This window comes from Choloepus didactylus, chromosome 10, assembly GCF_015220235.1.
Source record: "Choloepus didactylus isolate mChoDid1 chromosome 10, mChoDid1.pri, whole genome shotgun sequence".
In the NCBI taxonomy this organism is placed as follows: Eukaryota; Metazoa; Chordata; class Mammalia; order Pilosa; family Megalonychidae; genus Choloepus; species Choloepus didactylus.
Window position 1 is genome coordinate 15063982 of NC_051316.1, and position 72089 is coordinate 15136070.

The 72089-nt window shown below is 40.0% G+C and overlaps 1 pseudogene; it reads right to left on the minus strand.

Annotated features, from left to right (window-relative positions):
• Window positions 1-5951: 5951 nt before the first annotated feature.
• LOC119504585 lies at window positions 5952-39800 on the minus strand (annotated as a pseudogene).
• Window positions 39801-72089: the final 32289 nt, after the last annotated feature.

Sequence of the window (72089 nt, forward strand, 5' to 3'; positions counted from 1 at the left end):
TTGTGTGTGTGCTAATGAAGGTGTCAGGGATTGATTTAAGTGATGAATGTACAACTATGTAATGGTACTGTGAACAATCGAATGTATGATTTGTTTTGTATGACTGCGTGGTATGTGAATATATCTCAATAAAATGAAGATTAAAAAAAAAAAAAAAAAAAGATATACCAAGAGGGAAAAAAGCAGAGTACAAAACTGGTATATGCTATGATGACAATTTTGAAGTGATATAAGTGTTTTACACATAGATTTTAAATACTGGAAGAAAATGCAGAAAAAAAAATGTTAGCAATCATTTTCTCTAAAATTATTTTATTGTTTATGCTTTTCTGTATAAAGACATGTGGGAGAAGACAGCATAATTTAAATAAGGAAATATTACAATTACAAAATTTTTAGCTGGCATTAATGTGTTCAGGATCTCAAATGAATGAGTTTATTATTGCAATAAACAAGTAATTCCCAAACCAAACCTTGGATGATGCGTTAGCTCTTGCCTTCCACCTTTCTTCATACACCTTTGGCTCAGAACTTCCTGGGCACACAGTATGTAGAACAGAGCCTTTACCAGGACAACTCCAGTGGGCCAGCCGGCAGAAGGGACAACAGCCAACAGAACTGTCTCTCAAAGTAATGAAAAACCATGCACAGACTCCATGATGGAACCACAGGTAACTCAACTGTAACGGTCTTTCCAGGAAGTCTTCAACCAAGACCACCCATGAATGGCCCACAAACTACCAGGTGAAGGCAACTACTGACATAATCTATGAATTGATAACTCTGGAGTCAGGAACCCATATCTAATGCCCAGGCTCCTAAGGGCCCCTCCCCACCCCTAGCCTGTTTTCTCCGGCAGGAAATTTTATAAGTATGTTCATTTCCAACCCAACTAATAAAGAAGCTCTTTAAAGTTACAAAAACACTGCTTCTTGCATTCCTGGGTACGGCATGTGTGCAATACATAAATAAGCAAAGAACACATGTACAGTGCCTTCCCGAAGCTGTGTTGGCTTGGCAGAATTTTCCCCACTCATTAAAACAACAAAAGATGCAGCTGCTCGAACCGTGGTCTGCCATGTTGACATGGCAACAGGTGGCTCCTGGCATGGAAAAAGGGCCCTGTTGTTTATGGGGGATTCCATAGTATAAACACATGGCCTGCAGAAGAAAGAGAAAGAAACAATGGGGGAGAATCCTTAAAATGAGTTGTCCCTTTTCTCACCACCATGGTAGTGAAGGTTAACTTGGGCTTTCAAAGGGAAAACATTTGAGGCTTTGTAGTTCAGGGGTTTCAAAGCATTCTGAATGGAAACTGCCAAGGGCTGGGCTGTGTGAATAGCCTAGTGGTAGATTCCTCCCAAATGAATTACTTAAATATGTAAAGAGGGTTGTTTGGGGGAAGGAGGGTTTTTTTTTTTTAAGGGAAAAATAATATTTTGGATGAAATTTTAAATTCTAGTCTGCCAAGTTATAATTTATATTACCCTTGCCCTTTTCTTATATCCTCATGCCTTCAGAAGAAAAAAAAAACTTGAGACATTCTTGCAAACCTTTTGGAAAGTATTCTGGAAAAGAAAATATGTTTGTAGATCAGGGAGATAGTAATGCTTGGAAAAACAAGCTGGTGGTCTCAAATCCAGAGTTGGTGAGTGGATACCCCCAATCTTGGAAACCACCATCTCAAATGGAACCCTTGTAGGAATCCTTGTGTGGAGGCCAAGAACAAGGGATGGCACATCAACAGGACTGTAGGGTTACAGTAACCAGGCTTGTGGCAGGGAAGGGCCCGGGACACAGAGTCGTTACCAAAGCAAGCACAGCAAACCAATGGCATGACATCAGGACTTGCTGTGCTACGATTAAAAAATACAAACCCACCTCCACAAAGAAAGATCCCTTCCAAAATTAAGCCATGGTTGACAGAGATGGAAAAGAGCTATGAGATCAAAGGAACTCACTGTTTTGACATCACAGGAGAAAAAGCATGAGACTGATTCCTCAGGAAATCATCTTAGGGAAATGCTGTTACTCTTTGCATTTCGGGAGTTATGAGAAATATGATGTTGTTTTGCTCGGCTTGATTTATAGAGTAAATAAATAGAGCAGAGCACTACCTTGTTTGGAGAAACTGGTTTTCCTTTTTTTATTAATGTCATTATGCTTGAACATTTATTGTGTTCCTATAATCTACAGGAGCGTCTCTATCAGTCAGAGTCCCATAAGGAAAAGAGAAACCAGTCTAGATCTTAACAAGCAGAAATAATTTGATATAGGAGACTGGTTACATGAGTGATAGAATTGCTGAGAAGCCAAACAGGGGACAGGGAGGTGACCCAGAAATCAGCAATAGCAGGAAGCAGTTATGATTCCCAGGGTTGGCTGGATGATGGGGACAGCGCTATAACTGGGTGTTACTGGGTTACAGCCACAGAGGTCACCCGGTAGAAGCTAGAGTCACAGTGGGGAGTGTCCAGTGGGAGCTGGAACCACAGAGGAGACTAAGTCATTGTTGGAGACGCCATAAGGAAACAAGGAGAGGAGAAGAAATACCTTGTTTCTCACCAACTCCTGCTCTCAAATCTTCCAACAGTGCCCCGTACTGGACAAACCAAGCAGGAAGCCAGAGGATAAGGGAGTGTGGCAAATGAAGTGCACTGTCATTCAGAGATCACAGTAAGAGCAGCAAGGGATCTTAGGGCACACAGGCAGTTGCAGTATACCTATCCTAGAAGCGAACATGCCACCATAACGTACAGGTTCAACATGGGGAAAGGAAATAAAGATCAGAAACTAGACTCTAGTGGAGTTGCTAACTTATTAAATAAACGTGGGGAAAGTCCCTTGACCTCTGAGTCACATGTAAAATGGGGATGATGGGGGTGAGGAGATAGAAAGCAGAAGTAGTAGGTGACTTCTTCTATCTATTCTGGCCCGTAAGTCTGTGCTTCTCTATCTCACGTTTATAGATCCAAGAACAAAGAGAAAATTTTTATGGGAGGCCCATAACTACCCACCAACTTCAATGAGTTCTGAGCTCTCACTCTGGTCCTCTTGGGTCCTTGGTTAATTGGCTTAAACTAGGTTAACTGTCCAGCCTCAGGCTAAGAACCTAATGAGGGGAGCGGCTAAGGCTCACTTCTTCCCAGGTGGAGGTAATGGGGTGGGATCCTCTAGCAGCTCAAATAGCTTGGGAAGGTGAAGTTGAGGCATATCTAGCTCTGCAAATTCTATCATTTAGTTTTTTCCCAAAGAGCCTGTCTCAGAGAAGGATTCTCAGAAGGAAAAGCAAGTATTGTCAATAGAAAGGGGGTGTAACCCCACTGGTCAAACAGCAGCTATGACTCCTGTTTCCTCCGGCAATGGCATACATTGAGAACTGAGGTGCTTTTTCACACTCAGGCAGACAGGACCCCAGGCTTTTTCTCAGTCCAAGAGCTCCAGGAAGCCACTTCTTCTAATCTAAGTCAGATTCAAGGGGGCAGGAGGTTAGACCTATTTGTCATGCTTACAGGGAAATGACCGCCCTTGGTTAGAGGGCCAACTCAAGGACTTCCTCTGCCTCAACAGAAGGGGAGCTGGCTCCTTAGTGTTAGGGCCTTAAGTTCTAAGGTGCTTAGGCCAAGTCTGGAAGTATCCATTCTTTGCTGCTTTGGGGCTCAGCACCCCATTTCCCTAGGCTGACTCTGGTGTTACAGGCCTTCCCTTCCCTGCCTCAGGGAGCATCCTCCCCAAAAGACTGGCCTGCCAAGATGTTTGCTCTCCTTCCTGCATTAGGTTGGGTCCGAGGCCCTGCTGGCATATTATCATGTATTCCACCAGTGTCCTTCCATAGGCAGGCTTACTTCCCCCATCCACCTTTTCCCTGAAGAAATAATCAGATTTGAGATGAGTGTCTATCTGGGAAATACTTCAGAGAAAATTAGAAGGACATAGGAAGTGATGTGCTGAAGGAGAGGGAGAAGGAAAGGAAGACTTCTCTGAGGTAGCCGGCTTCCAATGACCCCAGCCTCCTGGTATTCACAACCTCCCACGCTGCACCAGGGTGGGTCTGTGTGACCAACAGGATACGGCAGAATTGAGGGCCTGTCACTTCTGAGATTAGATTATTTTTCAAACTGCTTCTTTCACCTTAGGGATTCCTCCCATCTCCCATCTCCCCTCCCTCCTCTCTCTCTCTCTCACCATTCAATCTGGGGGAAGCCAGCTGCCATGTCACAGGACACTCAGACAACCCATGGAGAGGCCCAAGAGATGTAGGCCCAAGACCTCTGGCCAACACCCCTGTGAGTAAGCTTGGAAGAAGACTTTTCAGCTCTAGTCGAGCCTGGAGAAGACGGCAGCCCCCACCAGCCCCTTGTTTGCAACTTTTAAGAGATCCTGAGCCAGACCGACCCAGTTAAGTGGCTCCTGGTTTCCTGGAACCTCAGAAACTGTGTGAGGTAATAAATATTTGTTCTTCTAAGCTGCCAAATTTGGGGGGAATTTGTTATGCAGCAATGGGTGACTAACACAGAACTTTCTGAGGTTTCTGACTCCAGTGACAACGTGGATGATAAAGCTAGTAAATGAGGAAAGGAAACCCAGGATGACAAGCAAGGTCATAGGAAGGGATAAGGAAAGAGGCGGTACCTGCCTGGTGAAGGTCCTTGTAAAAGCTTTGCACAGCAGACAGCAGAGGACACATTTGTGAACACACAGAGCGTGCTTTCCTAATTCAAACTGCAGTTCCATGTCCAACAATGGGACTGAATATCTGAAATATGACCTACCTCAGAAAAGGTGGGAATGATGATTTATAAAGCAGTAAATGTTGATTATAGGATACCACAGACAAATGGGGGCCAATCTTTCCATTTGCTGGGTTAAAAACTTGTCACCATCCTTTCCTCCCCAATTCTGTATTATTTCCCCATCCGAGTTTCCAAATCTAGACATTCTGTCCTAGAATTTCATCCTGATTCCTTCTGTCTTCTTCTTGAAGGCTGTTTCTGCCATTCTGACCTTGGCACTTGAGCTTTCCTTCTCCTTCAAGAGGGTTGCTTGCCTGGCCTGGCCCCCAGGGAGATCTCACCTCCAATTCCCGCTGTCCTCACAATTTTCTTTTCCTAACATCCTCTTCAAATGGCATCGACTTCCTTTCTGCTCAAGTCTAAAATATATTTTCTTTCCAGGTTTCCCTTTGGTGTCCAAGCTATAAATTTGAAAGTGTAGATCAAGTCATTGACCTAAAAGCCACACCTTATAAATACACCCATGTCTGATACAAGACTCCACTGCTTTCTCATTGTGATGAAAACATATATAGGAAGACAATCACTGAAGTAGGAGGTCCTAGGCAAAAGTTCTTGAAAATGTGGAGATTCTCTTGATGCCCCCAACTTACTCCTTTGCTGGCTTTTTCCTCTTTCACAGGTGCTGCCTCAGCCCTCCCTCCCCAACATGCCCAAACCAGGCATCAAGGGCTTAAGAATCATCATAACCTACCTGTAAAATGGAACTAAAAATGTCTCATCCAGGACTGAGAAATTATGGTAGGTAAGCTGATAGTATTCAGCCATTCGAGAGCAAATACATAACAACTATTTTAGTTTTAGTAAATGTGGACCCTGTGCCCTGGAGGAACAAGTCTACATTATCCACTTTAGATAATTACAGTAAGAAAGTGCCGTGACTTTCATATTTGCTCATATCACTAATAAATCATTTCTGTCTAGCAACCTGGGATCCTTAGGCATTTCGAAGTCCTTCAAATATTCAGTTAGTGACCAGTATATATTTAGTATTCTTAAACATGTGGGAAAGTGACAAGATTTTGTGGCCATTCATGGAAGATTGTTTCGATAATAATAAAATCTCCTGTCTGTCCCCCCACCAGCACCACCAGAAATAAAAGGAAAAAAGACAGAAAATCTTTCTAGGATTGCTTTTTGAAAACATTTATTACACTTGTAAGATTTCATTAATGGCAATTTATTTACTAACATGTGATTGCAAACTTCCAAGGATACAGGTTAAACTCCTGTGGAGATCATGCATTTTATTGAATTATCAGAAAAGATACCAAGAGACACCAAGAGTAAATTCCTGAAGTCAAACTTTTCTGAAGTAAAATTTGCTCAAGGACCTCTTTATGGAAACCAGCATTTATCCATAACTCAATCTTACTCAAAATTTTTACACACAATTCACAAGTCTAATCTCTTTCTTTGTAGTGAACATTTAGGAGAAAGTCATGCTTGAGGCAATTAATGAGTATTTCTTCCAAATAATTGTCCATAGTTTCTTCTTCCCCATATTCTTATTAAAAACTGAAATATTATTTTGTAGTATAAAAACTACAATTTCCTAGTAAAATATTCAGAGATGGTATGCTGTTAAATCTTATTGAAAATCCCATCTTTAACAAGTTCAAAAAATTATGAAGATACAATAAGAACAACTGTTTCTTTCCCTCACCATTTCCAAAGAACATCCAATAAGTTACTCTATAAATACCTCACTATGCCTTTGTACTGATAAAAGTTTGCACCAACCCTGTAATTTCTCAAAGACTGCCTCAGACTCTAGCAGCAGTGAGACAGGAAATGAACTTCTGTCTCATTGCAGGGCGGGACACCAGAGCAGAAGGTAAGATTAGAAGGCAAGGAACAGGATAATTAGAGCTCAAAATCAAGGTGATGCTTTAAATAAAGATCCAAAATTTGCAGGGTGGGGATGGGGGTGAGGGAAAGCAATGTGAACAGTTGATGGAGACAACTGCTTCAATTAAGGGAATCCAATGCTATAAAAGAAGGTGCTGAAAACAAGCTAAATGAGATCAACATTCCTCTATCCAAGTTCTGCAATAATTACCACATTGATTTGTAATAAATTAGCACAAAGAAATAGGTAAAATAATCAGGAATCAATACAGTTTATTTAAAAAATTCTCAAATTCTAAAAAAGTCTGAACAACTGTTGGAAGAAGGACAATAACCAGAGAGCAAATGGCTGCCTAAATACATCCCCTTGAAGTTGATGCCTCATCAATTCCTTCTCCCTACACTTAAAACCAGAGATCTTTCTGGATTCAAATCCCAGGAATCATGGCTAAAGGAATGTGCAGTCTCAGCAGGACTGACTGTTACCCTTCTCTGAAACAGATTTTTCAAAATCTCTGGGGAGCATGTTATATGGTAACTGAAAATATCCAAAGAGGCACAGCTGCCAAGCAACAGGTACAGTAAGAAATACAAAAAGTGAGACAGTTTTCTTTGGAAGCTCTTGATCAGGTTTCACACCAACCCAATTCCGCAGCAGCTACCCTCTCAGGGAAATAGGTAGGAACTTTGAGAAAGTACTTGCTGAGACACACATACTACTCCCATCTGTAGCACCGGAAATTTCTGTTAGAGTTCTCAGTGGAGACCTAGGCTCAGGATTTAATCATTAGATTCACCTTTCAATCTCCTAACTCAAGATATATGGGGGCTTAATAAAGTAATCTTTTCATCCTGACTCTCAAAGGAGGTAATCGTGTTAGAGTTCAACATGCCTGGCCTGGGGATTTACCTGCTTTGCTGTGAGTCTAAGGATTTGAAGCTAGATGGGTAATGCCCAAGGATAAACAGGAACATCTTTGCAGAGCTGGTCCCCCAGTCTGAGTGCATCCCTGCAAATTCTCATCCTGCAGTGTGTGAGATTAAAGAGCACAGGTGCAGGGTGCTCAGGTAACCTACCTGCCACTCTGGTCTGAGGTCCATGTAACTGATCTCCCCTTGGGTTTGGTTTTGTACCAGATCCTTACGGCGTGAGGAAAATCAGCAGCTGTCTGAGCCCATCTTCCTGATCTGTAAGCTCCAAGTGTCAGTGGTAAACAGGAGTTCCCTGCAGCCAGGAGCCTGGCTGCAGTGAGCATAATAGTCTAACTGCTCCCTCCGGCGATCTGCAGGCAGAGTCACAAGTTCACACACAATCTGATTCCTGAGCTCCTCAGAAACAACTGTGAGCTTGGGAGACCTTGTAAATTTTTCAATACCTGGCACAGCAGCAACATCCACCTCCTCAACCTTTAACACCGATAAATCACAGCAGTCCAACACCAGCAAAAAACCCTCACTCCCAGGATTCCCTGGGTCTCCACAGTACTTTGAACTAGAAATCCCAGAAGCCAGTTCCTGGTTGTCATGGTTACCATCTTTATCAGAAGTATCTTTTTCACCTTTACCGCGGATGGCAAAATCATTATATCCCATTTTAGATGAGAAGGTCCCTGCGTTTGACATGGGATTATGGCAGGGTCCAGGCGTTCCAAATTCACAGTCTTCGTCTGACTCCGATGGGCAGGTTTCTTCAGTGGAACTGCTCCGTTTCTTGAATCTGTTTCCTTCTCAAAGAAAAGCACTATGGTGCCCTCAGTGTCTTGACTTTTGAAATTCACATCTACATCCAGTACGTAGTGCTTCAAGAGAATGTGGCTGGTGTTGGCCAGGAGAGGCAGGTCATCTTGGGACGGGTCCAGCTTTATGTCCATGGTGTAGTTTGTGCCTTAATGTTCCTATCTGCCTCAATTTTCCAGAATCATAAATGTCTGCATACCAAAAAAATCACCCGATGTCACAAATTATGGTCCCACAACTTTCACGTGCCCTGACAAAGAAGAAAAATACAGTTAGACAACATTCCAAATAAAACCCTAAATGTTCCTGCAACCGCTGCTCCTGCAAGTTGACTGCCATCTTTAAATAATTCCCCCAGTGTATTAGCTGCTCATGGCTAGAAGGCAGACTAGTCTTTTTAACTGACATCAAAGAAAGCTGCATAATGGTTTTCTAAAAATATTTCAATTACCAAGGGAATGAAATGGGCCTCCACAAAGCCAGAAGAATGGTGTTCCTAACTTTAACAGTCCTTGTTTTGGAAAAGAGCAATTGTTATGCAAAAGTGCAATTGAGTATCACTCTGCCTCTTGTTTTAAAAGATACTAAATTTATCATTTCTAATTTTGTGCATCAAAAGATAAGTGATTGTTTCTCTACTGTGATTCTAAGTAACAAGCGTGAATGAAGGCTAAATGGCCTCATAAGTTTTGTTCTTTGAGAGTAATAAATTAATATATACAATGTAACTCCAAGGATTAATGTACTTTTCACATTAGGACTGCTCTCATATCAGCACTTCCAGTAAATTACAGGAAAATGAGCCAATTTACCAGGAGTGCATTCTAAGTATTCCTTTGAGATTGTTCACAGAGATTTTTCAAATTTATAGTTAAATACTCAAAGTATATTATTACATCTTAATAGCTGAAAGCCCATTAACATTCTGGATAATAACCTTCTTGTGGCAAACAAAAAGTCTTCTCATTTGAAAAAATAAAAGTATGCAAATACCTATAAAGGGGAAGAGAGAAATTAAAATGTGGAAACAGATGTTGCCATAAAATGCACAAGTTCTTCATAAAAGTTCTAAATCAAAACGTATTCTTATTTTATAATAGCAATCTAGCTAAAAGAAAAATTATTTGAAATTATTTCAATCCCTGTTGTGTACTGAATTTCTTTTAGCATAGGCTGTTTTTACTTTTCTTTTTTTAATTATTTTAGCAAAAATGAAAAAGAAATGGCAGGGGAAAAGAAACGAAAACTCTGACACAGTAGAATATTTCAAATAATTTTTTTGTTTCTAAATATCAGAAGGTATTCTTTTATCATTTTAAAATGTTACTTGCTTAGCTTTTCAAGTAAAATTGAGACCTCCTTTTTTGATTCTGGTTAACTCCTCTTCACTTCCCTTCCAACTTTATCTGCTTCTCTGCTAGACCCTTTTATTTCCCTTTCCTCTAGAACTCATTCCAGCAATCAGCTCTATTAAATTTCCAGTTTCTACCTCTCTACAGGCTATTTCCTCATCAGAATCTCACCTAGTCTAAAAAAGCCTGATCCTGCAGCGTCGTGCAATCTGGTTTCAGTCTATTTTTCCAGTCCTGGAGAACAACACCCCCTTTGCATCCTTGAACTCTAGCCAAAGGGCCTGCTCAAGCACCAATCCCTGAAGATGACTTGACTCCAGGCCTCCACATGCCTTTGGGACTAAGCCCTGTTCTGCACCTGAACTCTCCTGGCTCCCACCTCCCAGATGTACCTGCCCCAATTCTACCCCCCCTCCCAACCCCAGTTTACATGCAACCACCTCCAGAAATCCTTCCCTGTCCCTACTGCTGCCTGCCAACAAACTGTGTACGGTAATGACTTTAAGTGCAATTGGAATTGAGGGAAATCAGGGATGCAAAGAATAGTTTGGGGTTACTTTATGGAGAAGCTGGCACTTCTCTTGGTCCTAGTAAAATCACTAGGCAGAAAAGGACACATTTTCTTTTCTACACAAGCCTTACAGAGGGATTGAATTTGTCATTTAATGAGACAAGAAACGAAAGCACAGTAACTAGTTTAACAATAACCTTCAATAAAGCTAGGAGTACATCCATGTAATGAGAAACAACGGATGTCAAAAATCTAACCTCAAGTTTGGGGCTAAGAACATGTAGTATTTTGTTGCTTGAGTTTTTGTTAAAAAAAAGTATTTAAAAAAATAACCAATAAACAATAAAATAAATAAATAAATAAATAATAACAACAACAAAATAACCAGAACACACACACACACACAGACAAAAGAAGAAATACTCCACCTTGAATAAACTGAGACAAGGGCTAACTTAGTTACTGTCTAAAACTATGATATTTGCAGAAAAACAGTTTAATATATACCACCATACAGATATAATCATGTATTGTCCAGTCTTAATAGATTTCTTCATGTACTTCTAAAACTTGGTATAATTTAAGAATGACATGCATTCTATAGGGAAGTTTTCACCACTTTTTCCCTGATGGCAGAGAGCAAGGCTGACTATGAGCCCTGTGCATTCAAGTCTGTGAACTTTCCCTCATTTGTCACCATTACTGGCAATTTTTGGCGTTCTGTGGATTCCTTAATACACTCTCCAGAGAGGCAATTTAGAATTAACTTTACATGACTGCTGTCTCATTCTCAGCAGACTACTTTGCCTCCTAATTTACCAAGATGATTTGAAGTCTCTGATGTCCATCGTACCTCAAAATATCTCTAGTTTTGCACAACTATCGCCTTCCCTGACTCAAAGAAAATAATATCCCTTCTTACCAAAGGTAACTCCTTCACTCTGAATCCTCAACTTTGGGGGCATTGAGAGAACCAAACAAATAACATTCTTCTTTCCCATCCAAGCCGTGAGCATACTGAGAAACAAAATGAGGATATGGCAAAGGAAGATGAAGTGGGCCCCCTCCCCTTAATCTGTAATGAGAGTCCCCTTCCCCCTCAACCGGTAATGACTGCAAAGTAAACATTAAGCCTTGAGAAGAAGGGAGTGAAACTGTGCCGTTTTAGGGAGTGAGACTTGCGGATGTACGTATTAGCCAAGCGTAACCGTTTCAATAATTAACCATTGCACCGGCCTTGAGAAAATTTCTCAACCTTGTTAAAGATCTTAAGCACCCATTAATTAACCGCCGACTCTGCTTTTGTCAAAGTAGCTTGCTTGCATTTTCAGGATGTGGTTTCTGCCTATATAAGTCTCAAGCACTCTCAGGTCGGGGCTGCTGCTTGCTGAACTCCCTGCGCGGGGTGAGAGATGGCAGCTGCTGGCCGGCTAATAAAGGCTCTTTAAATTCTGTTTGGCTGTCTCGTACTTTAACTTGCGGGCACTGTAACATTTGGAGGCCCCAGCGAGATCCCTCGGCGTTTGCCGAGGTTTATCGGTCGAGACAAGGTCCGACTGCCGGTCCTCCCCCAGGGGCGCGCACTGAGAGACATTCCTCAGCCCTAGCGGAGAACCGAGTGATCAGGCCTCGAGATTCGAAAATCTGCCTCTGGAGCCATCTGGACGTGGGCCCACAACGGTAAGAGATCTCTAAAGGACATCAAACTTCAAGTACACCCGAAGCAAAGGGAAATGCTTTCGCTGACCAGACAGCCAAAGAAGCAGCCCTAAAACCAGTGGGGCCCCTCCAGGTCTTGCCCCTCCTACCACCCCGGGCACTAAAAGCTGTTCCAACTTACTCAGATTCTGACATTCATCTAGGTCAAGAACTCCAAGCTAGAGAAGATCCAGAGAGGTGGAAAGTCCTCCCCGACTCTAGAATCCTGCTACCAGAAGCACTGGGAAGAGACTTAATTTTAAAAACGCATCAGTGTACACACCTGGGAGGGACAAAATTAGCTGAATTGCTAAAAACTGACTTCTACATACCTAAGCTTTTTCAGGTAGCAAAGGAGGTAAGCAGAAGATGTCACGTCTGCGCCCAAGTTAACCCAAGTCATGTAAGTACCAATGCTACCCCCAGTCGCTGCTTAAGAGGTCAGCTCCCAGGAAAACAATGGGAAACAGACTTTACAGAACTGCCTCCTGGACCAGGGGGATATAAGTACTTACCTGTGTTGGTGGACACCTTCTCAGGATGGGTTGAGGCCTACCCAACTTGGTCAGAGACAGCTCAGGCAGTAGCTAAAAAATTATTGGCTGAAATTGTCCCTCGGTTTGGCTTACTGGTAGCAATGGGGTCTGACAGTGGTCCGGCTTTTATAGCCCAAGTTACCCAAAACTTGGTAAAAGCATTCGGAATCAAATGGAAGCTACACTGCATCTACAGACCGCAAAGCTCAGGACAGGTAAAAAGAATGAATCGGACACTTAAGGAAACCCTCACCAAACTTAAATAGGAGACTGGCGGAAACTGGGTGAGCCTCCTTCTGTTTGCCTTACTTAAAGCTAGGTGTACCCCTTATGTAAAAGGTATTACTCCATATAAAGCCATGTTCAGCAGGCCACCCCTGCTCCTCCCCAAGTTAGGGGCAGAGCAGCTCGCCTCCCTGTCTAACCCTGAACTTCTCAAGTCCTTACAAGCTTTACACTACAGCTCCAAAAACATCCATCACATCGTCCACGCCCACCATCCGAAACCTGACACCGCCGAAGAAGAAACCCCTACTGCTGAACCTGGTGATTTAGTGTGGATCAGAAAAAGGAATCCCTCCTCCTTCGAGGCACGCTGGGCTGGGCCTTATCAGGTGATTCTAAGTACACCGACCGCCGTAAAAGTCGCAGGTAAAAGATTTTGGATACATCGCTCACAAATTAAAAAGGCAGACTCCGACCAGAATGCAGAATGGTCCATACAAAAAACATCAGATCCCCTTAAACTTTGGCTGCAGAGACATACACCATTATGCTGACTCTAGTAACAATGCTAGCAGCCGAGAACCCCCATCAAGCCACTAATTATACGTGGCAGTTAACTCGCACCATTGATGGAACAGTGGTCGGCCAGATTAGCACCCCTGGCAGCCCTAAATTTGTTTTTGACCGATGTAAACTCTTTGGGAGAATCTGGAATCTACCAGAAGCTGTGAATACCTATTTGGGAGGGAGAAGGGCAGGGCTTAGGGGCTTCGGTTGTGGTAATTTAAAACTGGAACGAGGGCTATGGCATAGTCAACATTACATCTGTGCGCAAAGAAGCGCCTCAAAGTGTGGGGGAGAGGATGATTATTTCTGTTACAGTTGGGGCTGTAAAACCATAGCCCCATGGAAAAATGTAGGTCATTTATTAAAGGTCACAAAGGAGATAAGGCCAGAAGCTCCTATTAAAAACTGTGCAATTGGGAACTGTAACCCTGTTACTTTTAAACCACAGCAGTATTGGGAAGATTCCCAGTAGTTGGGGGGAAAAACATGGGGATTGCGCCTATATGTATCAGGATATGACCCCGGAGTGTTATTCACTATTCAAAAAAGGAAAATTCCTAAGCCCTTAAATCCAATAGGCCCCTTGGACCCCATCGACATCAAAATACCTGTAACAACTACTCCTTTCCCACTTACCCGTCCTTACTCTACCACAAAAAGCCACCCTTTATCTCCAAAAGCAACTCCCCTCCCTCCACCTCCAAACTCCCGACAAGAATCTCTATTCAAAACACTTAAACTCATGTTTAAATTCTTAAACCAAACTTCCCCCAACTTAACTAAAGATTGCTGGCTATGCCTAAACCCTGAACCACCCTATTATACAGGCCTGGGAGCTAACCGAAGTATAGGAGTAACTAACAATGACATTCAAAATATCTCCCTATCAAATATTCACCAAAACTCACACTATTGTTCCTGGGGCACTACCCCTAAACTTACTTTGGGTGACTTTCAAGGACAAGGAACATGCTTCCAGTCCCCTCAATTCCCTCTATCTACTTCTGCTTATGTTAATTCTTGAGCCTCTGTAACCATTTTCAGCAACAGCTCGGAGGGTCATACCAAACACTACTTAGTAGCGCCCAAAGGAACATGGTTTGCCTGTAAAACGGAATTAACGCCGTGTTTATACCCCCCTGCCCTCATGCAGCCTAAGGCTCCAGGACTATGCATTCTCACCCATGTCCTTCCCCAAGTATATTACTACTCTGGAGAGGGAGGTAGGAAGCACTTCAGGCAAACTAATCTCAAACAAGTCAAGCGAGGGGGACCAATACTAGTGCCAGTGCTCCTCGGGCTTGGAGTAACCGGGGAAACCACAGTAGGAACCACAGCACTTGTCACAGGGGACCAAAATTTTAAAAGCCTCAGTGCTCAAATTAACCAGAATCTAAAAACCTTAGAAGAGAGCGTTACTAAATTTGAGGAGTCCTTAAGCTCATTAGCAGAAGTAGTGCTCCAGAATCGGAGGGGTCTCGACCTTGTATTCTTAAAGCAGGGAGGGCTTTGTCTAGCCTTAGGCAAAGCATGCTGTTTTTATACCAACCACTCGGGTGTAATTAAAGAAAGTTTAAGCCAACTCCAAAAGAGACTACAGGATAGAGAAGAGCAAAGGAAAAAGGAGGCAAATTGGTTTAAAAGTATATTTTCTCAATCTCCATGGTTAACTACCTTAATATCAGCAATTGCTGGACCCCTGGTTCTTCTCATGTTAGCCTTAATCATAGGCCCCTGTGTTATAAACAGTTTAGTTAAATTTGTCCAATGGCGTATTCAAAGCGTAAAGCTCATGGTTTTGCAATCCCAATATCAATACTCACCCTCGGAAGAAACAATGATTTGATTCTCCCTAAAAACCAGTGGGGAATGAAGTGGGTCCCCCTCCCCTTAATCTGTAACGAGAGTCCCCTTCCCCCTCAACCGGTAATGACTGCAAAGTAAACATTAAGCCTTGAGAAGAAGGGAGTGAAACTGTGCCGTTTTAGGGAGTGAGACTTGCGGATGTACGTATTAGCCAAGCGTAACCGTTTCAATAATTAACCATTGCACCGGCCTTGAGAAAATTTCTCAACCTTGTTAAAGATCTTAAGCACCCATTAATTAACCACCGACTCTGCTTTTGTCAAAGTAGCTTGCCTGCATTTTCAGGATATGGTTTCTGCCTATATAAGTCTCAAGCACTCTCAGGTCGGTGCTGCTACTTGCTGAACTCCCTGCGCGGGGTGAGAGACGGCAGCCGCCGGCCGGCTAATAAAGGCTCTTTAAATTCTGTTTGGCTGTCTCGTACTTTAACTTGCGGGCACCGTAACAGAAGACAGAAATATCACTGTGAAGGCTAAGCTGCAGAATATGGCCTGATGTGAGAGTCAAAACTACCTGAAACTCAAACCCTAAAATTTAGATAGGTTGACCCCCACAGCCACAGGCAATGTTGGATCAGGCCAAAACTCCCAGGAGAGGAGGTGGACCTCCCCCAAATAACTATATATATATATATATATATATGACATATATGGCAGAGAAAGGCTCCCTATGGTCAGAATTGCTGCCCAACAACAAAAGGAGGAGCTGAGCAGAGCACAATGTATCTTCTTCCCAAATCTACCAAAATAAGTAACTCTCTTAGGACAGAAGAAGTAAAGGTGTACAGGGACCAGGAGTGTTGCTCTAATTGAGAAATTGAGCTCCCACCACAAGAAAGGACACAATAGAAATGGGAAAGAAGTGTTCCCCTCCAACACCATACCCTCCCACTTACTTGGAACCTTATTTCTTCATTTCACATTTTTCTCTAGCCAACATTTTCTCCCTCTCGATGATTCTATCCTATTCCCAATGTTTCAAACATTCCTAGGTCTGCCAACTTGAAAAATAAACAAAACTATATTTGGCTTTGTTGTTCAATTTTGGAGCTGGAAAAGCCCTTAGGGATCATTAGCCCAGCTCTAGTTTTACAAATGAAGACAACGAGGCCCAGATAGGTAAAGCAAATTGCCCAAAGTCACCAATTTCTCTTTTCATTTGGGAAAACAGAAATGTTCTCCCACTTGCAGATGCTTCTCCTTGGAATTTTCCTTCTCCAGCTCTCTGACCATCTCCTTTATATTGCCCAAATCATACATCAGATGTCACCTCCTTAGACTCTCTTCCTTATCCCCATTCTACCTTCTTTGTCTTCTTCAAGTCAGATAGACTAGGAATTGATTCTTACTGGAATAGCTTTAGGAAAAAAGGAGAATTTTTAAGCCAGTCACAAAAGATTATCTTTGCATAGTTTCCAACCTAAATTATGCATGAGATGCAAAATTATTACAACTTTATACTTGTATTACACCTATTTCATACTTGTCTTTGGATTCGTGGATGACCTAAACCTCCTTTCTCTGCAAGTACATAACTCTCACTGGTATCAATCAGGGCCATGGCTCCACATTTAGGGAAGAACTGAACTGACAGTGCAGATGTGTGTATGTGGTCACCCTGAATGGCCTCTCCGAGCAAATGGAAACCATATTTCTAAGTAATCCATTGACTTCAGCTCTTTTTGCTATTATTGTGCCCCAAGTGAAAATGCAAGCCTGTCTCAGTGAAGCATCTCTCCATTCCCTGTCACTAAACACTCCCAAAGGCTAACCATTGCTGCCTCTAAAATAAGTGTGGTAAGCACATGTTTGTATTTTAAATGTTAACATTATTGTCTCAGAAACATCATCAATGGCTTCAAAGGATTAATGTACAGCAATATTTTTTCTTAGAAAGGGAGAGAAGGATCAAATACTAAACAGAACTACAGCACAAGGGAGGAAATTGCCCTGCCATTCTCAGTCACACAAGAGCAATGCACACATTTACAAATGTGTGAAATATCCTCTGTAAAGCCATTCACAATTGTTCCAACTAAAATAATTTCATTCTCTTTTCAACAAAGCAATCTGTATTACTTTCATGGCCCTTAACTCATCTTGCCTTGGTTGTAGTTAGCTCCATCCTCCACTGGTCTATAAACCCCCTTGGGACCCCTGATTCATCTGTGTTCACAACCATGCCAAATAGAGTTCCCTATACATAATAGGTTCTCAATAAACATCTGTGGAATTGACATCTGCGTGCAATAGTTACATATGGAAGAGGGATTCCGGCTTGCATATGTTCTATAGTCTGGTAGAAAGTTATTGCTTAACCAACATCTTTCTCCAGACATCACTCTCAAGTTTTTCTTCTCAGGATACATCTGTGCTTCTTTACGCTACATCTCTTTTCTTGTAAGCAATTTAGGGGAAAAGAAGAAATTTTTTCATACATGCTTATTACATAGCATTGAGCACACTTTGGAAGTTATTAAATATTTAAGTCTACAGATTATTTGATCAGAGGACAGCTTTCTGCTATTCCAAGTGGGTTCATTCTTTAGGATACAGTGAATGTTCTTAATAACAGTTCATTGTTTCTGGGTACATTTCCTCAGACACTAAAATGCATATAGTCATAGGAACAGAGCTTATTGCTGTGAAATTCAATAAAATAATTGCAAAGTCAGAAGGAATCCTAGAGGTCCAAAATGTATTGTTTTGTGTTTAGAAACACCACATTGACATAATATTCTGTAACTGCTTCTTTTCATTCAATGGCTTTTAAATATAGCCACATGAAAGCCTATAGATCTAGCTTGTTTCTTTTAACCACTGTTAAATATTCCTATATGAATATAACAATTTATTTCAATATTCCCTTTTTCATATTTAAATTTTTTAAAAATTTTTATTATTACAAACAATGCTGCAGTGAACATCCTTATAAATGTCTCTTGTTGCACAGGTGCAAGTTTTTCTAAGTAAAACACCCAGAAATTCCATTTTGCCTGATATTAACATTGCCACACCTGCTTTCCTTTGGTTTGTTTTTACATGGTGTATCTCTTCTACTTCTTTATTTTTATTTTTAATTGCTCTGGACTGTTTTGCTTTGAGTGTATTTTTAAAGCAACATTTGACTGGATTTTTAAAAGTATACTTATTTTAAATTACTGTGGTTACTTTATTTACATTTATTGTAACTACTGTTGTAATAGCACGGATCTTAGCCAACTTTTTTAGATTTTTGATTCACCATGATCAATTTTCTTTGTTTTTATTTTTCTGTCTTTGTCGGTTTTTTTTTCCTGCATTTGCTTTTTTTCCTCTACTGTTTCATAAGCCACACCATCCACTTATTTTCTTTTCTTTAACATGCATAGGTCATCTTTCTTTAAGTTAATCTCTAGTAACTTTCTGAACAATACAACAACCTTAGAAAGTTTTATCACCTGCCTCCCCTCTTCCCCACTCCAAAACAGCTTTTGTGTTGTTGTTGCTAATATCTTAGTATCACATTGCTTTTAATCATCCCCAATTCCAAATTAAAAAAAAAAAAGTCAATAAATATTTGTATTTGCAAAAATGTTCACTAGCTTCCTTACTCATGACTAATCATACATTCCACTCCTTCCCTCTGGGTTCAGTTTTGTTTCAGTTACTATTGCTACATTACAAATTCTTGGGGCTTGAATCATGCCCCACAAAAAATGTATGTTCAAGTCCTAACTCTGGTCCTGTGGGTGTGAACCCATTTGTAAATACTATCTTTGAATATTTTATTACTTAAGATAAGTCAGGGTGTGGATGCAAACCCATTTGTAAATAGGACTATTGAAGATATCATTGGTTACAATGAGGCCAGAGTGAATGAGGGTGTGCCTTAATCTAGTATGGCAGAAATCCTTATAAGCAGAGGAAATTGGACATGAAAATAGGAAATGAAAAGAGGAGACACAAGGAAACAGATCACCATGTGATGGAAGATTGCTGGAAAACTGTCACCAGACAGTTTGGAGCATGCTTTGGAGCATGGCCTGATGACAACTTAATTTGGACTTCGGGCCTATAAAATAAACTCCTGTTGGTTAAGCCAAACAGTGTTTGGTATTTGTCATAGCAGCCCTAGCAAACTAATATACAATCAATGCAAAACATTTTACTATATTCTGTAGGCTAGGAATTTGGGTAACACTCAGCTGAGCTCTTCTTCTGCTTCTTATACGTAAAGTTTATGTCACTCAATTGTACTCAGCCAGAGGATGTACTTATCTGGAGGGTCTGATGACCAGAGTGGCTACAAGAGGTCTTTCCAACATGGAGGTCTCAGAATAGCTGGACTTCTTACATGGTAGCTGAGGGTCCCCAAATCAAGTATTCCAAAAGGACCAGTTGAAAGCTGACCTACCCTTGAAAATTAATGTGGTATCACTTCCAGCACATTCTGCTGGTTTTAAGGGAGCCCAGATTCAAGGAGAAGGAAATTAAACTTCAACTCTTGATGGGTGTGGCAAGGTCACATTATAGAAGAACATGTGGGTTGGTAGATTTTTGTTCCAGCCATCTTTGGAAAATATAATCTGCAACGATTTCTTTTTTATTTAAGAATATCTTTAGTAATTCTTTCAGGAATGATCGATGAGTAGTAAACTCTTCTAACACTTGTATATTTGCAAATCCTTACTGTTGAATGATCACTTAAATAAGTATAAAATGTTAGGTTCACAGTTATTTTCACTCAGCACCTTGAATAGGAGTATGAGCTCAGCCAAGTTAACAGCCTGCTAATACAAAATAAAAATACTCCTCAGAGGAACAAAACAAAATCCAAAGTTTATGCAAAGTATGATTCACAATGTCCATGATACAATCCAAACTTACTAGACATAAAAAGAAACAAGAAAATATGACTCATACTCAGTGCAAAAACATTCAATGGCGATTGACTAGGAATTAGCCAACAACAATTTTAAAGCAGCTATTAGTACTGTAACTAAGGACACTGAGGCTTGATGCTTCTAATGAATGAAATAAAAGGATGATACAGCAGAGAAATAGAAACAATTTTTAAAAAAAAAGGAAATTATAAAACTGAAGAATATCTGAAACAAAAGTTCACTATTTGGGATTAACAGCAGATTAAAGATTACAGACTTCCGAAGACAGAGTAAGTGAACTTGAAAATATTTATATAGAAATCATCCAGTCTGATGAATAGAGAGAAAAAACATTGGAAAAAAAAATTAACAGAGCTCCAGGTACCTTTGGGACAAAATCTAAAGGTCTAACGTACATGTAATTGGAGTCCAAGGAGGACAGGTGAAAGAGAATGTGGTAGGTAAAAATACTTTTAAACATAATGAACAATGAGTACATCCAGAAACCCTTGGTTTCTAAATATCATTTTCCAATAAAAGAAAGGAAGGTTTCCAATAAAAGGAACCTTGGAGAAATGGCTGATTCTAAGGCTGGGGCAAGAAAAATACAAGATGAACCTGGAACATCATGTAGGCCCAGAAAGCAAGGAAGTAAGAATAAAATGAAGCAAAAAGGAAGAGGTTTATCAAAAGGACAGAAGACCCAACCTGAAAGAGCTCCCACTGGCCAAAGTTGGAAAAATCTGAGCAAGAAAATACATAATTATTGTATTAGATTAGAACTCAAAGAAACAGATATCTATGAGTCCATTCTGATATACACAAATGATAAATAAACAAATAAATAAATAGAGGAAAGGGACAAATCTTCCTTACAGAAGAATTTCAAATAAGAGATGCAGCTACTCCCTCCTCCAAGAGATGTAGTTACTCTCTCCCCTTGAACATGGGCCTCACTTTGTACTTGCTTGCATAGAATCAAGAACAGAAAAGGAAAAATATTAACTTTATAGTAGAGAAACCTGGAAGGCACCAACTTAACCACACTATCAAGGTTAACATCACCAGTGATAAGTCATGTTGACATCATTATCCCTTGATATGATGTGATGGGAAGGGCATATTACCTCTGTAGTATTCTTCCCAAAAATCAAAACATCAGACTAAACATGAAAATACATCAACAAATCCACACTGAGGGCCATTTAAAAACAAACAAACCATTAAAAAACCTGACCAGTACTCTTAAAGTATCAAGGTCATGCAAAGCAAGGAGAGCCTAACAAACTAACAGATTGGAAGAAACTAAAGGGATATGATGATTACATGCAATGTAGTGTCCTTAGTTGAATCCTGAAATAGAAAAAAGGATATTCATGGGGAAACTGATGAAACCAAATAAAATCTGTAGTTAACAGCATCATATCAATATTAATATTTTAGATTAACAAACATACCATGATTATGTAAGATGTCAACATCAGGGGAAGCTGGCTGAACAGCATATGTGCACTCTCCATACTATCTTTGCAACTTTTTGATAAGTCTGAAAGTATTTCTATGGAAAAAGTTTATTTTCTTGGTTAAATGGTTACAATTTCTCAAATTTGGTGGAAGTCAGAAATGTAATGATTCAAGACTCTGAACAAACTGCAAGCAGGATAAATACAAAGAAAACCACACCAAGACACATCATAGTCCAACTCCTAAAAACCAAATTAAAAAAAAAAAATCTTGAAAGCATCCAGAACAAAATGATGTATTACACTCCGGGGAACAATAACACAAATGACAGTTGACTTTTCATAAGAAATAACAAGGGGACTTCCAGAAGACGGCGGTTAGGAGAGACAGGGCAAAAAAAAAACATCTCCTCCATAAAAAATACTAGATAAAAGCCAGAAAGTGACCCAGAACACCAGTTCCAGTGATGCACCAGCTGGACAAGGTCTGCTAAATCCACAGGCACAGTGCACTTGGTGAAACCCAGATTATGCGTTCTGAAATGAGTGAGTGAGCCTGCTAAATATCCGGCAGCCATGCAATGGTGTGGAGAAACCATGGGTTGGCGTTTGGAGTCAGACTAGTTCTTTTTTAAAAACCCAAAAGTGGCTGCGGATACAGCAGCGAGAACCGCACAGTGAAGAGCAGCAGGAATGGCGTCTCCACAACTGGTGGGTATGCCTCAATATCTGGGGTGGACGATAGCCTTTTGTGCACCCACTGCTAACTGTCTCAGAGCAAGGAAGGCAGAGGTTAGACAAAAGGGGAAAATAACCACACCCCTTACAGCCATCATCCTGGCGGGCAGGGAACGTTCCTGCCTGGTGCCCATGCCACAGCCCAGAACGGTACCAAAAAACCCAGTGTGACAGGAAGTGTTTTCAGCAATATGCGCACATGCCAAAATATCAGGCATGGACAATAGCCTTTCGCACACCCACAGCTAATTGTCCCAGAGCTAGGAAGGTGGAGCTGTGTGAAAAGGGGGAAATTAACACACCCCATACAGCCATCCTTTCAGCAGGCTGGGAACGCACCTACACAGCCCAGTGGCCCAGAACTACCCTGGAGGGACGGTGCGCACTTGTGACGTAGCACAGCCTTCCCTCAGCAGAGGCCCTAGGAGGGCACGGCTTGGAAGAGAGACCCACTCGGAAATCCCAAGGACCAAATGACAATACCAAGGACTTGTGGGTCAGCAGCACAGACAACCTGTGGCAAGACTGAACTGAAAGTTTAGACTCTTGCAACAGCCTTAAATTTCCAGAACACTTGGGAGGTTTGATTATTAACCCCACACACCACAAAGACAAAGTTGGGGAGAACTGGCTTCAGGGGAATAGGTGGCTCACAATGCCAACTGCTAGTTAGTTAGACAAAGTATATACCACCAAGCTGTAGATCTGACAAATTAGAGATAAGTCTTCAAATTAGCCTAATATCCCAAAAGAAACTTATCAAGTTAAGCAAATGCCAAGAGGCCAAAAACAACAGAAAATTTTAAAGCATATGAAAAAAACAGACACCATGGATAACCCAAACCCAAACACCCAAATCAAAAGATCAGAGGAGATGCAGTATTTGGAGCAATTAATCAAAGAACTAAAGACGAAGAACAAGAGCATGGCATAGGATATAACGGACATGAAGAAGAATCTAGAAGAGCATAAAGAAGAAATTGCAAAAGTAAATAAAAAAATAGATGATCTTATGGAAATAAAAGAAACTGTTGACCAAATGAATAAGATTCTGGATACTCATAGTACAAGACTAGAGGAACCTAAACAATGAATCAGCGACCTCGAGGACAACAAAACGAAAAATGAAAGAACAAAAGAAAGAATGGGGAAAAAATCGAAACAATTGAAATGGACCTCAGGGATACGAGCAATAACTATAAAATGTCCAAATATAAGACTCCTTGGTGTCCCAGAAGGGGAAGAGAAGGGTGAAGGTCTAGAAAGAGTATTCAAAGAAACTGTTGGGGAAAACTTCCCAAACCTTCTACACAACATAAATACGCAAAGCATAAATGCCCAGCAAACTCCAAATAGAATAAATCCAAATAAACCCACTCTGAGCATATTCTGATCAGACTCAAATACTGAAGAGAAGGAGCAAGTTCTGAAAGCAGCAAGAGAAAAGCAATTCACCACATACAATGGAAACAGCATAAGAGAAAGTAGTGACCATGGAGGCAAGAAGGCAGTGGCATGACATATTTAAAATTCTGAGAGAAAAATTACCAACCAAGAATTCTTTAACTAGCAAAGCTCTCCTTCAAAATTTCAGGGAGAGCTTAATTTTTTCACAGACAAACAAATGCTGAGAGATTTTGCTAATAAAAGACCTGCCCAATTCAGATACTAAAGGGAGCCCTACAGACAGAGAAACAAAGAAAGGAGAGAGAGATATGGAGAAAGGTTCAGTACTAAAGAGATTCAGTATTGGTTCATTACAGGACAGTAAGAGAGAGAGGGAAAAATATATCTGACAAACATAAACCAAAGGACAGGATGGCTAATTCAAGAAATGCCTTCACAGTAATAATGTTGAGTGTAAATGGATTAAACTCCCAAATTAAGACATAGATTGGCAGAATGGATCAAAAAATATAAACTGTCAATATGTTGCACACAAGAGACTCATCTTAGACACAGGGACACAAAGAAATTGAAAATGAAAGGACGGAAAAAAATATTTCAAGCAAGCTACAGCCAAAAGAAAGTAGGAGTAGCAATATTAATCTCAGATAAAATAGACTTTAAATGCAAGGATGTTATGAGAAACAAAGAAGGCCACTACATACTAATAAAAGGGACAATTCAACAAGAATAACAATCATAAACATTTATGCACCCAATCAAAGTGTCACAAAATACATGAGACAAACACTGGCAAAACTAAAGGAAGCAATTGATGTTTCCACAATAATTGTGAGAGACTTCAACACATCACTATCTCCTATAGATAGATCAACCAGACAGAAGACCAATAAGGAAACTGAAAACCTAAACAATCTGATAAATGAATCGGATTTAACAGACATATATAGAACATTAAATCCCAAATTACCAGGATACACATTCTTCTCTAATGCTCATGGAACTTTCTCCAGAATAGATCATTATCTCTCCTAGACCACAGTAACGTAAGAAGCAAGACAATAAAGTACATATGAGCAAAAAACTTGGAGCCCCCTCTTAGAAGTAAGGACACTACACAAATACAATAAGGCATAGTACAAGAAAAAACGGGGGGGGGGGGATTCTAATATTGTATGACTACAGGCAAATTATTTAGTCATCCCAGGCTTGTCCTAGTTTGCTAATGCTGCCAGAATGCAAAACATCAGAAAGGGATTGGCTTTTATAAAAGGGGGTTTATTTGGTTACACAGTTCCAGTCTTAAGGCCATAAAGTGTCCAAGGTAATGCATCAACAATCAGGTACCTTCACTGGAGGATGGCCAATGGTGTCCGGAAAATCTCTGTTAGCTGGGAAGGCATGTGGCTGGCGTCTGCTCCAAAGTTCTGGTTTCAAAATGGTTTTCTCTTAGGATGTTTCTCTCTAGGCTACAGCTTCTCTCCAAAATGTCACTCTCAGTTGCTCTTGGGGCATTTGTCCTCTTTTAGCTTCTCCAGAACAAAAGTCTGCTTTCAAAGGCCATATCTAAAATGTCTCTGTAAGCTTCAGCACCTCTCTCAGCTTACATGCATTCTTCAAAGTGTCCCTCTTGGCTATAGCAAGCTTACTCCCTCTGTCTGAGCATATATCGTGCTCTAGTAAACTAATCGGGGGCCACACCTCCATGGAAACTATCCTATCAGAGTCATCACCCACAGTTGGGTGGGTCGCATCTCCATGGAAATACTCAAAGAATCACAATCTAATCAGCAACTGGTACTTCTGTCCACAAAAGATTCCATCAAAGATAATGGCATTTTGGGGGACATAATACATTTAAACTGGCACATTCCACCCCCTGGACCCCAAAATGACATGATCTTTCCTTATACAAAATACATTCATCGCATCACAGTATCACAAAACTTATATCATTTCAGTAACAATAGTTAAGTACAAGATCCCATTAAATCAGTTATCAGTTACAGGCATGGTTTGTTCTAAGGCATAATTCCCTGTAGCTGCGGACCTGTGAAACTTAGAACAAGTTATGTACTTCCAATATACAGAGGAGGGACAGTCATAGGGTAAACATTCCCACTGCCATAAGGAGAAACTGAAAGGAAAACGGGGTTAACAGGACCAAAACAGTTCCTAAAACCCGCAGGGCAAACTCCATTAGATTTCCAAGTCTGAGTCATTAACAGAACGATGTTGCATCTTTGGGGCTTGAGAGAGTGGGACTCTAACCCTTTCTAAGGGCCTTTGTGGCAGTCCTTTTCTCTCCAAACGCTGGGGTGACAGTTCCAATATATCCACACACTGGGGAGACCACCTTCTCGGCCCCATCCTTCTTAAACATCAGGGGAGCACCCGGATTCCCTTCCATCTCCAGGGCACATGCTTAACCCCTTCACAACAGTGGGGTGGTGGCCAGGATCTCCCCAATTCCCTGGGAATGTGCTCCATCCTCTTTGGGGCCTGGGGTGGCAAAACTCTTCCAGAGCATCGAGGAGGAAGGCCCACCCTAGACTTCTGGGGCAAATTCACCTTTTCCATGCATGTGGGCCACTCCGCTCTCCCTGCCCGAGACCTCTTTACTCCAGACCTCAACCTCCATGGCTCTGTCTTTGAAGAAATTTTTCCTTCAATTTGCTCCTTGTCTATCTATCTCCTCCAGTCCAGACCGATAGCAGCTCTGTCTATAAAGATCTCACAAAAATTCTGTTGGCTTCACATGAAGCACACAGGGGTCAAAGCCATCAGACAATAGGACTTTCCACAAACCCTTTCTGGATAACTTCATCTCCAATTTTGGCTTGTAATGGAATGGTGGTAGGGTTCCATGTTTGGTTACATCCTCACATTGGGCTATAGCTTCTGGGGTTTCAACCCCTGGAAGCCCAGAGATTTTCAGGCCATCAATTTCTGGTTTCTTTGAAATCAAGAGTTCATTTCTCAGCTTATCTCTGTCATCTCACATTTTACTATAAACTGCAAGTAAAAGCCAGGCTGCTACTTCTATATTTTGCTTGTAGATCTCATCAGCTAAATATTCCAGGTCATCGCTTTCAAATTCTGCCTTCCATCCAACACCAGGACTCAATTTTGCCAAATTCTCTGCCACTTTAAAACAAGGATCGCCTTCCTTCCAGTTTGCAACAACACATTCATCATTTCTGCTCAAGTTCTCATCAAAAGTATCTTTAGAGTCCGTATTTCCACAAACAGTCTCTTCAAAGCAGTTTAGGCCTTTTCTATCAAGCTCCTCACAATTCTTTCAGAATCTTCCCCTATCCATTTAAAAAGCTGTTCGAACATGTTTGGTGCTTGCACCCCACTTCTCTGGTACCAAAATCTGTCCTAGTTTGCTGCCAGAAATGCATTGGCTTTAATAAAAGGGGGTTTATTTGGTTACACAGTTACAGTCTTAAGGTCACAAAGTGTCCAAGATAACACATCAACAATTGGGTACCTTCACTGGAGGATGGCCAATGGTGTCTGGAAAACCTCTGTTAGCTGGGAAGGCATGTGACTGGCATCTGCTCCAGAGTTCTCGTTACAAAATGTCTTTCTCCTGGAATGTTCCTTTCTAGGCTACAGCTTCTCTCCAAAATGTCACTCTCAGTTGCTCTTGGGGTGTTTGCCCTCTCTTAGCTTCTCCAGAACAGAAGTCTGCGTTCAAAGGCTGCATTCAAAATGTCTCTGTAAGCTTCAGCTCCTCTCTCAGCTTACATGCATTCTTCAAAGTGTCCCGCTTGGCTGTAGCCAGCTTGCTCCTTCTGTCTGAGCCCTGATAAACTGATCAAGGCCCATGCTGAATGGGCAGGACCACACCTCCATGGAAACTATCCAATCAGAGTCGTCACCCACAGTTGGGTTGGGTCACTTCTCCATGGAAACACTCAAAGAATCACAATCTAATCAACAACTGATACTTCTGCCCACACAAGATTACATCAAAGATAATAGCGTTTTGGGGGACATAATACATTCAAACTGGCACAAGGCTCCAGATTCCCAACTGCCAAATGAAAGGTAAAAGAGATGTATCTTCAGGAGTTATTACTTAAAGGGTAAAGAGTTTCTTTTTGGAGTCATGGAAAAGTTTTGGTAATGGATGGTGGTGATAGTAGCATCATATTGTATATGTAATTAATATCAATGAATTGTACATATAAAGGTGGTTAACATGGGAAATTTCGTGTTGTATATATGTTACCACAATAAAAAATTTAAATAATATCCTGCTTAAAATGGGGGAAGGGGTGTTTATCTAAGGAGCCTCTGAACTCTTAGCATTCTATAATTCTATTTCTACCAGACATTACTCCAATAGTTCATTACTCCATTACTTGTTACATATGCAAGATATTACTGTTGCTAAAAGAAACCGGCTGATGTGTTTGCTGCCAAAATATATCAAGAACATCCCAATTCCATCAATTTGAAAAACTAAGCCTTCAATTGCAAGTATCAAAGAAATAAAATATAAGCAAAAAAACAAAAATTATAATGAAACTGATTATGTATAAAAGTGCTATTTCAAAATAATTTCTTCAGAAATCAAGCAACACAGAATAATGATTCAGTAGCAACATGAGTGTGCCATAAACCATTCTGACAGACAATAACAACATTATGAACAAAATGCTCTTTCTACCCACAGAACAGCAGTGTGGAAATTGTATACTATCTAAAGTCAAATACCAGCACAATATATATGCAATTTGAGCTCATAAAAAGTTTCAGGATCTGCTTTCAAAACAAGATTCTCAGAGAAAGACAATAAGAACTAAGCTGTGAAAATGCAGTCTGAATTCCATTCAAATGTTATTACCCCAATCAAGTGAGAGAAACATATTACCCTTTTGACAGTTCAGATGCAGTTGCCCACTAAGCTCAGAAGTAATGTTCTCACTGCAGCAGGCAGAGGACCATGGAAGTGGGATGTTACCACGCCCCGCACAACAATCTCTTCAGCAGGCTGGAAGATGCCCCTTGGCAGCGCCGCAACCGAGAGCTTCTCTTGGGGATTCTGCTTGACTGTGACATTGCACAGTCTTCATCCACAGAGGCCTGCAGAGTTCACAGCTTAGAGGCGGGGTCTTGCATGGAGATTCCAAGGGCCCTACACCAATCCGACATACTTGGGGACCCAGGGCAGAGACTGTGGGGAATCTGAGGTGAAGGGCTGGACTTGTCAACAGCTTTAAGACTCCAGGAATGGCTGGGAGTTCTGGGTCTTAAAGCCATCTTCCCTGCTGAACTGCACAGGGCACACCCCTCACCCTCAGGGCTGGCGGCCCCAACTGCACATGGAAATTTGATGCACTGATTGGAATTCTGCAAGGCTTAGACCCCCACTCACCATAAAGATGAAGTTGGGGAGAACTGGCTTGACCGGAACAGGTGACTAGGCGGCGGCATCTGCTGGTAAGTCAGGGAAAGTACACTCCACAAGTTGTAGCTCTGAAAAATAATAGATAATTGTTCAAATAAGCCTGCATATCCTGAAACAACCATATCAAGATAAGCTAATGTCAAGAGGCCAAAAACAACAGAAAATTTTAAAGTATATGAAGAAACCAGAAGATGTGGATAACCCAAATGCTCAAATAAAAAAATCAGAGGAGACACAGTAGTTGGAGCAATTAATCAAAGAAGTAACCACAAACAATAAGATCATGGCACAGGATATAAATGATAAGAAGACTCTAAAAGACCATAAAGAAGAATTTGAAAGAATAAATTTTAAAAAGATGAGCTTATGGAAATAAAAAAAAATGTTGATCAAATTAAAAACATCTTGGAAACACATAGCAGCAGATTAGATGAACTCAAAATAACGAGTAGGTGAACTTGAATAAAACATTCTGGAGAATAAAAGTACAAAAGAACAAATGGAGAAAAACATTGGAAAATTTGAAATGGATCTCAGGAATATGATGGACAACATGAAGCACACAAATATAAGAATCATTGGCATTCCAGAAGGTGAAGAGAAAGCTAAAGGTCTAGGAAGAGTATTCAAAGACACTGCTGGAGAAAACTTTCCAACCCTTAATGACATAAATGCACAAATCATAGATGCCCAATGAAATCCAAACAGAATAAATCAAAATAAACCCACTCCGAGACATACTCTGATCAGATTGTCAAATGCTGAAGAGAAGGAGCAAGTTCTGAAAGCAGCAAGACAGAAGCAATTCACCAAATACAAGGGAAACAACATAAGACTAAGTAGTGACTACCCAGCAGCCACCATGGAGCCAAGAAGGCAGTGGTATAACATATTTAAAACTCTGGAAGAAAAAAACTGCCAACCAAGAATTCTTCATCCAGCAAAGCTCTCCTTCAAATTTGAGGGAGAGCTTAAATTTTTCACAAACAAATGATGAGAGAATTTGCTAATAAGAGACCTGCCCTATAAGAGATACTAAAAGGAGCCCTACAGCAGAGAAAAAAAGAAAGGAGAGAGAGATATGGAGAAGAGTTCAGAACTAACAACTTTTAGTAAAGGTACGTTAAAGGAAATAAAGAGAGGGGAAAAAAATGTATCTGACGAATAAAAACCAAAGGATAGGATGGCTGATTCAAGAAATGCCTTCACAGTAATAACACTGAATGTAAATGGATTAAACTCTCCAATTAAAAGATATAAATTGGCAGAATGAACTAAAAAATATGAGCCATCAATATGTTGCTTACAAGAGACTCATCTTGGACCCAGAGACACAAAGAAATTAAAAGTGAAAGGATGGAAAAAAATATTTGGCTACAGCCAAAAGAAAGCAGGAGTAGCAATACTAATCTCAGATAAATAGACTATAACTGCAAGGATGTTATAAGAGACAAAGAAGGTCACTATATACTAATAAAACGAACAATTCAACAAGAAGAAATAATCATAAATGTCTATGCACCCAATCAAGGTGCCCCAAAATACATTGGCAAAACTAAAGGAAGCAACAGATGTTTCCACAATAATTGTGGGAGACTTCAATACATCACTCTCTCCTATAGACAGATCAACCAGACAGAGGACCAATAAGGAAACGGAAAACCTAAACAATCTGATAAATGAATTTGAATTTACAGACATATATAGAACATTACATCTCAAATCACCAGGATACACATTCTTCTCTAGTGCTCACGGAACTTTCACCAGAATAGATCATATCCTGGGCCATAAAACAAGCCTCAATAAATTTAAAAAAGATTGAAATTATTCAACGCACATTTTCTGATCACAATGGAATACAATTAGAAGTCAGTAAGCTTCAGAGATTTAGAACATTCACAAATATCTGGAGGTTAAACAACACACTCCTGAACAATCAGTGTGTTAAAGAAGAAATAGCAAGAGAAGTTGCTAAATATATAGACATGAATGAAAACAAAAGCACAACATACCAAAACTTATAGTATGCAGCAAAGGCAGTATTGAGGGAGAAATTTATAGCTCTAAATGTATACATTAAAAAGAAAGAAGGAGCTAAAATCAAAGAACTAATGGAACTGAAGAAGCTATAAAATGAACAGCAAACTAATCCTAAATCAAGTAGAAGAAAAGAAATAACAAAGATTAAAGCAGAAATAAATGATATCAAGAACAAAAAAACAATAGAGAGAATAAATAAAACCAAAAGTTGGTCCTTGAGAAGACCAAGACTGACAAGCCCCTTGCTAGAATGACAAAATCAAAAAGAGAGAAGACCCAAATAAACAAAATAATAAATGAGAGAGGCGACATTATTGCAGATCCTGAAGAAATTTAAAAGATTACAAAAGAACACTATGAATAAGTGTATGCAAACAAACTAGATAATGTAGAGGAAATGGACAATTTCCTGGAAACACATGAACATAGACTGACCAGAGAAGAAATAGAAGACCTCAACAAACCAATCACAAGCAAAGAGATCCAATCAGTCATCAAAAAGCTTCCCACAAATAAATGCCCAGAGCCTGATGGCTTCACAGGGGAATTCTATCAAATTTTCCAAAAAGAACTGACACCAATCTTACTTATATTGTTTCAAAACATTGAAGAAAATGGAACACTACCTAACTCGTTTTATGAAACTAACATCACTCTACTGTCAAAACCAGGTAAAGATGCTACAAGAAAGGAAAACTAGAGGCCAATCTCCCTAATGAATATAGATGCAAAAATTCTCAACAAAATACTTGCAAATCGAATGCAAAGACACATTAAAAAAAATCATACACTATGACCAAGTGGGTTTCATTCCAAGCATGCAAGAATGGTTCAACATAAAGAAAATCAATCAATGTAATACAACACATTAACAAATCAAAAGGGAAAAATCAAATGATTATCTCAATAGATGCTGAAAAAGCATTCAACAAAATCCAGCATCCTTTTTTTGATAAAAACACTTTGATGGGTAGGAATTGAAGGGAACTTTCTCAACATGATAAAGAGTATATATGAAAAACCCACAACCAGCATAATACTCAATAGTGAGAGACTGAAAGCCTTCCCTCTAAGATCAGGAATGAGACAAGGATGCCCACTGTCACCACTGTTACTCAACATTGTGCTACAAGTGCTAACCAGAGCAACCTGGCAAGACAAAGAAATAAAAAGTATCCAAATTGGAAAGAAAGAGGTAAAACTGTCATTATTTGCAGATGATATGATCTCATATCTGGAAAACTCTGAGAAATCAATGACACAGTTACTTGAACTAATAAATAAATTTAGCAAAGTAGTGGGATACAAGATTAATGCACGTAAGTCAGTAATGTTCCTTTACACTAGAAATGACCTAACTGAAGAGACTCTCAAGAAAAAGATTCCATTCTCAATAGCAACTAAAAAAATCAAGTATCTAGGAATAAACTTAACTAAGGATGCAAAAGACCTATAGATAGAAAACTACACAACTTTACTAAAAGAAATAGAAGGGGACCTAAAAAGATGGAAAAATCTTCCATGTTCATGGATAGGAAGGCTAAATGTCATTAAGATGTAAATTCTACCCAAACTCATCTACAGATTCAATGCAATCCCAATCAAAATTCCAACAACCTACTTTGCAGACTTGGAAAAGCTAGTTATCAAATCTATTTGGAAGGGAAAGATGCCTTGAATTGCAAAAAGCATTCTAAACAAACAACCAAACAAAAAAATGAAGTGGGAGGTCTTACACTCCCTGACTTTGAAGCTTATTATAAAGCTACAGTAGTCAAAACAGCACGGTATAAGCAGTATTCGTGATTTGCAATGGGTGGAGGTAGCCTAAGGGTATACTGACTGAGGAACAGAATGGTGAACTGTGGTGTAAACATACAATGGAATATTGAGCAACTATGAGAAGGAGTGAAGCTGTGAGACGTGCAACAAGGTGAACAGATCCTGTAGACAGCATTTTGAGTGAATTACACCAGAAACAAAGGCAAACACTATAATGCCTCACCAATATGGACTAACTACAATGTGTACACTCAGAATTGAATCTTAGAGCACAGCCTAAGAGGGAAACAATTATTGCAATGGTCCCTAGATTGTAAGCTCTTAAAGCAGACAAATCTATTCCTGAACTGTAATGGCTATCTCCAAACTCTGAGATGCTGATTCCTTTGTATACAAACTGATTGGTCTCTGCAACATTGGGTATCTGTGTGTGACCTGAAAACTCAGAGCTACAGCTCGGCAGATATGAATGTCAGTATTAGTGCATACAGCAACTGTTTAAAAAAGAAAAAGGAAAAAAGCTGAAAAAGAGCCCAGACTTCAATTAGAGATATGAATGAAGCAGATCTGGTTAAGATTAGGGCAAACTGGGCCAAACGGTAAAGGTTCAAACTTACAGTGTTAAAACTTCAACTTCCATGTGAGACCAAGGGAAGAGATGTGCATTTGGTGCAGGATCTGTATTTTCTAAGCAGTATAACCTCTACAAGAAGTTTATTCAAACACCACAATTACATGGAACTTTGAATAGGAAGTGAGATATGGTAGGTTTGTATAGGTTAGAGTGAAATAACGACACATCCCAAAGGAATTTGGGTGGAGAATAAAAATATATATGCAGGCCCCCCCAAGGAGCTGGGGAAAAATGCGGAAGTGGTGGCCTTCCTCACTTGATTGTTGCTGCTGAAGCTCATTACTGCAAAGTAGAGGCTAAACTGGCATATAATTGTGCCTAAGAGTCTCCCCCTGAGTACGTCTCTGTTGCTCAGATGTGACCCTCTCTCTCTAGGTAAGCCACCTCAGCAGGTGAACTCACTGCCCCCTCCCCACGTGGGACCTGATTCCCAGAGGTGTAAATCTCCCTGGCAACGCAGGATATGACTCCCAGGGATGAATCTGGACCTGGCATCATGGGATTGAGAATATCTTCTTGACCAAAAGGGGGATAAGAAATGAAACAAGATAAAGTTTCAGTGGCTGAGAGATTTCAAATGGAGTCAAGAGGTCACTCTGGTGGACATTCTTATGCACTATACAGATAACCCTTTTTAGGTTTTAATGTACTGGAATAGCTAGAAGTAAATACCTGAAGCTACCAAACTCCAACTCAGTAGCCTTGACTCTTGTAGATCATTGTATAACAGTGTAGCTTACAATGGGTGACAGTGTGACTGTGAAAACCTTATGGGTCGCACTCCCTTTATCCAGTGTATGGATGGATGAGTAGAAAAATGGGGACAAAAAACTAAATGAAAAATAGGGTAGGATGGGGTGGATGATTCGGGTTTTCTTTTTTCTTTTTATTTTTTATTCTTATTCTGATTCTTTCTGGTGTAAGGAAAATGTTCAAAAATAGATTGGGGTGATGAATGTACAACTATATGATGGTACTCTGAACAGCCGATTATACATCATGGATGACTGTATGGTATGAGAAAATATTTCAATAAAACTGAATTTAATTAAAAAAAAAAAAACAGCATGGTACTGGCATAAAGATAAACATACCGATCAATGAAATCAAATTGAGAATTTTGAGATAGACCCTCCAGATCTATGGTTGACTGATCTTTGATAAGGCCTCCAAAAGCACTGAACTGGGATATAACAGTCTATTCAACAAATGGGGCTGGGAGAGCTGGATATTCATATCCAACAGAATGAAGGACGACCCCTACCTCACACCTTACACAAAAATTAACTCAAAATGGATTAAAGACCTCAATAGAAGAGACAGTACCATAAAACTTCTAGACGATAACATAAGGAAACACCTTCAAAACCTTGTATTAGGAGGTCACTTCTTAGACCTTACACCCAAAGCACAAGCAACAAAGGAAAAAATAGATTAATGGGAACTCCTCAAACTTAAACTTCTGTACCTCAAAGGAATTTGTCAAAAAGGAGAAGAGGCAGCCAATTCAATGGGAAAAAATATTTGGAAACCATGTATCTGACAAAAGACTGATTTCTTGCATATATAAAGAAGTCCTACAAATCAACAATTATAAAATGGGCAAAAGATAGGAAAAGACATTTCTCTGAAGAGGAAATACAAATGGCCAAAAAACACATGAAAAAATATTTATCTTCACTAGCTATTAGGGAGATGTAAATTAAGACCACAATGAGATATCATCTCACACCAATTAGACTGGCTGCCATTAAACAAACAGGAAACTAAAAATGCTGGAGAGGATGTGGAGAAATTGGAACTCTTACTCATCGCTGGTGGGACTTCCACTCTGGAAGACGGTCTGGTGGTTCCTTAGAAAACTACATATAGAGGAACCCTTCAATCCAGCAATTTCACTTCTCTGTATATACCCAGAAGATCTGAAAGCAGTGACATGAACAGACATTTGCACACTGATGTTCACAGCAGCATTATTCACAATTGCCAAGATATGGAAACAATCCAAATGTCCTCCACAGATGAGTGGATAAACAAAATATGGTATCTACACATGATGGAATACTATGAGGCAGTAAGAAGGAACAAGGTTGTGAAACATATGACAACATGGATGTACCTTGAATACATAAAGCTGAGTGAAATAAGCCAGACACAAAAAGAGCAATATTGTATGTTACCACAATGTGGACTCTGTGAAAAGTGTAAAATAAATGGTTTATATTGTAGAATGTAGGGGACCTATGATAGACAGCAAATAGTGAAGTGGGAACAGTAATCTAATAAGAACAGACAAGTTATGGAGGGTAAACTTAAAGTTATGGGAATGCTCAGGAACAATTACGGTTTGTTAATTTCTGGGTGGTATAGTAGGAACAAGTTCACAGAAATGTAGTTATTTTAGGTCATTTGTTTTTCTTATTCCTTAGTTGGGTTATAGTTTGCTTATTTTCTTGAGGTACGGTAGGAACATGTTGGAAGCAATGCAGTTATGTTAGGTTATTTTTTTTCTTATTCCTTTGCTTTGGTTTTGTTTGAAATGTTTTTTAATTGTTTTTTTAATTTTTTGATAAAGTTAAAAAAACAATGAGTGTTAAAAAAAAGTAAATGAACAATGTGGGGAGGAGGGGAATGTTTTGGATGCTCTTTTTTATTTTAATTTTTATTTTATTTTTTAGAGTAATGAAAATTTTCAAAGATTGATTGTGGTGATAAATGCACAACTACATAATGATACTATGAACAACCAACTACAGACTTTGAAGGTTCGTATATTATGTGAATATCTCTCAATAAAACTGCGTTTAAAAAAAGAAGTAATGTTCTGTTTTCAAGAGAATATAAAAGGAGAGGGTAAAGGAAGAGTGTGACAGGTGAAACAATTTACACTGCAAAGTTGATATTGACTTACTTACATGTTAACTCAATACCTAGGGATAAATGAACTCTGGAGCCAGACAGCCTGGCTTCAAATCCAAATTCCACTACCTACCAGCTTCATAATTTTAGCAATTCACTTAATTCTCTCTGCCTCAGTTTCCTCATCTGTGAAATAGGAGCAATAATATCATCTACTTTACAGATTAAATGCTTAGAAAAGTGCCTGGCATACTGCAAACTCTACAAAAGTAATACTTAACATTACTATTATTATTATTATTTCCCTTACTATTTTTAGACTAGATATTAGGTGAAAGGAAAAATAACCCTATAATATATACTCAGGCTCCAGTCTCACAATGTTCACCAGGCATGTTTGTTCAAGTGCTATCTCCGCTCCCATCTTTAGGAGCTCACAATCAAATCAAGTCACCAAATATTGAGTTCACACCATATGAAATGAAAAGTATAAAGAGGTGAAATTCAATATGCATCTAAAGTATAACACATTATTTTCGACAAGAAGTTTGAACAAGAATATCAGTCCTAATGTGTTAAAATGAAGGACAGACGTTCATTCTCAAGTTCCTAACTATGGACACCAAAGGAGTCAATATCAGCTCTTAGCTGGACCTGGTTTAAAATACACCCCTGAAAATGGATACACACCTTTAACATTTCATAGGAAACATTATTTCACTTTGTTGACATAGTCAATTTTTTTGAGCCCCCTGAGGAAAGAAAGGGAAGGAAAGACAAAGCAGCATTTAGAGAACTATACTGAAGAGATATGTTTGTGCATGTCCAATGCATCATGGCGTTGGTGTTTTCTTTTTTGTTTTGTTTTGTGAGGAGGTATTTATCCAATAGAACCATGATAACAAGAATGAAATAATATACCTGAGCAGGGCATCATAAACGGATGTGTAAATCAACTGGAATTCAAAAGTAAAAAGGGTTTCCATGTTTTGGTAGACCGTAATATAACCCCTGAAAAATCCCCCAAATTCAATTTAATTTCAAAATGAAATTGAAAGGCCATTATTTTGATACATGCACATAAAGTGAAATATTTGACATCTTCAATCCAAACTCCCTAAGCAAAATGCATATTGCATTACAAAGGTACAATCAAAGGATCTATTAAAGTCTAATTTAATAAATTTACATTTTCTCAGAGTGACAAAGGATGAGGGATTCCAGTCAGCAGAGTAAACTGAGAATTACCACATATTAAATATCACTCAAGGAGCAACAATTCTCAAAGAAGTAGAATGCAATTTCCAAAGAACCTAAGCTCAAAACCAGGCTAATAATAATATTAGTACACACTTACAGGGCTCTTACCAAATGGCTGGCATTATTCTAAATTTTTTACATATACTAACTCATTTTCTCCTCAAAACAATCTTCTGAGGTAAGTTTTCTCTTCACCCCCATTTACAAATGAGGAAACTGAGGTGTAGGAAGATTTAATAAACTACCTAGGATCACTGTGCTAGTAAGCAGCAGAACTGGGATTTGAATCCTGCATGTCTGTTTCCACAGTCCCTGCTTTTAACTGCTATGCTGTATTATCTCTTGGTGACACTGGGCAATGAACTACAAAAAGTACAGGCAAATTCAAATTGCAAAGCAATTTGGAGGTCAAATATGATAAATGTTCTGAGGAAAACACCAAATTACAATACAGGATGACAAGTAATGTTCATATGACTGGTCTAAGACATCAAGGGAAAGTTAAAAATCTGTTCAGTATATTGTATTTTAGAAGACAAGGAATTGTTTAGTACATTTTTCAAATTTCCATACAATACAGTCAATATTGCTTTCATTTTCAAAGGGGTAAAACCCTTTTATCCAGAATTACTTATTCCCTGAGGGTTCCTGTTTGAAGGGTTTTACCGAGTCATCTAATTTGTCACTATCTCATTTTTAAAGATAAGGATGGTGTGTGTGTATGTGCATAGACAGAACACAAATTAAATTTTCCAGGTGTTTTAATTCCAAGTATATGAGAATTCAATATTAATGATATTAGAAAATGTAAAAACATTGTTTAGAGAGTGGACAAACTCATTGAATTATGTATGACTACTGTAAAAGCATAGAATTTGATCATTAATAGTATTTTTTATAAAAGTCATACACACATGAATTTAATTCTTGACTCTGTTATATCTTACTGTGAATTTTGGGCAAGTCATTTTCACACATCTAAGCCTCAGTTTCTTTCTCTGTGAACTGGGGGTAGCAATTCCTAACTCACAGGTACTGTTAACTAAGTAAACTAAGGAGAAAACATATGCGAAGTGTTGAACACAGCTCCTGGGATACAGCAGATTTCAACAGCAACCACTATTATCCACTAAACTTACTCTATTTTATCCCCCAAATACCAGAAGAACCTAATCTTCCCAATTTTCAAGCCATTGGGGCTTCCCCAAATTACATAAAGGATAATATACCCTATTTTAAAATGGAACATACTAAAAGTACAAGAAATACAAAACCAAACCATCAGTGGGATCAAGGACTTCAGAATCCTGTTTCTCATCCCATATACTCAACATATGGATTGCTGATGGGTTTTCTAAACATTCCTAACGAGTTCTACTGCTTATTTATTTTGATGATTAATAAGCTACCTTGCAAGGTAATTGGAATTGTCGTCCTTAGTGGAAAACCAAAAAGAAAGTCAGGGGACAAGGATCGACATAATGAAAAGCTATTAATTGTTTCCCGCACTTCAACAGTTGGTTGGACACCAAGTGCATCTTTTATTATCACAATATATTCTCACATTACTGCTCCAGCGCCCCCAAACCCCGTGCATGCGTTAAGGAGCAAAACTCTAGAATGACAGCGAACAAATGTTCATTAGGGACACCAAAACTCAAAACTTTGGTGCTCTCAGTAAGAGTCTTCCAGGGAGAGGAGAGAAAGATGGGTTTCGCGGCAAGTAGAAACGAATGGAATCGGAAATTGTTCTATCTCTTTAAACAGGACTGGAGACGAGCCCTGCAGGGCTAGGAGTGGAGAGGAACGGGTAAGGAGGGTCTGGAAGAGGAAGGAGGTGGCACGTAGGGACCTGAAAAAGGGTCTCTGCCGCCGGGAAGAGGAGTTAGAGACCACCGCCACCCCGAGAACAGAGGCGGAGAGAAGCGGCTGCCCAGCCCAGTCCTAAGGACAGGTTTCAGCTCCAGGAGTAGGGGAAGACTGAGAAGGGATGGGGCCCCCGCAGACCAACGAAAGTAAGGGTGGAGGCGGGGTCCCTGTCGCCTTTAGAACGGCTGCTGTCCCCGGCACCAACCGGTAGCAGGGGGAGACGAAAGCAGGGAGCTAACAAGGAGCGCACTGGTTACCTGTCTCAGCCCCCTGCCCACCGGTCTCCACTTCCGCAACTCCGGGTTACTACGAACTACTCGGGCACGTGTACTGACGTAATCAACGCGCGCCACCGTCTGCACTCTGTTTGGCACCGCCCCACTCTGAGGCCGTTCTGTAGGGAAGAGCTGGGTTGGGCCGCCGTAAGGGGGGTCTGCGCAGGCGCGAAGCTGCCACTTTACACGGACGGCGCAAACAGTTTGGTTTGGGGTGTGTAGGGTTAACTTGTTACCCCACTACTTCTAATTGCAAAATCTCAGGGGAACTCAGAAAAAGAAAAATTGTTATTGAAATACAAGGTGCATTTTTTATTCCTGTACTCCGCCTCTGCTGCATATGACCGCTGTTTACATACGGTGATTCATTCCATCACAATTGATTAAAATCCTACTACATGCCAGGCAAGCACTGTTACAGAATTCGGGGACACACAGTAAACAAAACATGGTACCTACCCTCGTAGAGATTACTCTCTAGTAGGGGAAGCACACACTGAATAATTCAAATATATGCAGTCATACAGATCATGGTACGTGTGTGTTTGGAAAAGAATAAGTTTGTGAGAAAATGAAGGAGAATGGCCGCTTAGTTTGGGAGTCAAGGAAGTGCGCTCGGAAGAGGCTCATCAAATTGAGAAGGCTGCTCTGTGAAGATGGGAGGGAACAGCAACCAAGAGAAGAATCAACAAAAGTCACAGGAAAGGGAAAGCATTAGGTACCCTTGGAAGAAAGTCTGTGTGGTCGTTTGAAGCTGTACGGACCCCCAGAAAAATATGTTCTTAAATTTTATCCATTCCTGTGGGTGTGAACCCACTGTAAGAGTTTTGATGAGGTTACTTCAGTTAAATTGTATGTGGCTCAGGCTATTCAGGATGGGTCTTAATCCTATTACTGGACTCCTTTACAAATGGAGTGAAATTCAGACAGTGAAAGAGAAAGCCACAAAGGGGCAGCCAGAAGCTGCAATCAATAGAATCTAGAAACGCTGCCATATGCATTGCCAGGTGACAGACTAAGGACCAAGGATCTCCAGCAGCCAGCCACAGTCAGTCCCAAAACACCTTGATGACGCCTTTATTTGGACCCTCTTTTAGCCTCAAAACCTTAAGCTAATACATTCCCATTGTTTAAGCCAGCTCATTTAATTGTATTTGCTTGAGCAGCCCAGGAAACTAAAACAGTCTGCTAGAGGAGGAAGAGATGAGACCAATAAGGTGAGGAGACTCATGCAGAGACTTTCTGGGCCATGGCAAGGAGTGTGGTTTTAGTTAAGTGTAATGGGGAGTCAGTGAAGACTGACAGCATCTGATTTTATTTATAAAAGATCACTCTGTCTGCTGTGTATACGACGAACCATTGCGAAGCAAGAACAGGTGCAGGGAGAAGTTATTTTTGCAGAACTCAGGTAGGAAAGGATGGAGAGAAATGGATAAATTTAAGGAATAGTTTGGAGGTAGAAATAACAGATGTGAAGATAGATTAGATGAGGATGATAAGGAAAAGAAAGATGTCAAAAATGACTCCTAAGTTTTTGGCCTAAGAAAATAGCTGGATAACACAGCTAAAACAATTTCTAGCACTTCACAAGATTTGTCCCTCCTCCTCTCAACCCTGATCCCTTTGCTTCTTTGTTACCAAGGCCTGTAGTTCTCCTTTTACCTCTCTGACCATCTTTTCTCAGTTTCCATCAAGAGGCTCCTCTTTTTCTACCTTTTCCTAAACTGTTTTCCCCCTTGGTCTTCTTAAGCTACACCAGAGGCAGCAAACCCAAAAACCTACAGAAGCCAGGCAGATAACACAGGGAGGGAAACACATTGTAGCAACCCGTGGCCTGAGAAAAACAGGCCTGCAGATGTGCATGGCAGTCTGCTTGTGACCTAGGCAGCTAAATGTTTAACCTATTGTCTTTCTAAGCCAGTAAAGAAAAAAAGGGTAAATTGACCTTAAAATGTAACTTTATGCAAGCAGGCAGGAAGTGAGAGGCTCTTAGTCTCACAAAAAGAGTAAAATGTAATTGTTCAAGTGTTATTCTGTCCTTCCTGCACCACTCCCCAGGTCAAAGTAACCTGTTCCTGCATCTATGCTCCCCCCACCCTTAGGAGGGCCTTTGTCTTAAACCCTTATAAAAAAGCTTTCTGCCCTTTTTGCATCACTTGGTCAACTTCCCTGTGAACACGATGCCTGCCCAGCCTGAGAGAGCCGTCATGATCTCTCCACAACTTCTCCACCCTGTGAGTAAGTCCTGAATAAAAGTTCATGTATCAGAAAATGCTCGTTGTCTTCTTTGGCCTTTGGACTGGCATGGCCCTCTTGGGCTGCGACACCCATGGAGCATGGAGAACTGGAGCTCATGTTCCCTACTCAACTCTAGTTGATTTCTGCCAACCAGGAATGTTGACTGGCAACATCACTGTGCCAGCGACTCTAATATTTAAAGAGAAATCAACATAGACACTTACTTGAAATCTCCCAAATTTTAAATGATGGTTGCTGTATTAGTTTCCCAGCTGCAATCACAAATATAACAAAATGGATTGGCTTAATCACATAAATTTATTGGCTCGTGGTCTGAGAGGCTCCTCTTCTGACTGGCTGCCAATCTTTGGGACTCCTTGGCTTTTCTGTCACATAGCCATGCACATTGCAGCATCTTCTCCTTTCTCTTTTGAGTGCCATTGACTTCCAGCTTCTGGCTGTTCCTGTGGCTTCTCTTTCTGTATTCAATTTCCTTTGCTTATAAGGACTTTAGCCATATTGGATTAAGGTCCCCCATCATTCAGTTTGGGCATGCCTTAACTAACAACATCTTCAAAGGTCCTGTTTACAAATGGGCTCATACCTGCAGGACCAGGGGTTGGAACCTGAACATGCCTTTTGTGAGAGACATATTCAATCACCAACAGTCATTAATTCAGATTTTGTCAAATATTTGTTTTGGACCAAACAAAACTCGGGTGATGGCCAAATGAATTCTGCAGGCCACAAGTCTGCCCCCTTGCTCAATATTTTCCCAGGGTGGTGACTTCGTCTATTCTTGTATGACTACTACTTTTATGCAGAAGACTACCAACTCTATCTCTCCACCAAAACCTGGTATAAATTTCTTACTCAAACACTTAGTTGTCTGTACTGGGTTAAATTGTATGCTCCCCAAATTCACAGCCACCTGGAACCTCAGAAAGTGACCTTATTTGGAAATAGGGTCTTTGCAGATTTAAATAGTTACACTCATATACTGGATTATGGTAGGCCCTAAATCCAATCCTGGTGTCCTTCTGAGAAGGACACACACAGAGGGAAGATGGCCATGAGATGATGCAGGCAGAAACTGGAGTGAAGCAGCTGCAAGCCAAGGAATGCCAAGGATTGCCAGCAACCACCCAAAACTGGAAAAGGCAAGGAAGGATTCTTCTCTACAGGGTTCAGAAGGAGCATGGTCCTGCCAATATCTTTATTTTGGACTTCTAGCCCCCAGAACTTTGAGAGAATACATTTCTGTTGTTTGAAGCCACCCTTTTTGTGATAACTTTCTTACAGCATCCCCAGCAAACCAATACAATGTCCAACTGACATCACAAAGTCAACATTTTAAAAACTTAACTCATCATCCACCCTTGCCCACAAACATGACTCTACTCATGTTATTTTCTGTCTCAGTTGATAGTATCAATATCCACCTAGTCATTCAAGCCTGAAAACCAGGATCATCCAGACTTCCCTCTTCATCAAGTTCCTGACCTTGAGCTCCTCAATATTTATTACATCTGCCCATCACCTCCATCCTTACTAACCATTGCCCTTGTTCAAGCCTTCATCATCTCTCTTTGGGCAAGCCACTTAACCTCCCTGCACTTCTGTTTTCTCATATGTAAAATGAAAGAACTGAAGTAGATGAGTCCCAAGATCCATTCCATTTGTAAATGTGTATGTCTTATAAAGCCATCAAATGTAAGTCACCCTATCAGAATAGTTTTCTAGAGTTTCTTTTTTTTGCCTTTCTATTGATGTGCCAAGGATATTTTGAGCACATTGACGGGAAAAACCAGACTTGATAGAAATAATCAACACAAAATAAAACTGACAATGGCTAAAACTGGATACAGTTTTGATATCAAGCAAAGACGGACTAAAAGTTTCTGGTTGGTAACATTGAAAACTGGAAAATCTGAGAAAAATTTAGACATGGTAAAAATCTGTCATTGACTGAAACTTGATTAACAATAAAATCTTCACAAAATATAGATCTACAAATTTGCACAGAAAAAAAAAATATGGTCTTGGTTAATTAACCACAAAAGAAAGCTCACAATGTCAGAGGCTCTAAGGTCTAAAATTTGTCATGAAAAGAAAAAGTAATCACTGAATCATAACTTCAGTGTAAAGTTTGCATGTAAAAGAAATGATGCCAGTGAAAATTATTTTAGTAAAATGATAAAAATGAGAAACTGTTTACTTGTAATATAAAATTGATCAGAGCATTATATTGGCATAAGGAAATTTGCTCCAGAAAATAATTTTTGATGAAAATTACTGATGTAATCCTTTTTATTTAAATGTCTATGTTAATACACAAAAGCAACACCTCCAGAGTCAGGTGACAGAGGCAACGTCTTTTGTTCGTTCAATAACTCCTAAAACTCTTTAGCTCCTCTTTCAGTTCTAAAACTCATATTTATGAATATTTATTCATATTGCAAGCAGGGAAAGGTAATTCCCTAAGCTATGGCATAATTGTAGGACATACAGCCTGGTTTGGGATATGATTTTCATTAATGACTATTTTTGCCCACTGAGAAATCCCCAATGAAATCTAGTGGGTTGGATCTAATTTTGAAAGAATTTTTGACTTGGCTCAGGTGAACCAAGTACAGTAAAGGAGGAAATGGTAGAGCCTGCTGACTATCCCCAATATCCAGTCTATTTTTTTCTATAGAAATAGAACCCTTAAATTTTAGTTAATAGAATATCCTTATATTAGCCAGGCACTTGGCAATTCAGAATAAAGACAATATTTTTTAGCCTCCCTTGCAACTAAGTGTGGCCATGTGACTAAGCTTTGGTTAAAGGGTGTGATGGTTAGGTTCATGTGTCAATTTGGCCAGGTGATGGTGTCCAGGTGTCTGGTCAAGCAAGCACTGGCCTAACCATCACTGCAAGGACAATTTTGGCTGGTTAATAAACCAAAAAGCTGGTTTAGTAAATCATCAGTCAATTGGAGGCAGCTGTAACTGATTACATCAATGAAGGGCATGTCTTCCACAATGAGAGAATTCAATCAGTTGGATTTAATCCAATCAGTTGAAGACTTTTAAGCGAGACAGATAGAGGTTTGGCTAGCCGATGAAGCATTTCCTGAGGAGTTCATCGAACACCTTCATCGGAGTTGCCAGTTCACTGCCTGAGGAATTCATCAAACACCTTCAACGGAGTTGCCAGTTCGCTGCCTGAGGAGTTAATCAGACACCTTCAATGGAGTTGCCAATTTGCTGCCTGCCCTACGGAATTTGGACTCGTGCATACCCACAGTTGTAGGAGTCAATTTTATAAAATCTTATATTCATAGATTTCTCTTGTTGATTCTGTTTCCCTAGAGAACCCTAACTCATACAAAAGGTAATAAGAGAAAGTTTAATATGACAACTTCTATCAGCCATCCTTAGAAAACAGATGGGACATAATTTTGTTCTCTTCTTCCCATCTTCCTTCCTCTTGATTGGAATGCATATGTATTGGCTCCTTCTAGAGTAGCCACCTTGGATCATAATTCACCTTTGAGCCTTATGGGAAAGCAAAAAGACACAAGAAGTCTGAATCCCTGAGGACTTTGCGGACAGAGTTTCCCTACTGACTCTGACCTGTCTATCCTTGTACTTTTAGCAAGAAAAATAAGCTGCTCTCTTATTTAAGTCACTTTATTTTGGGTCTGGTTTTTTTTTTTTTTTCACCAAGCCTAATTCTAAATGATATGGGGGATAGAAGTTAAAAGAGAAATGCACAGTAAAGGCATTTTCAGATGTCATGCAGACCTGAATAGCAAAAAGAAAGACCCTCTTAGAGGAAGTGGAGTCTTGCTTCAGAAACCTCAAGCCTTGTAATCAGACAACAAAGGCCTGAAACATATAACTCCTAACTCAGTTTCTATATAAAGCAATAAGTTACAGTTTATAGCCTCACTTTTTGTATCCTACCCAATATACCCCCTTTCCCTGCTAACAGAACTCTAATTTTGTGAAAGAAGATCCTTGATGTCAGAGAAAATAGGCCCCAGGGATGTATCATTATAAATCTAAGCCAGCCATGGAATCCCATTTCCCTCTGCCCCATATTCATGGTCTAGTTTTCTTTACATCAAGGGTGGCTATGTGACACAGTCTGGCCAATGCAATGGAAGGGGAAGACCATTAGGGGCTTCTGAGGCAGATTTTACCTCCTTATAGAAAGATAGGTCCTATGAGGAGCGCTAGCTGGAATAGTCTTGTTCCTTTCTTTATTGCTTGTGATGCTGGGATAGAGGGAAAGATGTTTGGAGCATCTGGCAACCATCTTGTGACCATGGGGTTGTCAGGAGGAGGAGGAAAAGTTAACGTGCTGAGGAAGGAAGGCAAGAAAGAATGAGAGAGCCCAAATATTGGGGATTGACTGTGTCACAAAAGACACATTCAAATCTTAATCTGTGTCCCTGGGGGTGTGAACCCATTTCTAAATAGGACCTTATGAAGATGTTATTATTAGTCAAGGTGTGGTCAGATTGAATCAGGGTGGGTCTTAATCCATATTACCACAGACCTTATAAAGAGAGGAAATTCAGATGCAGTCAGTCAGTAGATGCCCAAAGTTAGAAGAAGCCAGACAGGAGAGAGAAATATCACCACATGATAAAGGACCTTGCTACACTGCCATCACCAGGATGGCCTGGAGAAAAGCCTGGAGAAAACTCCTGGAGAAAGCACGGCCTTGCTGACATCTTGATTTTGGACTTCTAGCCTCCAAACTGTGAGCCAACAAATTCTTGCTCTTTAAGCCATCCCATTGTTTGGCATTTGTTATGGGAGCCATGGCAAAGCAAGACTCTGACATTGTTGAGCTGCTGACCCAGCCCCCTGCTGTCTCCCTCTGGACTTATGAAGTAGACAATACTACTTCTGATTTTAGCCCATTAGTAAGGTTTGTTGTTGTTGTTGCTTTGTAGCCAAATGCATACTACAGGATACAGTGGTTAAAAAAAAACTTCCAGCAATTGTTCATTGCCTCTTCACTCTTCCACATGAAGCCTTGTTTTCCATGCTTAAATAGTACTGACTGCTGATGGTTGTGCTGCACTCTTGTGGCTACCATCTTTCTCATTTGAATGTGCTGAATAAACCCTTCTCCGTGATCTGCTTTACTGTAAACTCAGATTTAAACTACATTTTCAATAATACCATTTTTGCATAGCCCTAATACAATGTGGTTCTTGGCATGCCATTCTCATTGTTTTGGGCTGAACTCTAAAGAGTTCATAGAAAGGAAAGGGGTCTTTGTGTTCAGTAGAAGATGTGAGTGGTCCACTAAATCCCCACCCACTACGGAAAAAGGTATAATTATTCCTGAATCTGCCACTGTCTACCTGGCCCCGGGACTAACTCAACTTCTCTGAGCTTGCATTTTTCTCATTTGTATAATGAAAGAATGTCACTGAATGATTTTAGAATTTTTTTTCAAATTTTCAAATTTCTACTTTTCTAATTATTGCAGATGCTAAATATAGTTACATATGCCTTTAGGCTCCCAGCAGAATGTTATTATGGAAAAGAAAATTAGTCTAAAGCCCGTCTTCCATGTTTCTGGCCCATTTAATGTTGCCATAATTTGCCCACACATCACACCAAAGGGAGTGAGCGTGCTAAAGCTTAGCTTTGGGTTTTCATGTTATCATCTCTGAAGGCAAGAGAAATGTCAAAACAAAATCCTCTCTGAAAATTACTGTGGGTTGATGAGAGACAGGTGGGATGAATGTGACAAAATATAAATGCAGGATGTGAAATATTTGCAAGTTTCTGGGAAAAAAAAAATCATACTAGAGTAGGATAGTTGGTAAATGAAAGCTGAATATAATTGACTTGATGTGCGTGACAAGATATCTCAATGACTTGGTCAATACGAGTTGGAGACATTACTGTAGAGTTTATATATAGCCATAGAGCAATATGGACTCAGGGTCCTGTCCCTGCAGAGAGCACTGGTGGCTGGATCTCAGAAGTAAACAGAGGAAACAGTCTGTGGCTCAAGGGGACAGGGTCGTTTCCAAGGGCACTGAGACTGAAAATGATGCTCTTTTAACTTAGAAGGGGGTAAAAAAAGAGGCATAGGGAGAATAAAAATATTGTTGCCAAAGAGAAAGGAATAGAGAGATACCTAGAAAAAAAGAGTGGCATTCGTGGTGTAATATTCAGTTTTATGGGGGAAGGAGGCAACAATCAATTCTGAAGGATTTCCAATGAAAGTAAACAGCTATTCCTATCTCTGGTCTCTCTTTTCTTCTCCAATATTCATGAGTTTTGTGGAGCGAATTCAGTGGGAAAGGGGCATGTGGGACTTAATGATACATTCCTGCTAACTGAATGTCTGTCATATAGCCATATTCTTTTTTTTCTTTCAACAACATTTACAGAATGCTATCATGTATTAGGTACCATACTGGGCTCTGAGGATACAAAGATGAGAAAAATATATCCCTGATGTCAAAGAACTTAGAGTCTGCAGGCAGATAAACTGCAGACTATAACATTAGAGGATAGAGTTCTAGACTTGTGTCCTAGATGTGTTAAAATAGCAAAGCCAAGATGGCAAGGAAAAAACAAGAAATGGTGATAAAATCAAAGAGAGGAGGTGGATGTTGAGAAACCAAGAAATCTGAAGACAAGGTATAATACAAGAGGTCAATGGGAGATGCTGGTGTATCCAAGAATAGTCATTCTGATTGGCCAAACAGGATAGGCTAATGGAGATGTGCCATCCTCAGACTAAAGTGGGGAAACAGATTTCAACACCTAGCACTGGCTGGCCTTTGAAGGTCCTCCATATTTATTTATTTACTTATTAAAAGAATGAATGAATGAAAGGCAGCACTCTTGCATGACTTTGTTCTCCTGTTCCTTGAAGGCAGAAAAGCAGACATATAACAAGACAAACATTCCCTATTGCATGGGAATGAGGAGAAACCAGCTTCTAATGACACCAGCTATTGAGCCAATACAGCACCAATTAATACTTCACCCAAGCATAAACCAATGGCATAGCTTTGGGAAGTCCCCAGCAGAGCTCTCTCTGGAAACACCCACCCACAAGGGATTGGGTCTAGCAACCAACATGTTTGTGCAAATGAAAGTAGGTTGTCCTGACCACCAATGACAGCATTGAAAACAAGCAGAATTGGGGTCCATTTGCCCATCCAAAAAGCCATGATTTCACAGGTGGTAGCAAAAACTTGCTATTTCTCCCAACCTAGACAGATATTACTCCTAAGAATCTATGGGATTCAACTTGATTGGAGATCTTTCAACAGTCACTGGATTTTTCTAATTCCATCACTGCCAGTAATAACAATACTTTAAGGTTTCTGATTTTAATACTTACTTGAAATTTAAATACTTCCATAAAAAAAGATTAGAAAACACTAATCTGATGTCTCCTGACCAAAAGTTACCACTGTCTGGATGCATATATTAGTTGGGACTCTGGTTTCAAGTGTCATGTTGAGTAAAATCTGATCATTTATTATAGAAATACAGTAGTAACTCACAGAACACAAGGGCAGGAATGCAGCTGGGTCAAAGGAATCAGGACACAGGAAGCTTGCAGAACTCTTCTCAGCCTTCTCTTTTTTTCTTTGGAAACATATCTGCTTCACTCTTTACTCTCTTCCTAGGTCTTCTTTCTCTGAATCTCTAGCCCTGCAATGGGCAGAGATGGTCATTTCAGAATATTCAAGTTTATAATCTCTTCCTTCTAAAAGATATCAGAGCTCTTAATTCCAATTCCAAATCACTGACTGGGAGAAGGAATATGATTAGACATTCTAGGTCACAAGCTCACCCCTAATCCAATCAGTTGTGGACAGGAGGCAGGGTCACACGACACAAACATGGCTCCCCAGTACTCTTCTGTGGAAAGGAGTTGGGGAGGGAGGTGATTCCCAAGTCTAATATTTTATTGCCAGGAGTGTGAAAATATTCAACCCAGCAGATGGTGCAAATTCCCATGGTAATCAGGCAGAATTTTCAGGGATCTGGCTCCTGTGTAGTTGGTGGCATATCATTTCGCAATATGGGAATATTGGCTTACGGAGAGGACAAAGATAAATCTTGGCAGCTAGATGGTATTAGTTCCATCTACCCTCTTCTGTCGCCCTGGAAAAGCTTAATTAAAATCTGAAGATTACTGGATGAGGTTCCAAGTTAAATGCCTGCAACCCCTTGGGTGTGTATAGCTGTGCTGTTACATGTAAGTAAGAATGACTCTTGCAAAATTCTTTCAAGAAGGATTCTTTCTCTGAACAGTAAAATACTGTTGCCAGAAAACTGACATGATTAATTCTATTGTGGAGATCAAGGGAGATTAAGTAGTCTGAGTTATTTTTATGTTCATTCTCATGTACTTCAGTCTCTTTTAGGTTATTAAAACTTAATTTGGGGAAAAACATTTTTTATTCTCCAGAACTCCAAAGATAGAATCAGTCAAGGAGGATCATAACCATTCTCTCTATATTTACCTTTAGCTTTTTCAGAGGAAGGAGCCCTACGATAAAGTTGCATGTGGGCATCATGTGAACATTCCTCCATGGTCTGACCAGTAGTGTTTATATATTTAAAAAGTCACTTAGCTCCTCCTAACCCACTGAGTTTTAGCAAGCATGAGCTTTGTGGTTAACTCATACAGGAGTGGCTCTTTGGGGGATTCTTTGGAACACAAAAATCATCCATGTGTTTCTCAGTAATGTCTCCAGTTTTCTATCAGTGCTTTTGGTTTTCATTCAGAGAAACTGCTAGCACAGTTCAATATTTCCTTCTGGATGAATTAAAAGAAGAGCAGCCATTATCTAAATAGTTTCATTGATTGAAGTGTACTCAGGAAAGGCCCACAGCTAAAGCAGAGGGTAACTGTGAAGTCAGGGGGAAGTGGAATAATGCCTGGTACAGGTAATACACATGTAAGAGGAATTTCGAGCATTAAACTATTTTCTCCTACAGTAATAATGAATGAATAAGGATAAGATTATGGATCCAACTTTTGATGCAATAATTATAGCAGGATGTTGATTTGTGGTTTGTTCTTAGTGCTTTAGGGGTAGATGCAGAGTAGTTTTCTTTTCTCCACCCCGAGAAGACTTTATGTTCTGCATTTTAGCTCCCTAGCCTAGGAGTGGCTTTTGTGTTGGAAGGCTGAAAATGGAATGTAAGGTGGCTGGAACTCAATTCCAGTGAGACAGAGGCAGCAAACAGGGAGAAGAGTGGGAGACTTCCCTTAAAGAGAGGAGATCCCAGGGGTGGAAGGTCAGGTTAGCCTGTGGAGATGAGAGCTGCAGAGATAGACAGTACATCCAAGAAACTTAAAAAAAGAGAGGAGGTGAAAAGTAAGAGAATATACAAGAGCTTTACAGGGTCTTGTATGTTGTGTTAAAGATGTTGGTCTGTTTCTTGAGAGCGATAAGAAACCATTGAAGAGTTTTTATGCAAAGGAGTGATGCGATCAGATTTTCCTTGCAGACATTCTATCTTTATACCAGTTCTATGAGGTCGGTACAATGGCAGCCTCATGGGGTAGGTTGGGGAATACTTAACAACCCCGTAATCTCCTTCAGTCACCCCAAATGAACAACATTCTTACAGAACAAAAGGAGCAGTGCACCTGCCATGGAAACGCAGCTTCTAGACAAGTCCTTAAGCACTCCTTCCAACACCCCAGGATTCCAGACCTGTCACTAGGTCTTTACTATCGTTACTCTCTCAGATGAAGAAACAGAAGCTTAGAGAAATTAACTAACCTGCTCAAGATCGAACAGCTAGTAAATTTCAGAGTGAGGACTTGAACACGGGTCTGCCTGACCAAAGTCAGAGCTGGATGCAGTTACTGCTCTGCCCATATCTCTTGGCCCACCTGGAGGTCACCTGCAGAAAGTCCCTCTCCATGCCCACAGCTGCTTGCATCTCTCTGCCTGAGGGCCTTCCCTGGCTGCTGGCACCTGTTTGACCTGTGAACAAGGAGTTAACCTCACAGGAGTGATGCTCAGTCAATGAGGACAGAAGTTGGTAAACAGATAGCCCAGCTTCCTAGTCCCCCACTAGAATGACTGAGATAATTTCTGTAAAATCTTACAGGGTCCCCACTGAGATTGAGCCTCAGTTGCCCACAGAGGTAGCCTGATCATTAATTCACCATTTATGGGCTTTCCTCCTGTCATGGTTAGGTTCATGTGTCAACTTGGCCAGGTGATGGTACCCAGGTGTCTGGTCAAGCAAGCACTGGCCTAACCGTTGATACAAGGATGTTTGTGGCTGGTTAATAAATCAACAGGCTGGTTTATTAAATTATCAGTCAATTGGCTGCAACTGTTACTGATTACATCAACGAAGAGCATATCTTCCACAATGAGAGAATTCAATCAGCTGGATTTAATCCAATCAGTTGAAGACTTTCAAGTGAGACAGATAGAGGACCTTCACTTCTTCTTTGGCTGACCAGCCAAGCATTGCCTGAGGAGTTCTTTGGAGTTGCCAGTTTGCTGCCTGAGGAGTTCATCGAACATCTTCATTAGAGTTGCCAATCTGCTGCCTGCCCTATGGAATTTGGACTTGTGTATACCCACAGTTGTGTGAGATGCTTTTATAAATCTTATATTTATAGATATCTCTTGTTGATTCTATTTCCCTAGAGAACTAATACACCTCCCTTCCTGGTGCACTTCCCTACCTCCCTCAAGTGCGTCCTGGGATCAACTTCTGTATAAATTCCTTGCACCTAAATCTTTGTCTCAGGGTCTGCTTTTGAGCTTTTGAGGGGACCCAAGCTAAAGCCACTCTTAGCCACTACTGCCTCTCTTAATGGTGGTTGGAGAATTTCCATAAAATTCTCTTATTATCAGAGCAACTTAATGAGCATTTCTTATTTTTGTTTTTTATTAGAGAAGTTGTGGTTTACAGAACAATCATGCACAAAATACAGGATTCTCTTTAATGAGCATTTAATGGGTACATGGCCCAGTACCAGCTTGTACAAAGGAGCCATTTATGACACCAGGCTGGTCCATTACTTTGGGCAGAATTTAACTGCTCCAAGGAGGGAAATGGAAATAAATGGTGAAAAGAAAAAGATGACAATTCTTTATGTAGGTGGTCCTATACAAGGTTATTATAGAGTAATAGCACTTAATTCCTAATATATAATCTTCAGTCTCATTCCAGGATATTAAATGACTCCATCAGGGAGAAGAATATCATTCTGTTATGAATGAATAATATACACTCTTGGATGACATTACCCTATCAATTATAGTTGTATCTTACTTGAACACAAATGATGTTCAGTGTTTGGATGATTTATCAAGATATGAAGTAAAGCTTGCCAAATATCTAGCTATAGTCATAAATAATTTCAACATCTTTCACTTCACATTTTCAGTTTAAAAGGCCACAACATTTGCAAACTTATCATGGAAGGACTCAGTACCTCAAACTGTATTTGGAGCATGAATTCTAGTCTTTAAAGTAGCCTACATTTCCAAGCTTTTTTCTAAGTGTAAGTCTAACGATAATACATAGAATCCTACCTGAATTTTTCATAAAGTTTGCAAATCTACTTTGCTTTTGTAGACATGGTGAGGGTGGCATTAGCCATCCTAAGAGGAAACACCAGATGGCTTGGTTTGAACCAAGCCAACCTCGAGAAAAGGGTAGAGTTGACTTCACAGTTGACTGAAGACACTTTGACTATTCCAGTTCTGGATTTCCACTGACTTCTGAGCTTTGTTTCACATAAGCCCCATAGCACTCGATTAGTAATTCTGTCTGTATGTGAGCACATGGGGTTCTAGAATATCCCTGACATATGGTCACCCTTCCTAGTGCACTGAGGCACTGGGGTTCTGAGTAGGTGGAAGAAGAGCAATATATAACCTTGGCATGAACTCCAGTGGTGACATCCACACCAACAAGTTCATATCACCAGAATTCTCAGGGCCTAGGGCAGTATTTTTGAGGCACCCAGAAGGGAAGCAAAATTATTGTTACCTCAACCCATCCCAAATACCAATGGTATGACAGTCTTTGGGATGGTTGATGAGGATCACAATGGGGAGACCATTCTGAAATCACTTTATATTCCAGCAAACCTGAGACTGAAATAGATATTCTGGGGTTGCTACAAAGATATAGCATGAACAGTGGGGGTGGGATAAAGAGCATAAAATCACATGTCAAAAAAGGAACAGAGCTAGTCTGAGGCGACCCTCTGGCTCTCCAAGGTCAGTTGTCACCCAAAGCCTCTGTCTACTTGTTGGGGATTGGTACCTGTAGTGAGCAGTTCCCACTCGCTAATTAAAACCCCAGTTGGAGCTCAGCTGAGCTATATTTGCTTGCTGGGAGAAAGCGTCTCTCTGGCACCACGAGGCTTTGCAGCTCAGGCTATGGGGGAGGGGTGTCCTGATTTGGATCCGCAGTTCTTACTTACAGATTTTATGCTGTGATCTCGGGCATTCCTCCGAATTCAGGTTGGTGTATGATGAGTGGACGGTCACGTCTGTCCCCCTGCAGTTATTCTGGATTATTTACTAGTTGTTTCTGGTTTTTTTTCAGTTGTTCCAGGGGAACTACTTAGCTTCCACTCCTCTCTATGCTGCCATCTTAGATCCTTGTCTATTTGATTTTATTTTAACAATATGTATGCCATTTTTCTTAAAAAACAAACAAAAACAAAAACAAACAAACAAAAAAATGAGTACTTTAATGGCACTTTTTTCCCTGCTTTTTGAACAAGGATCCCATAGTTTCATTTTGTACTGGGCCCTGAAAATTGTGTAGCTGTCCCTAGGTACAGTGACACACTTCATACAATTCCTCAGGTGATTTTACTGTGGGACTGAGCAACTTACAGCAATAGCCAGCCCAGTAATGCACCATCAAATTGGCTGTCCTTCCTCCCACATCCCTCATCCAGTCCAGCTCCCTGGATCACATACCCCAGAGGACTTATACCTAAACCTCTGCCCTAAGCTCTACTTTCTGGGAAACTCAGGCTAATACAGGTGTATTTTTTTTTTCTTTGCTCTATTTTCCAACTTTCCTCTATTAGAATGAAAAATAAATTTGAGTAAGTCAAAATGTAATTACATTCAGCTGATCAATCCATTGAACCTAATTGATTAATTGGTCAGCAGATTAAGCATCTACTAAGTATCAGAATGATTTTCCAAATAGCCCAGGGGGTCAACAATGGGTTGACAACATTGCTGCAATGGGAAACGTAGCAGCTCAGAATGGGAGGGACTTCAGAGGCCACCAAAGGATTCCCTCTCCCTGCTGTGGGAAAGAGAGCTAGAGCTAGAGCTAGAGCTAGAGCTAGAGCTAGGGGGAGATAGAGATGGGGGGGGTATGAAGGAAGGTAAGAAAGAAGGAAAGAAGGGAGGGAGGAAGGAAGAGAGGGAGGGAGGGAGGGAAGAATTTTGCACACCTGAAAAAAAACGAGGTTTTAAACTATAGGAATTCTATAAAGAGTTTGCTGTTTTTTCATTGAGCAAAGTTGAACTCATTCTAGCTTAACATTGTAACCAAGGGCAGAACCCAATAAGGCTTTTCAAAATGATTAATCCAACTAAATATGGAAAATAGTCCTTTAACTAATTAATCAAGTAATCTAACTGTTGGAATTACAAACACACAGACCCAAGAATAGAGTTTCCAGATTTAGCAAATAAAATTAAGTCTGTCCCATACACTATTTGGGACATGCTTATACTCAAAATAGTATTTGTTGTTTATCTGAAATTCACATTTTACTAGGCATCCTGTAATTTTTTTTTTATCTAGGAACTCTTCCCAAGATATACTAGAGTCCATGAAGACTGCTAGAATAGAACATAATGGGGGGAGGGGCCGAAGATTTTTCATTTACCTGGACAGAGGTGGCCCAATTATTCATCTCAGCAGGTTTCTGGGGTGGGATCCTGGTGTGGTACATTTTCCCCCCATCTGTACCGGTCCTTTGAGTCTGCCATGAACAGTGATCTCAGATGCATTTAGAATAGGAAGTGGTCAAGTTGCAAACCTCAAAAATGTACCTTGGGCTCCAGGAAGGTAATGAACCATTTCTAAGGGATAAGGAATTGCATGGACAGAAATGGAGCAGGTATGTCCCATTCTGTTACCCTTGACTTATTCCAAAACATGCCCTGTTGACATCATCCCTGAGCAGGAGAAACTTGAGTCTGTGGTTTTATATTTATCGTTCAATTGTGACCCATACCCCAGCTTCTCCTCTTCTGTAAATGAGGAGGAACAGTACAATGAACCCCATGTACCCATCACCCAACTCCAACAATGACCAATTCATGGCTGGTATTGTCTCAGCCACACTCCTATTCTTTATCTCTTCTTGGTTATTTTACAGCCAATTCCAGACACCATATAATTTTATCTCTAAATATTTCAGGATGTCTTTCTAGCATATGAGTACTTCCCTTTTAAACATAACCACAATATCTTCATCACTCACACACCAAAATCAACAATATTTCCAAAAAGAACATTTTAAATAAAATTTGCTCATCGAAACAGAGATGCTCTCACAGGATGTTAACCAACGAAAACCTTTCTGGTATTAATGAAGCAATGTGGACAGGTTTAAATACCATTCTGGTACCATTTCACACGTAAATCCAGGCACTCCAATAGGGTATTAAAACGGCTTGCCATATTTCAAAGAAACATTAAGATTGTTCATTTGTTCATTCATTCATTCTTGGTCCAACAGATATTGATTGAATACCCACAGTGCTAAGCACAGAAAACAAAAGTAAACAAGATCTAATTCTCAACCTTGAGGCACTGTGGAACAAATAGGTTTACATGTAATTCAAAGCAGAAGGAATTAGGTACCAGTAAGGGTGATGAGGTACGTCCCAGTTTGCTAATGCTGCCATTTTGCAAAACACCGGAGATGGATTGGCTTTTATCAATGGGGGTTCATTTGGTTACAAAGTTACACTCTTAAGGCCATAAAGTGTCCAAGGTAAGGCATCAACTACAGGGTAACTTCACTGGAGAAGGGCTGATGGCATCCAAAAACCTCTGTTAGCTGGGAAGGCACGTGGCTGGCATCTACTTGCTCCCTGGTTGCGTTTCAAAATGGCATTCTCCAAAATGTCAGTGTCAGCTTCCAATGGCCATCTTCAAAATGTGTCTCTCAGCTGGAGCTAGCGACTTGGCGTGTGTGGCTCTTTTTAAAGTACTCTCATAACCAATCAAGATCCATGCTGATTGGGTGGGGCCACACTGCCATGGAAATAATCCAATCAAAGGCATTACCCACAGTGGGGTGGGTCACATCTCCATGGAAATCCAAATCCATCCTAATCCTAATCCAACCTAATCAACACAGATACATCTGCCCCCACAAGATTGCCTCAAAGATAATGGCGTTTTGGGGGATATAATACATCCAAACTGGCACAAGGTAGAATTAGCCACTGAAAAGAACTGTAAAGGATGCATGACTATTAGGAAGTAGGCAGCAGTGGAGGGCTTTTCACAGGAGGAATCAGCATGAACAAAGGCATGGAGAAGACAGAAACCTCCCAAATGACTCCTTCTTCAAGGGCAAAGACTATGCCTTTAACTTCTTTGCAACACTCCTGCCCGGACTGTGGCCCCTAGCCCAGTACCTGACTCAGGGTAGTTATTCAGTTAACATTTATTGAAGCAATGAATGTAAAATTCACTTTCTACTCAAGTAATTAACATTAATTATCAGCCAATCCTAAAACCACCACCTTCTAACGTATTGCTTTCATACACGGAGATAATGACGCAAAACCCCTATATTTCCCTCCCCGACTCAGGGAGCGATAAATGTTGAATTGTTTTACAATGAGGGCGTGTCCTGAAACATTCTTGGAAAGGCACTAGTTTCTTTCATATGCCTAAGCAGTTCATTGGTGGATTTTTGCTGAGCTCCTATTAGTTTAAAAGATAATCAAACCATCTATGGTCCCCCAGTTATCATGACCTACCCACTGGCCTTCTAATGAACGGATATGAAATTTATTTTCCTGACCATTTTCTCTGAAAATAAAAGCTGGAGTGGAGCTTTGCTAAGCACACGATTGAAATTTATTGCTACTGAAAGGATTTTTCTCCTCTGTGTGTATGCGTGCGTGTGTGCATGCATGCGTGTTCAAGTGGATTGGATAAAGCATTAAATTAAAACTTAAATGGCTCTTTGCAATCATTCCATGGACTACAGTGTCCTGAGTAAGATTTAATCCTATGTGTTCCAGAGGATAGAAGGGTTTGCATATTTGCCAGGTGGCCAGCACTATAGTCACCTTATATGGAGTTATTTTCCATATCATTTTGTTTATTTACATTGGCCCAATTAGACCCTTTCAAGGGCTTAACTTAGTGTGGCTGCTGCGGATAGCTAGTTTACACCAAGCTGGTCTTGGCAGGACTTGAAAGCAAATGGTAAATCGTGTAAACAATTGTATGTGATTATATACTGCCAAATAATGTGCTTCTGGGAAGACAAACACAACTTATTAAACAGACAACGAATAGCTGAGGTAAATATCAAATATGTGAACTCTACAGCATACAGGGCTGGATCTTGTCAAAGCCTTATTAACTCAGTGCATCTGGATTAAAATAAAAAGAGCCATTTAGACTTAACAGCAGGGGATCCACAAGTTAAAAAGTCTGGATTCTGTTCCTGTCTCCAATGCTAATTCACTAAGTGACATTGATTATTACTTTGATTTTTGCTTGAGTTTTCCCATCAATGGAAAGGGAATTTCAAGGCTGCCCCTAAGGGCAAAGGAGAATGGCAACCATTTGCATACCCTGGAAGGGGAGAAAAAAGAACCACTGTCTCGTTGCTGCACAACTTTATCCTGCCATCTCCAAGACCTTGATGTCCCCTGGAAATACAGTTGGCCTGGGCAAAAATCAGTGAGAAAGATGACACAGGTCAGGTCACCACTGTGACCATCGGAGCAGACTTTGGGGGCTCCACTTTAGGATGGGGAGAGAATTCCTGATGATCAAGTCTGCTTCTGAGTGCATTTGCAGAGGGAAGCCAGAAGGGTGGGAGATCATGGCAGCCCCAACTCATGTAGGATACTTGTCCTTCCACTCCAGAACCAGGAACACTTAGAACGATCCATGTTTATGGTCACCTTTGGGTCTTCTCAATGGAAGTTGCTTTAAAAGCATTGCATTGCCCAGTGAAATAAGCCAGGTACAAAAGGACAAATATTGTATGCTTCCTCTTACATGAAATAATCTAGAATAAGCAAATTCATAGAGACAGAAAGTGGATTAGAGGTTACCAGGGGCTTGTGGTAGAGGGAATGAAGAGTTATTGCTTAACAGATACAGAGTTTCTGTTTAGGGTGATGAAAAAGTTTTAGTAATGGATGGTGGTGATGGTAACAAACACTGTAAAAGTAAAACCACTGAACTGCACACTTAAAAATGGTTAAAATGGCAAATATCCTTTTATATATATATTATCTTAATAAAAATAAGATAAATAAATGGAATTATTATATAAATACATAGAATTATATTTAGGTATGTATGAGTGTATATTAAATATATATCTTTGAAAAGAAATATCTGATTGAAGCTTATACTTTAAAAAGCAAATTGTTGGCTCCAATCACATTTAGATCTCCGTTACCATAAAGAAGTTTCTTTGAGTCCTATATATTTAGAAAATCATTCAAGTGGCACATCAGTGTTGATTATTACACTTTTCAACCATTAGCAATCAAATGGGGACATTCTTCAGTCATACAATTCTGTGCCTTTGGAGATCAAACCTTTATTCTCTGCATTTAAAAAAAAAAGCTGTTAGGGAACAATTTGTTTCACAGATGAAACAGTGCTAATTTATTCAAATGCAATGACTGATGCAGAAAGGTCCAAAGAGGTTATGTCCTAAAGCTCTTCAGCAGGGGAAATGAGTAGGATGCTATCTAATATTCTCCTATGATTAGATCTCTCAATCAAACAGGTGCCTCTGTGAGGTGCTACTTGATAAAGTAGTTGACACTGGAGACGAATACATCCCTTCAGCAGTAACCATGGGTAATAGTCATTACACAGTCCCTGTGCATTGGATTTTAACTTTTAGAGCTAGTCTCAGCTAGGCAAGACACAGGAGACTTGGTCAAGTTTTAGGAAGCATCTTGATGTAATGGTGTGGTAGGAGGTAGTCTGAACACAGCTGCCTCCTTTCCCTGTGACCCACAAATAAATCCTGTGCTCAGGACTAGATACTTTGACCTGCCTCCTAGGATGGGATGATAATTAGAGCTGACCCCTTTCTACGGAGTGCCTGGAGGTAAAACCCATCCCAGCAGCTAGTGTGGCCTGCCAGCTCATTCCTTCCCCTGTTGCCCTAAGCATATATGTAATCCTTCACTGGAGACAGCTTGGCCAGGTATGTGTATATTATGGCACCTGGCTCACCCTCCAATGCTATATCTGTTCCCAGCAAGGAGGGAACAGGGTCCCTCACCTACAGCACCCAAGAGAGAGGGTGCAGGTAGACCATCTCTGCATTGGCTACGGAGCAAGAGAGGCTGGCCATGGGGCACCGCTGCCCACTAGTGAAGCTGACCTTGTTCCATGTCTTCTCTATGTGAGTAAATGTTGTTCCATCCAGTGGCTGTGGGAGTCGTGTCTTTCTTGGTGACCCTGACACTTGTATTGGAACAGGTTGAGATCTCCTTGCTCTCCTTCAGGTGGTTGAGCCCTGCTCTGGTTTGCCAATGCTGCCTTTTTTGCAAAACACCAGAAATGGATTGGCTTTTATAAACGGGGGTTATTTGGTTACAAAGTTGCAGTCTTAAGGCCATAAAGTACCCTCACTGGAGGATGGCCAATGGCATCCGGAAAACCTCTGTTAGCTCAGAAGGTACGTGGCTGGCATCCACTTCCTCCTAGGTTCCATTTCAAAGTGGTATCCTCCAAAATGTTGTTCTTGGGGCGTGTTGTCCTCTCTTAGCTGCAGCTCCTCTTCAAAATGTCACTCTCAGTTGCTTTGAGCTCCTTCCATTTGTCAGCTCATTTATATGGCTCCAGCAATTTAATTCAGACCCACCCTGAATAGATGAGGTAACATCTCCATGGAAATTATCCAATCAAAGGTCTTGTCCACAGTTGATGGAATCACATCTCCATGGAAACACTCAAAGGATTCCAGTCTAATCAACACCAATACATCTGCCCCCACAAGATTGAGTATGGCTTTTTCTGGGGGACATAATAGATTCAAACTGGCATAGTCCCCTTCTCTGGAGAAGGTGAAGAGGGTCTTTCCCTTGACAAATGGTAGGAGTATAACCAACAGAAGGTGGGAAGCAGGAAAGGGGAGAGAAAGGCAGAGGTAGTCCAAGGTAGCCAATATCCTCATCTTACAATGGGGGAGTGACTGGAAGAAGAGCTAGAGGTCCAAGTACATTGTTTATCATACTACAATAATATTCAAGTATGTTACATTATTTATAGTTATAAAGATAGCCAACAGAAGATCTAATCATTATTACCTAACCATCATGCACTAGAAATGTGGGCAGAAGAGAGGGGATAGATATAAGTAAACTAAAGCACCATCTTTCTTACCTGAGTTATTAGATAGTCTAAAGTTAAGTCAAAAAAATTGAGAAATAAGCATAAAATATAGAGATGTGAAGGAAATCACCAGAACTAAAAGCAGAAGTCTTTTTAAATGAGTAGAATTGAGAGCAGGGAGGAATATGGTGAAAAGTGTTGACTTCATCAAGAGCTGCTCTGTTTGACTTATCATGTTGCGCATGTATTACTTTGATAAAAAATAGATTTAACAGATGATGCTATCATGGTACAGAGACATGGCCATATTGTTCTTTTAAGGTAAAAGTGAGCCATACTCTCAGTATTGTTTGGTGAGCTTTCAGAAAATTGAGTTACAGTTGTTAATGCTTATTTTGTGTTTCCAGGGCCTTAGAAACTATGTGACAAAATTCAAACTTGTAAGCAAAGAGAAATTTTAGAAGAGGGAATGAGGGGAAAAGACAGGAGGAAGGAAGTCCAAGATCACTTCCCTGATGCCTTCAGGAGTGAAAATAGCATCCATTAGAACATTAAGTAATGACCTAAGTACCAGTTGTATATGGAGAAATACATCATATCTCCTTTCATAACCATCCCACTTCTCCATCCCTCCTTTTGTTCTCATTCTCTGCCTCTGTATACCTAGAACTTGTTTATTTGATGCCAAGAAATTTACCATTTTTCATTTCACTTTACTTTCCATCTGTATTAAATTTTTTCAAACATGCAATATTATCCTCAATGGATAATTTATCAGCTCACCTTCTCTCCTGTAGCATTTAGGAAGGGTGTGACATCTGCACAGGGGATACAGGTGATAATTAAAAAAAACAAAAAACAAAAAACTCCAAGCCTTTGGTCTTAGCATCAGATCAGTGCTCCTCATTCTGAGTCAGTACCCTGCCAAATAGGACTGAGATTAAACCCCTCCTAGTCCAGCTGTTAGTTCACTACAAATAAACATGGGCTGTAAGTGGAGGACTTCTGCTTTGCTCTCTATTTTTCCTTCTGCCTTGGAATTGCATTTTCTTTCCCAATCAAGAGCTGTCATGGCCCAGAATGCTCATGTGAATTAAGAACCTTCCAAGCATAAAAGAGTCCTTCTTAGGGTTATAGAATCATGTCAAGCTCAGATGCACTTTGTCAGCACCATGTCTCCAGTCACTGTCAAATTGTCTCCTTTTGAATTAGCTGTCTTTCTCTTTGTCAACCCTTCTCATTCAAGGATTTACTCCCACCCCTGCCTACCTTTATATCAGCCCAGGACTGCATTCATTTGCAAAGGCACTGGCCCAGCGGGAGAGGAGTAAGGGATGAGGGAAAGTGGTGGGTGTGAGACCCCAATGTAGGAAGCCAGGTGGGAGACACCTGTCTTTCTTCTCCACCCCCAGAAACTCTGAGCGATGCAGACACCAAACCCTCACAATTGTTTCTGTGGCATTGAACTGTGTGGCGGCGACAGTTGTGGCTTCATTGAAGAAAGCAAAACAGCTGGCCAGGCCTGGTGGGTATGCTCCTAATTTGTGCACAGATAGCTTTGTAGTTCACAATGGGCCCAGGCGTGCAGGGATTGGAGCCAGACAAAAAAAATGCTTTTCTATTGAAAATGTGGCTTCCTTCTCCCTATTGAAGTCAATGTCAAAATATGCTTTTGTGGGGGCCAAAGAGTTGAGCTCAATAGTTGAAAAGAAGGAACACACACACGCAAAAGGCATAGTCTTCTTCAAAGCTGATTAAACTTTTCTAATGGATTCTGAATACTTACTGCATTCTCTGGCTGGTCAGTATACAGAACAAACTTGAAACCTACAGATAGGTTTTTTGAAAAGTGATAACATCTCTAGAAAGATAAGACAAAGATAATTTATTTATTTCCAAACAAAAATTTAAGAAGTTTTTTCTATTTGCAAAATAACCCTTGGGTCCATATGAAACAAGATGATGCCTTCCTAAGACTTTCAGAAAAGAAAGGGGCAAGGTGTTTGCACACACGAGCAGGTGACATGGGGGAAGTGGCTAGCTAGGAGGGTAGCACACATCTCTTCAATTTCATGACTTGATAAATGGGTCTTCCTTACCATATAACACTCCTTTTTTTTTTTTTTTTAATTTTGTTGTAACATATATACATAAAACAAAAGTTTCCATTTTAACCATTTTTAAGTGTGCAATTCAGAGAGATTAATTACATTCATAGTATTGTGTTACCATCACTACCATCCATTATTAAAACTTTTTCATCAACCCAAATAGAAACTCTGTGCCAATTAATCAATAAGTCCCATTTCCCCTTCCTCCAGCCCCTGGTAACCTCTAATCTACTTTCCGTCTCTATAAATTTGTTTATTCTAGGTATTCCATTTTGGTGGAGTCAAACTGTATTTGTACTTTTATGTCTGGCTTATTTCACTTAGCATAATGTTTTCAAGGTTCATCCATGTTGTCATGTATCAGAATACATGATCAGCATGTATCAGAACTTCATTCCTTTCTGTGGCTGAATAATATGCCACGTTTGTATGTGTATGTATATGCTACATTTTGTTTAGCCATTCACCGGCTGATGGACACTTGGCTGTTTCCACTTTTTGTCTATTGTGAATAATGCTGCTATGGACATTGGTGTACAAGTAGCTGTTTGAATTCCTGTTTTCAATTTTTTGGGTATATACCTAGAAGTGGAATTGCTGGGTCATATGGTAATTCTATGTTAAACTAGTTCTTGATGTCCTTTCTTATCTCATTGATAATCTTTCTTATCTCATTGATAATCATTGATAATCTCTCCCCACTTTTTAGTTAACCATTTTTGTTCCTCTAAGAGAGTCACCAAATTCTATATAATCTTCCTGTATTCCCTCTGCTTCCAGCCCTTTTTTTTTCTTTTTAATTTTTATTGGGATTGTTCAGATACCATACAATTATCCAAAGATCCAAAGTGTACAATCAGTTGCCCCTGGGTACCCTCATACAGCTGTGCATCCATCACCACACTTAATTTTTGTTCAGTTTTTAGAAACTTTTCATTACTCCAGACAAGAAATAAAGTGAAAGATGAAAAAAGAAAAAAAGAAAAGGAAACTCATATCCTCCCCTATCCCTAACCAACCCCCCTCAATTGTTGACTTGTAGTGTTGGTATAGTACATTTGTTACTGTTTATGAAAAAATGTTGAAATACTACTAACTGTAGTATATAGTTTGCAATAGATATATACTACTTCCCTATATGCCCCTCTATTATTAACTTCTAATTGTATTGTCATACATTTGTTCTGGTTCATGGAAGCGATTTCTAATATTTGTACAGTTAATCATGGACATTGCCCACCATAGGATTCAGTTTTAAACATTCCCATCTTTTGATCTCCAACTTTCCTTCTGGTGACATATATGACTCTGAGCTTCCCCTTTCCACCTCATTCACACACCATTCGGCACTGTTAGTTATTCTCACATCTTGCTACCGACACCTCTGTTCATTTCCAAACATTTAAGTTCATCCTAGTTGAACATTCTGCTCATACTAAGCTACCGCTCCCCATTCTTAAGCCTCGTCCTATATCTTGGTACCTTATATTTCATGTCTATGAGTTTACATATTATAATTAGTTACTATCAGTGAGACCCTGCAATAATTGTCCTTATGTGTCTGGCTTATTTCACTCAGTATATTGCCCTCGAGGTTTTGTCATCAACCCATTTTTTTCCTAATACGGTTTTGTTCACTCACCATACAATCTATCCTAAGTAAATAATCGATGGTTCTCTGTATGGTCATATATTTATGTGTTCACCACCTTCACCACTATCTATATAAGGGCATCTACATTTCTTCCACAAGGCAGGAGGGAGAGTCAAAGAAGGTAGAGAGGCAAAAGAAAGAGGAAAACAAAATGACAGCTAGGAAGCAGCAAAAGGAAAAATAACCTTAAATCAAAGTAGAGTAAAGAATCAAACAACATCACCAATGTCAAGTGTCTAACATGCCTTCCTTATCCCCCCCTCTTATCCACATTTACCTAGGTATATCACCTTTGTTACATTAAAGGAAGCATGATACAATGATTCTATTAGTTCAGTCTCTAGTTTATGTTGATTGTATCCCTCCCCCAATGCCTCCCATTTTTAACGCCTTGTAAGGTTGACATTTGCTTGTTCTCCCTTGAAAAAGTACATATTTGTACATTTTATCTTACTTGTTGAACACTCTAGATTTCACCAAGTTACACAGTCCCACTCTTTAGCTTTCCTCCTTTCTTCTGGTGTCTCACATGCTCCCAACCTGCCTCTCTCAACTGTATTCATAGTTATCTTTGTTCAGTGTTCTTACATTCTTGTGCTACCATCTCCCAAAATTGTGTTCCAAACCATGCACTCCTGTCTTCTATCACTCTGCAGTGCTCCCTTTAGTATTTCCTGTAGGGCAGGTGTCTTGTTCACAGTCTCTCATTGTCTGTTTGTCAGAAAATATTTTGAGCTCTCCCTCATATTTGAAGGACAGCTTTGCTGGATATAGGATTCTTGGTTGGCAGTTTTTCTCTTTCAGTATCTTAAATATATCACACCACTTCCTTCTGGCCTCCATGGTTTCTGCTGAGAGATCCACACATAGTCTTATTAAGCTTCCTTAGTATTTGATGGATTGCTTTTCTCTTGCTGCTTTCAGGATTCTCTCTTTGTCTTTAACATTTGATGTTCTGATTATTAAGTGTCTTGGCGTAGGCCTATTCAGATCCGTTCTGTTTGGAGTACGCTGTGCTTCTTGGATCTTTAATTTTATGTCTTTCATAAGAGATGGGAAATTTTCACTAATTATTTCCTCTATTACTGCTTCTGCCCCTTTTCCCTTCTCTTCTCCTTCTGGGACACCAATGATACTTTCATTATTGTACTTTGTTTCATCCTTAAGTTCCTGGAGACGTTGCTCATATTTTTTCATTCTTTTCTCCATCTGCTCCTTTGCATGTAGGCTTTTAGGTGTTTTGTTCTCCAGTTCCTGAGTGTTTTCTTCTGCCTCTTGAGATCTGTTGTTGTATGTTTCCATTGCATCTTTCATCTCTTGTGTTGTGTCTTTCATTTCCATAGATTCTACTAGTTGTTTTTTTGAACTTTCAATTTCTGCCTTATGTATGCCCATTGTTTTCTTTACAGCCTCTATCTCTTTTGCAATATCTTCTCTAAACTTTTTGAATTGATTTAGCATTACTTGTTTAAATTCCTATATCTCAGTTGAAGTGTACATTTGTTCCTTTGACTGGGCCATAACTTTGTTTTTCTTAGTGTAGGTTGTAATTTTCTGTTGTCTAGGCATGGTTTCCTTGGTTATCCAAATCAGGTTTTCCCAGACCAGAACAGGCTCAGGTCCCAGAGGGAAGAAATATTTAGTATCTGGTTTCCCTGAGGGTGTGTCTTAGAAAATTGCTCCACCCTGTGATGCCTCAGGTCACTGTGCTTTTCTGACCAGCAGGTGGTGCCTGTTAGCCTATAATTCTTGACTGGTGTGAGGAGGTATGGCCGTGTTCCCCCAGGCTCTGGGGTCTGGTTCTGAATGGAAAGGGCCCCACCCCTTTCCTCTTAGAGAAAATAGACCCTCTAGGGGGAGGTCATTAGCATTTCAATGGTCTCACTCTCTGCTTGTGCTGTCTCCACCCTTCTCTGAGTCACAGCCCTGGGAACTGAAAATGGATGGGGCTTTCTCCACTGAGCTGAAAAAGAAACAGATAGTCCCCTTCAGACCTAGTTCAAGGTGACCCTCTGGCTCTCCAAGGTCAGTCGTCACCCAAAGCCTCTGTTTTTTGGGGATTCATACCTGTAGTGAGCAGTTCATACTCGCTACTGAAAACCCCAGTTGGAGCTCAGCTGAGCTATATTTGTTTGCTGGGAGAGAGCTTCTCTCTGGCACCAGGGGGCTCTGCAGCTCGGGCTATGGGGAAGGGGGTCTTGTGACTCAGATCTGCAGGTTTTACTTACAGATTTTATGCTGTGATCTTGGGCATTCCTCCCAAATCAGGTTGGTGTATGATGAGTGGATGGTCTCGTTTGTCCCCCTGCAGTTATTCTGGATTATTTACTAGTTGTTTCTGGTTTTTTTCAGTTGTTCCAGGGGGACTACTTAGCTTCCACTCCTCTCTATCCCACCATCTTCCCTCTCAGCTCCAACACTTCTTTTATCATGTTATTCTTTCTAGTGGACATTCATCACTTTTTGGCCACTGGGTGGCCATTCTCCCTTCCTAACTGTGACTGGAGGCTCCTTCAGGAAATCTCTCCTTCCTCATTCTCAACCATGTGGGTTGGGAAGGAATGACTCCCGCTTCTTGCCCCAGATGTGCCTCAATTGGTTCCCAGTTAAGCCAGTAACCCAATCAGAACTGAGACACCAGGAACCATTTGAGACCTCGAAGAAAGACAAACTTCACCCCTTCTTCCCCATATGCTAACAGAAAAGATGCTTACTTTTCCTATGGAAGATGCAGGGAGAAAATCTGAGGTCTGGAGCTCCTGCAGCCATTTTGCTACCACAACTAGAGAGCCTGGAGCTGCCTATGAGAAGGATGAGAATGGGAAGGAGGGACAATGTGGCATCTGAGGATGAGGCTGAGACAGAGAGGAACCAATCCCCTGGGGTCCTTGTTTGGACTGCTAGATCAAGGCTCACCCAATGTCAGGATCTACCCATGGATAATTCCATTACGTAAGCCAAAAACTCACTTGATTGTTTAAGCCAGTTCAAGTTGGGTTTTCTGTTGCTTATGATAAAATGGCCCTAAATGTTATATCACTTTTTTAAAAACCTTCTATAGTTCCCCAATGTCTACAAAAACGAGTTTAAATTCCTTAGCTTAGCATTTGAGATTGTCCACAAGTGGAATGTAGCCAATGTTTTCATTCTAGCGAAACTAGTCTTATAAAAGTTCCCATTTTCTTGTCCCTTGTGCTTATGTACCCCTCCTTAAAAGCCACTGCCCTTAAAATTGACATCTTCCTTGATATTTCCAAACATACTTATCTTTCTTGACCTCAGTCCCCCTCAACGTTCTTCTTCCAATTATTATTTAAAAAGCTGTGTTTTCTTTGCACTTTTTATAGATGGCCTTACATTGTTAAACATTGTAATGTTTCTTTAGTTCATCTTCTTAAAAGCCAATAAGACATCTTTCTGATCAATATTTATCTTAGGGCATCCAAAACCATGTCTTGCACACAGTAGGTGTTAGTGATACATCCTGGGCTGTTGCTAAGAGTAACATTTTTGATCAATAGCAACCCAAGTGGTTAAGTATGCAGAAGGATAAACACTCAGACACTACCTAGACACATGAAAACAATAAAACCAGTGGGGTCTCATTTGAGAATGCAATAGGGATACTCCACTGTAAGAAAACATCATGGGGGTTTGGGGCCCCTGCCATCTGGAAAATCTGCATAAAAATTTTTTTTTCAGAGTTTCAGGAAACTCCCTAGCTGCCTCTTGATTGATAGACACTGCCTCTCCCGTTACTTTCACATTGCCAAGGCTAAATCTTTTTTAAAACTTTTCAGACCAGCCTTTGCTGGCCTGAAACTCAGTAGGGGTAGACCCTTCACCTTCATTTTCCTTCAGGGAATCATATAAGGACTTAGCCTTTTCTCGTATGATGCCAGAGTCTACCTGAATGCCTTTTTTTAAAAAATAACAATCCTGCACATTTCTAGCCTTTGTATGTCATCTTCTGGCCTTTGTGTGTCATCTGAGCTTCCCAAAATTCCCATTTTATTTCTTATCCCAACCTGCAATATCTTGAAACTGCGATGAGGAAAGTTGCGATGTAGAAGGGATAACTGTATATGAAACACACTTGGAATATTGCTTAACTCTTTATATCCCTTAATATCCATTTTTTATTCCTATTTTAAAAATTTGATTCATCAATATGCTAATAGCACTGCATAATTTAACATAAATAAAATATAATCATTATATTTTAATAATTATTTCATAACAATTTAAATGATACAAGCACAGGTGATATAATGTTAACAAAATTGAAATTTATGTTTACCACATAGAATATCCCATTATAATTCAAAGTTAGCATTTTCATTAATTATGCTATCACTAACATTTTAATTATTATATTTATTTAAATTTACCCTTCCATTTTAATATTAGATGTATCAGCATCACTCAGTTCTATGTTTACCACATACAATATCCCTCATAGAATATTCCCTCAGAATATCACTCAGTTCTCTGTTTATCACGTAGAATATCCCATTATAATTCAAAGTTAGCATTTTCATTAATTATGCTATCACTAACATTTTAATTGTTGTATTTAAAGTTTCCCTTCCATTTTAATATTAGATGTATCAGCATCACTCAGTTCTATAAAGATCTTACTAATGTTTCTTTTGAATTCCAGACATGATTACAATCATCATGTCATTGAATCCTGCTGTTCTAAAATCTGAGTGCTCTCTATCACCTAACTCTGAACTCTTCAAATCACAGGTCTCATGGGGTCAAACGAGGTCCACTTAATTGACTAATACACTTACGAAAATGCACTAGAACTTGCTTAGTTATAGGCAGGTATCAAGAGGCTGAATCACACAGCCCTGTGACTCAAGAGCTGCCTGTGCTCAAATAAGTCTGCAAACAAGGTGTGCGGTTTGGTGATCCCAGTTCCCAGGTCTCTGTAAAACCTCTGAGTGATGACCGCCATTCAAGGGGCCCCGGACCAAACAGCCTGCAGAGCAGTGCTGTGATGCCATTTGCTTCATCATTTCCAGCATCACTTCCAACTTGTTTCCCTCCTGGCTCCATGGAGATGTTTACAAAGAGAGGCAAATGGCCATATTCTGCTTTTCTGGTTTATTGTGACTCTTTAAAGCTTTATGACATTCTGGGGTGAATTTCCCTTGCATTCCAGGGTGACCCATATTACAATGGAAACAGGCTGTCCCTCGCATTTCATAGCCTGAACATTTAATGGCTTCACCCTGTGAGATGAAGGGAAAGCTATAAGAAAAATCCAGTTTGGCCTGCTCTGGCCACAGTTGCCTTAATTAGCCTTCAGTTTTAGAAAAGGAATAAACCTAAAAATGGCTGACCAGGAAAATTATAAGCTTTCAGGTATGCTCTGATACTATAATTTTTCTGCTGGTAGAAAATGTTGTTAAGCCAGTGATTTGCTCTCTATCTTGAGAACACAGACTAGAAGGAAAAAAGGAAGGTACACATATAAATTTTTAAAACAGCATTAAGATATGCTATCTGCTATTATTCACCGTCTAGGCATCTTATTCTTTCCAGAAAGCATTTTCTCTCTATATTGGTTCCTCTCTTTCTTTGCTGGGAACCTTAAAACTGTGAAACATGACTATGTAATATTGAGCTTGATTTGGTCCACTTTTCACTATAAAGCTTGATTCTCTATGTTGGCATCCCTTTGGCGTAATCTTGAAGCAAAGAGGCATTTGGAACATCAGATATAATAGGGCCTATTTTCCCCTAAGTGTGAGATTTATTCTTCTGGGTAAATAGATGCTTCAAAAACAGCCAAGTCTCCATTTGGTGTATCTGAGTGGGAGTTTGATATTTGCACTGAGAAAGATTGAATTCCTAGAACATCAAAAGGTGATTCAAGAATCTTCTTACAAGTCAATAAGACTTCATTTGCATATTCATGCATAAGTTATGCACATTATTCGTGCATATTATTTGCATGAGCAGATGTATTTCTCTAAGTACTCTCAAAGCATGATGAAAAAGAGCATTCAGCCATCAATTCTTCCTTTTCTACGGGCATGTCTTGCGATAGCAAGAAACATAGATGATGCGGTTTAAAAAGTGTAGATTAGACAAAGTAAGGTTCTCATAGACCTTTAGCATTTGTGGAGTTAGAACAGTCACTGCCTTTACAAGGTCCATGATATCTTGTAATCTGCTAGTTGTAGAGCCTAGTCAGCCACACAGCATCCACTCCAGAGGTAATTTTATTGCTCATATAGGACTCATATAGGTTATCCAGTAACTTGGTGACATCATAAAGGTGTTTCTTTATAAAAATGGCAAACTCTCTCCGCCTTCCCCAGCCCCTTCCAATAATGACAACTAATGCCACCAATGGAAATGAAGGGAAAGTGAAAAGATTTAACAAAGAGATGGTATTTATGATCAACCTCTTGAATATTAAGGTCACTGTGGTTGTGTGGCTTTGGGCAAGACACATCACCTATCTAAGCTTACTCTTTCTTTCCTTCCCTCATGCCTCCATTGGTTCATAGGTAATTTACAGATTACCTATTATTTACAGATTACCTATTATTTACAGATTACCTATTATGTGTCAGGCCCTATTATGTGTCAGGCCCTGTTTTATGCACTGGGGTCTTAACAGTGAACTAACCAGACCAAGTCCCTGCTCTCATGGGGCTTATATTCTGATAGGGGGAAGGCTCAAGAAGAAGACAGTAAGTCAAAATAGCTGATTGTT